Raw genomic sequence first — 72089 nt, forward strand, 5'->3', positions numbered from 1 at the left:
AACCACGTTATCAGCTCATTAGGGTTTCTGTCTTTCACATCCGCCCCATTTCTTCTCTCTCTCTCTCTCACCAGGCGATAACCCTTGATCCATGGATTTCACTGCCGAATTCACTGGATCGACGGATTTCACCCGCGAATCCACATCTCAGGTACCATCTGTTTAACCTTATCGGCATTTTTGGTTTGTTGTTTGACTTAGATCTGTTAAATTTTAGGGTTTTTTCTCCGGCTATGACCCTAGAGCGATGGATTTCACTGGCGTTTTCAAATCTCAGGTAACATCTTTTTTACCTTCTCGGCATTTTTGGTTTGTTATTTGACTTGGATCTGTTAAATTTTAGGGTTTCTTTCTCCGGCGATAACCCTAGAGATAGATGGATTTCACCGGCGTTTTCACATCTAAGGTACCATCTTGTTAACCTTATCGGCATTTTTGGTTTGTTATTTTACTTAGATCTGTTAAATTTTAGGGTTTGTTTCTACTTGATCTGTGAAATAGATCCAGATCTGTTACTTTTTTTCTTGCAGATCTGGTTACTTTCAGATCCGTACAATTTTAGTCATGTTTTAAAGATGACTCACTTGATGATTTCTGTTCTTTGCCATTAGGTTTATGGATGAAGACGATAAAGAACTTATCTCTGTCTCCAAAACCAGTGATAAAATAAGAAGTTGAGTTCTGTACTTATCCATTAAGTAGTTGATATATAAGTAGCCATTTATGGTTCTTTATGATGAGCCCTCATGATTTAAGGCTCTTTTGGAGTGAAGTATAAGTCAAAGTATCTCTTAAACCATCAAAATTTTCTACAATTTTTTTTATTCCAGATTTTTAAGGCTCTTTATGTTTCAGATTTTAAGTGGCTGAGGTTTGACCATCACCGTAATTATTCATATTTTAAGTGGGTGAGGTTTGCCCTCAACAGTCAAAATAAAATTATGACTGGATTTGATTTTGATAGTGATGTTGAATGGTCCAGTTGTGTCATTCTTTTGCAAATTTGTGATGTATTAGTACTTTACCCTTATTCTGCAAATGAAATCATCAATTGCGTGGTGATTTGTTGGCCACGGGTAGAGGGGTAAGATCGAAGGCACAGTTACGCGAGATGCCGAACAATGAGTCCAGGTCACAACCATAGGCATGATAGCAGGATGTTTGTTCTTACTTTACAAAGCTTTACGAGGTATCTACTAATTTATGAAACATATATCTATTTAAACTATCATAATTTTCTCCAAAAAAAGCTTATCACCGTAATTATTCAAGGATTGACCTCAACAGTCAAAATAAAATTTCGACCAGAATTTTAGTTGGTAAAATTTTAACGTTCTTTTTGCGACAAGAGATAATTGTTTACTGCCTTGAGCAACTATATTAATGGATTTTTAATATAAAATAAATGGTCAGAAGTTAATTACGATTTAAAAAGATTCAGTTGCTGATTTAGAGAATCTTAAAACGCTTGAAAGATTTAAACACGAAATCAATATCCCATTGGTTTTTAACTACTTTCAATATTAGTCGTTTATGAGAAGTCGTGTATACAATTATACAATTATATCGAACATTCAGTCTCAATTCATATCCCTGCATAGGTTGATGGTTTGGATGCTTTTTCTGTCAAACAAGCTTGCAAAATAGCAAAGGGACATGCCTTGAAGAACGGATCCATTGTAAGCAGTCATAGCTTTTGTAAGCAGTCATAGCTTTTGCTGCACACCCATTTTTCAAATTCAGGCCTGGGCACAACCAAACAGCTAAATTCACTCTTTATTTGTTTTTTTTCTTAACTTTTGTTTCTTAACTTTTTTCCAAACAGCTAAATTCACTCTTTATTAACCGGTTACAATTTCGGTTATTATTCGGTTATATAGGATCGGCTTTTCTTGGCCCTGTTAGATCTGTTCTTGTGCATCCTCATATGCAGAATGTTCCCTCACTTAATCGTCTCATGCTCACTAAAGCAAAGGTAAAGTAAAGTAAAGTTTATCATCGTTCATCAATTTTCTCTTCTTTTTTATAGAATAAAGGTTTTTATATTTGCAACTTGACAAAATGTGATTTATATCAAAGTTATTTTAAGTTAATAGTGTAATAGTTATAACTAATGTTTTCAGAACCTGATCGGATAACCAACTGCCTGTCTTAGTGGTTAGCTGGTCTAAGTGGATTTTAAAGCCAGAAATAATATAAAACTTAAAACAATATACACACTTCTGTTTATCCACGAGGTGGAGGGTTCAAATTTGCTAAATGTTTTCGAACTGGAGTGACAACTAACCGGCAGTTTTACTGTTTCTGTGGTTGTTAGAATTAATATAAAACTTAAACCTATATACATGCCTCCTCTCTGTCCAAGAGGTGAAGGGATTGAGGTGCTGGTATAGGAGGTTAACATGAGTAGGTTTGTTTAGTGAGCCATTCTATAAAAAATTCATATAAATAATATATGAAAATGCTTCAGTTTTTGTGTGAATTTGCAATTTTAGTAAGTTATGATACATTTGGTTCCCTAGCCCCATAGGTTGTGGAATTCCTAAACAAGGTACAACGGGTTGTGAATAGTAATTTCTCAACCTTTAAGGGTCGTTTCATCTTTAGTAGGATCGATTTTGTAATTCAAAGGGGGGTTGCGGCGCAGCTTGTTGCCCATTTACCTGCCACTTGTTTGTAATTTGTTACTTCGGCATTTTAATGAAGATGAAAAAATTAATAACAAAATGAGGTTTTGATAGAGAATAATATAAAAAAACTATCAGCTGCTTCAAATGGGGACGGCTAAAGGGGCTTAACTGGACTGGTTCCATCCCTGGTTATTGGTCCAACCGGTTTTAATAAACCTGGTTATAACTTATATTTGACCCATTATTAGTGTTTTGAAATTGGTTAAATAATCACATTATCAATCAATGATGTCAGTTTTTATAAGTTATATGATTATGTTGAAATGATCAACTGATTTTGATTTTGCAGGTCAACTCTTTTATACATTGTTTTGTTGAAGTTCAAAAGATCACATCATTACATGACTTGGAGATAGAAATATGTAAAAGTGAAAGGGTCAAGAGCTTTGAAGAACTTAAACTTAAACTGGGACCCATTCCGAGGTCACAGAAATTTGCAAAATTACAAGTGAACAAATTTTTGCGTACCTCAGCCGACTCCCTCGCAAAAAAGAAAAAGGAAGGACCTCCGTAGATGACTTATTTGATTTTATAGCAAATGTTTATACAAGGCATACCCTGCAATAACAATATTTTTATTATTTTTATTTTATATGATGTATATGATCATACTATAATGACAGACATAAACTTTCACTTGCCAATTTGCTACATCTTTGTCAGTGACTCTTAGTCTTAAGCATGCTTGGTTTTTTTAACTTATATAGACTATTATAATAAAATGTGCCTTCAAGGTTGTGCGTTTATTGATTGTTTTTCTGTGGATGTACATTTCAGTATGTACATTGGACATATCATACGTGGAAGGTGATTTGAAGGCACTCTTCTAAAAAAGTGCAATGATGGATTAGTTGTAAAGTTGATTCTTGATGACAATGACAAGTTTTTCAAAGACGTTATCGAACCTTTAGAAAATGTGGCATAATGGATGGTTCAGGTAGAATAGGTAATGGGTCAAAATGGTTAAGGTAAATAGTGTGTTTACCCACATCTTTAAAACCCCTCCGCCACTGAAGAAGGCCTCAACCGACCCTCACGTTCTCCTAAACAACCACCGTCGTCGTTGCACGCCACATTGGAAACTACATCCCCGCACATAGCCATAAACTCAACAACCTAAGTGATATGTTTCCCGCCGCATCGCGCGGGTAAACGACTAGTATATATATATATATATATATATATATATATATATATATATATATATATATATATATATATATATATATATATATATAAGTCGCAATGTTCGCCGTTTTTAATCAATCTATTTTTATGATTGTACCCAGATGTTTGTACTAGAAATTTGTCTGTGAAAATTAATGCCACCTACTCCAATAATATCATAATATAAATCAAACTAAGTTAGTTATTAATAAAGCAGTCATGTTTATGATTCTCTTTGAAACCAATCATTTACTTTGCTTTAAAATACATATTGAAATATATGGTATAAAGCTTTAAACCTTCGTGATTTTAATAATATTGTTTCAAAATAATTTATAGAGTAAATTGCCATTTTAGTCCCTGAGGTTTGTCCAAATTTGCCATTTTAGTCTAAATAGTTTTTTTTCGCCTCTGGGTCCCTGACTTTTCCCTTTTGTTGCCATTTTGATCACAGACCCTAACTCCATCCAAAAACCTCATTTTTAACCAGGGGCATTTTGGGGATTTTCATTTTAAATCTTTTCAATTGCCATTTTGATCCAATTCTAAAAAATCAAAAAAAATTCTAAAATATCCAAAAAATTCTAAAAAATTCAAAAAAAATCTAAAAACTCAAAAAAATAAAAAAAATCATAAAAATAAAAAAATTCTAAAAATCATAAAAATAAAAATAATCAAAAAAAATTCTAAAAAATCAAAAAATTCTAAAAAATCAAAAAATCACAAAAATTCTAAAAAAATTTAAAAAATAAAAAAATTCTAAAAAATAAAAAAAATTCTAAAAAATCAAAAAAATTCTAAAAAATAAAAAAAATAAAAAATCTAAAAACTCAAACAAACATATTTTAAAGTTTCAAATTCAAAAAATGACGATATATTCTTCGTCCAGATGAATATATTTTCAAGCTTTATCTATTTTATTGAGTGAATGAGTGGTCATGATGAGATAGAACCATTTATCCATTTAAAAAAACGAATCTCATTTTAAGTTGACATCTTTCACAAACATTCTTACATTTCCACATTAATTATCAACCTTTTGGCCTTTTTATATATGTTTTCATAGCAAAACTATTTATTACAATAATATTTTCATCTTTAATTTAGTATCAATTAATATAATTTACTAAATATAAATATCATGAAATATAAATTTTATAAACTAAAATATAACATGTATGTTCGTTAGTTAGTGGTTCTATCTCATTATGACCACTCATTCACTCAACAAAATAGATGAAACTTGAAAATATATTCGTCTGGATGAGGAATATATCGTCATTTTTTGAATTTGAAACTTTAAAATATGTTTGTTTGAGTTTTTAGATTTTTTTTTGTTTTTTTAGAAGTTTTATGATTTTTATATTTTTTTTATATATTTTTTATTTTTTAGAATATTTTTTATTTTTATGATTTTAGATTTTTTTTGATTTTTTAGAATTTTTATGAATTTTTTGATTTTTGATTTTTTAGAATTTGTTGGAGTTTTTAGATTTTTTTATTTTTATGATTTTTTTGATTTTTTAGAATTTTTTTGATTTTTTAGAATTTTTTGAATTTTTTAGATCTTTTAGATTTTTTTTTATTTTTTAGAATTTTTTTGATTTTTTAGAATTTTTTTGATTTTTTTAGAATTTTTATGATTTTTTAGAATTTTTTTTTTGTTTTTTTGATTTTTTTGATTTTTATAATTTTTACGATTTTTTTAATTTTTTAGAATTTTTTTTGATTTTTTAGAATTGGATCAAAATGGCAATTTAAAAGATATAAAATGAAATTCCCCAAAATGCTCCTGGTTAAAAATGAGTTTTTTGGATGGAGTTAGGGTCTGTGATCAAAATGACAACAAAAGGGAAAAGTCAGGGACCCAGAGGCGAAAAAAAACTATTTGGACTAAAATGGCAAATTTGGACAAACCTCAGGGACTAAAATAGCAATTTACTATTACTGTAATTTATATTTAAATAAATAAAACCAAAGCTATTAAATTAGCCGAAAGGATTTTAAGAATTAATAAAATTTAAAAGATTGCTTTAGTGGATTGAGCCAAAGCAAGTTCTGAAACGCAGGTGTACCAATTTACCATTCTATTTTATCCCTTCTAGTTTGTAACCAGTTGACCATAAGACTTCATACTTTCATAGTTTTATGAAATAACTGATGTTGGGATTACTTGTAAAGATTTCTATTAAAATACTTAGTGATAAAATAAATGGTTAAATGAATATGATGGGTATTCATGATTAAATAAAACCATTTAAAATTTTTAGATTTGGGTTAGTTGGACTACGTAGAAAGGCCTAACTAAACGTTGAAAGCGGTTTCTACAAATCTTTAATATTAAGGTATGTCCATAGTAGGTTTTATGCATGGAAATAATTGATATAAGATTACAAAATTAAACAGTCATATTAGTTATAGGATTGTGTATCCTAAATTATAAAGAAAAATATTCGAGTCGGCTGGTTGATGTATAATAGTTAAATAATACAATACTAGTAAATGAGTTGAGTTGATAAATTGGATGTTAAATTTACCTTAAGTAGTTTCGAAGTTCTCATACTTTAAGAAGATTATAATGAAAACAAAAGAGATGAGATTGAATTGTGATTGGTTAAACTTAATACTAAAAGAATAATAATAAAGATGAAGGTTCTCATAAAATAACTGTAGTAATAAAATATCAGTGATGTACACGTGACACAAATACATTTTTATAAAGCCGATTACATGAATCTATAAAAGATCTATTTAGTTAAATACTTGAAAAAAATAGATCTCGAATATATACGAATTAAAGTATTAATCTTAACATATTTTGAATATAAAATAGACATACTTTGATGGTATGGGATGAAGTACACTACATAAGGTTTGAAAAAAAAAATGTGTTTTTAAGTTTATATTATATCTTATATATATCCGCTATATTGTTATAACTAAAGTTTTCAACTACAGAAAGTAATTAATGTATATTATATATATCTCTCTTGGTAACTCATAAATACAATGTCATGGGTCACATATGCACATATTTTTCTAAATAATGCCTCTCAATCTTAAATATATATTATAATTGATTCTTATAAAGGAAAAGGTAGGAATGTGATAATTGTAATAGATATATAGATGGTTACTTGAGAAGAAATTATTAAAGTAATATAAATAGTGAGTCTGGTATAGTTTAACCCATTAGTTAAAAATGAAATTGTTCTTATGAGTCCTATTTTGAGTAATTTATCTCCTTAAACTTTTAATTCCAAAATATTATATTCGACAAAAATTTATACTACTTTTATAAAAGGATGAAATAAAGTCATGGAAATAAGCTTGATGATTGGTACCATCGGATGTATAGTTATTATTTTATATATGTGTGTATATATTCCGTAAGTTTAATATTAACTAGAGATTTGAAATTTTATACACATATATGCATATACCCAATAGAATTTCTTGATGGTATACCCAACATAATATCTTCTGTAAGATAAACATAAGAGAAAATATCATTGGTGATTCTTATGAAAACATGAAGTCATATAAGAATAAATCCTGAAACGTATTATGTTTTAAAATGTCATCTGTCTCAATAAAATATTCCTTGCGACGGAATCTAACAATATATAAGCATGAATAGAGTTAGTTGTAAGCATACTTATTACATTGAACCTAGCTATAGTATCAATGGAGACAATGATATATTTGAAACTCCATTCTCCAACCAAAAGAAAGCCACAACCATAATAATATCTATTCTTAAATGAAAGAGTTAGGATATTGATATTCACTGGTAACAACCAGGACAGTATTTAGACTTGAATCTAAGAAAAATGCCTTAGTATAAAGCTTTGAGATAAGTCAATTACTTGCGTAAATAAAGTGTGATGGTTATTGGTATCCCGTGAGGATGATGACTAGCACAGTGCATGTATGATAAATAAGCAATAACACTTGGCCACTGTTATTTCTTGTTTATTAATACTACTCGGTTCTAGAATATGATCCATCATGAGAATACTAATTTCCTTGTTTCTTGATATAAGTCAAAATAAATGATGCACTTTTAAAATCATGATTTGAGAGAAATTCTATTTAAGGGAAATAAATGATAATTACCTCTCCGGCAAGACTGGTAGACTCTCCAGCTTGTCCGGATAAGATGGGGGTATCTCTCCGGCAAGACCGGGTGAGATGAGGTATATGTTATGTTAATGGAATTCCCTAAATAGTACCATGACTTGATGTCTAACCTGTTTTTGGAAATATGAATCTATTAAATACATTGACCTGATGAATGGTGTGTATATTACAGTATGTGAAATATATGATTATATAGATATGCATATCTATGAGGAAATCCAAAGACCATAATGATTGACAATTAGGGATAAATCACGAACAGGTGTGTCAATGATAATTTTAGATTTAATAAGGAATCTCTCGAATACATCTATAATTCCAATATCAAACATTATTTCGTTTGATCATCCGTCTCGAAACTCGTGCGACAAGATAAACAGAAGGAACCCTATAAACTGGGACGCTATGGAAAGTATAAGATTTCCCTATGCGATTATTAATGCATTAGGAAGCCTGTAACCAAAAGTTGTGCTAAGACACAAAATATCTAAAAAACTTATAGAGAGTTGTTTTACCTTTATTAAGAGCTCTTGAGAAGCTAAGGAGTAACCACGACTAGATATACTTACAAGAACTCTCTTCCCCTATAATTCTACTAAGATTTACCATTCGGAACCCTTAAATTTATTTGAAATGACAGGAATACATACCTAACTGATAAATCTTTTGTTATACCTCTTCAAAGTTATAGAGGTAAATGAAGAATTTAAATCCATTAAAAGATCATACCAATTAAAGGTAAGAATCTCAAAGCGTATAGAATAGTTCTGGTCAAAGTAAAATTCAAAACAAAGAGCAGAATATACCTTGAAACCAAACAAACTAAATATTCATCCATATTTCAGGGAATCTCGAGGACGAGATTTAAAACAAGGTGAGGAGGATGTAACATTCCCAAAATTTTTATTTATATAAAATATATAAAAACTTATGTTATTAAAAGGATGCATTATGGGTAAATTGACCAATGGAAATATGAGATATTTTGGGCAAGCGTAGGAACCATTTAATAATAAAAATACATTATATTTGAACCTACTCTGTTTTTAATGAAACTTAGACCCAAATGTAGACAAAAGTATTCTAATTCTAATGACATATTCGTTGTTTTATAAACCGTCATATTTTAGAAGTTATAAGCGCCAAATGAGTAAAACAGTTAAATTAATTATAATATATATATTATATAAAATAATAATAAATTTTACTTAACATTGAAGTTTGAATATTGTGTCCAACGAAATTACACATTTCGTGTTCTTCACACCTACCTCAACTATATATATGTATGATGTCTTTCATAGAGTACTGCTAAATTCTTTTCTCCATATCGCTCTATCATTCTATATACTCTATATTTTTTGGTTTAGTAATTCACCTCTATAAAACTCTAAAGCTCTGCCCTGTTTTAAGTATTGTAACCCCTTATCACTGATACCCTGTCCGACTGACGTAGGGCCCTGTAACGTATGTCAAGGCTCTGCCTAAATTCGTTGGGGTTCTGTCTCGTGACGTAGGGATAAAGTGGAATTGGGTTACTATACTTAATGTGAGTGCACTATATATTTTATTAAATAACCCAGGAGCTATACCGAAAATATAACAACCCTCCTAAAACACCCCTGACACCCTACACTTCCTAAAATATACCCGTATGCGATAAACGAGCCCGAATACCTTGTATATTAATAAAAATAGAATAAAACAAGTTTTGGTATACACTCGCGGGCCGCAACAGAAAGGAGGCCAGACCGCACCAGAGCACGCCACGTGTCCGATGCGTGTGGGGTCTAGGGCTGACTCAGCAAGCCTATAGCGGGACACGTAGTCCCTGGCGGGCCGCGTAGACCCAAGCCAAACCTTACGCGGGCCGCGTAGAATTCGATTTCAGGCCCTATAAAGTGGGAGCTCGGGCTTCAGTCTCAATTCGCTCACATCTTTCTCTCTCACTCAAATTTCTGAATAGTAGAAGTGATACTCGGGTATAATATCCCCCTAAATAGCGAATTTCTGCCTCGTTGTAAGTATCATAACCCCTGGATATGTATTAGGTACTCTGCCCGATTGATCTAGGGTTCCGTAACGGCTGTCGTGGTTCTGCCCGACGTAGTCGTTGGAATGCCGTCTCGGGGAGGGTATTACTAATGTTAAAATGGGTTATTATACTAACATGTGTGCATTGTTTATTTAATTAGATTATAACCAGGGAGTCACCAAGGAAAGCCCTATAATATCAATGTGAGTAATCCTTCTTTTTGTGTAAACCTTTTTGTGAGTAATCCTCTCTTTGTTAAATGTTTTTACAAAACCTCACTTAATTAAATATATACTAAACAGTTATTGAGTATTTGTAAGAATACAATTATAGTGGGTATGTTGGGGTTTTGTATACAAAATTTGTTACTGGCGTGGTAACATTCCTCAAGTTAGGTATGACAGTACCACTGATGTTAATTGTTATATCTTGGAAACAAATGTAATTGCGGATGCGCCCTCAATACTGTACACTGTGACTTTTTATTTAAACTTGATTAAACTGGGATTCACTCACCAGTATTTCCTGTTGATAAAATGTTTTAAACACGTATTTCAGGTAACTTAGTGTGAAGCCAATAAAAGCCATCTAGAGAGCACTGAAGGCTTGAAAAAGTGGCAATAAAGTTACCTAAAATAAAATAGATGTTTTTATTAAACAAAATTGGATTTATTCCTATGAAATTGTGTGTACTACAAACTTGGGTTTTACCCATATGTTTAATGTTATAAAATGTGGTGGTCTACTCTGATAAAATATTTCCTAACTACGGTCCTGATGAAAATTTCCGCTGCCAAATTAGACAATACCCGATACCACCAAAACTGGCTCACGACCGCCCGTTCCCGTGTTTGTACCAAGGGGACGGGGGTTGTGACAGTAGAGATCGTCACCATTATGCCACCTAAGCACATTTAGGTACCTCATCTTCAAAAAAGGATCGAAACCATATAGGCTTATGATTCATTAGAACTTAGACGAACCATATGTTTCTTTACATGTTGATTAAGCTATTAGATCTACAAAGGCATTGTGATTCACAGTCGTCCTAAAGAAAATTTACATGTATGTTGGATTTTAACAACCATTCTACGTTTATATTTCTTAACAAAACAATATATAAATTGTTACAACAAACAACAAAATTCTAAACTAAGACTATACGGTATGGGGCGTGGAGAGGAGAGGGCAAAGCCCCTCCACACCACCCGCCACCATTTAAAGGGGGTGTTGCCCCTTCCCATTGTGGGATTCTCCATGGACGTTGTCCCTTTTTTGAGAAAACATGGTGTTTTTGGAATTTAATTAAAATGCCTTTGGGTATCTACTAGTTTCAAGTTTATTTTTTTATTTAAATTATTACTCCATTTTACACTATAAAATTATAATTCTACTGATTCATAATCTCTACCATATTAAAGGGGGTGTTGCCCCTTCCCCTTGTGTGATTCTCCACGAGCGTTGCCCTTCCTTTTTTTATTTAAATAAAAAATGGTTTTTTATTTGGAATTTCCTAAAAATGCCGTTGAGCAATGACTAGTTTTAAGCTTATTTATTTTAACTAAATTATTTACTCCATTTTACACTATAAAATTACCACTCTACCAATTTACAATATCTATCGTTTCACCACTTTTATATCTCTATCACCAATTTTTTTTATAAATTTCAGCACATTTGATCATCATGGGGGTGGTTATCCGTTTCCAATTGAACCAGAAGAACCTTTAAACCTTCGAAGATCAACACGTCATCGTGTAAACCCTCTACCTTTAAACCCAGCTCCTTCAAATCGTCGACGATCAACACGTCGTTGTGCAAACCCTTAACCTTCAAATCCACGACCTCCATGAAAAAGATCACATTAATCCCGTTTGATGTAAAGTAGAGAGGAAGGAGCTGTTGTCACACCCCCAAAATCCACCTGCGGAGTATCACCGCTTGGGAGCGTGACTGACCAGGATCAAGCCACCAATCATACAGAACAACGTAAGCAGTAAAAGTAATTAACATTTAACCAAACCAATCCATATGAAAGGTGTTCCAAAACATAAGTGTAATAACAAAGTTTAGCGGAAGCGTATGAGTAAAAGCCCAATCATAAATAAAGTATGTAGTATCATAATGTTTAAATCAAGCATTCACGATCCTTGTCCACAACGACCGCGCCTCCCAGTGCAAGCTCCATGTATACCTAACGACCTGCAAGGCATGTAACAGAGAGTCAACAACTAGTTGAGCGAGTTCACAGTAAGTAAGTTCGTAATAGTAAGTCTGTTTCGTAACATGTGGCTCTACTGGGCCGATAGTATGTTCTATTGGTGGGGGCTTCCCATAGTTGTATATATACTAGACTATTCGTAACCATAAGTGTTCTTCTTAACCCGAGAACAGTAGTACGTACGAGCTTTAGGTAGGTTTTATGTAAGTGTCCTTCTTTACCCGAGGACAGTGGTACGCGTGGGGTTTACGTAGGTTTTACGTAAGTGTCCTTCCTGACTCCGGAAGACAGTAGCATGTGTGAGTTTACGTAGGTTTTACGTAAGTGTCCTTCCTGACTCCGGAAGACAGTAGTATGTACTTGTTTACGTAGGTTTTATGTAAGTGTCCTGCTTAACCCGAGGACCATGGTAGATAGTCTAGTAACTGTGTAAATACGAGAAATCGTTCAATTCCATCATTCAACCCATTCCCAATCCCCGGGAATCCCATGCCTTGGTAAAGAGTGTGAACTCACCTTGGTTTGCTCGGTATGTTATTGCTTCTAGTGTTAATTAATGATTAGCTCCGTTACACACGACCTAAGGTACATTGCACATAACTCGATGTAAGTGTTTATATTCAATTAGGGTTTACAAGTCTTTGGTATCCAAGCAACTATGTTCTGTGTGATAATTGTGTACAGAATGATATGAGAAAGATTGTTCACACATACAGGATCATCCAGTTACATACAGTAGCATACAATTATATACAGAAACATACAGTAGGCTTTAACACTGGTGTTTGCCATAAATTCAGACACTTGTTCACTTATTCATACATATAGCATCAACAAACTCGAATCATACATCACTTTGTAAAGTTCGGAATACATATATCATATGAAATTCGGACCACCATCAAGGCATAAAAACTCAGACAAGGCATCAAGCATAAGAATTCGGATAAGGCACATCACTAAAAATTCGGAGAAGGCGCATACATTTAAAACTCGGACATGGCGCATGTATTAAAACTCGGACATGGCGCACATGTTAAAAACTCGGACATGGCGCATGTATTAAGAAAAACTCGGACAAACATCCCTTGTCAAAAATTCGGACAAACACATCAAAAAGTTCGGACCCATGTGTCTTGTGTGAAATTCGGACTTTGTGTGATTATCAATAAAGTTCGGACCTATCCCCCTCCCCTTATAAAATTTGGACACCCCCCTCTATTCAAATATAATTCGGACATTACTATTACAAAGGTTCGGACCTTTACATCCTTTACAAGAATTCGGACTACACCCCTCAAATCAAAAGTCGGACCCTTGTTCATTGTATCAAAAGTTCGGACCCTTATTTCCATATCAAAAGTTCGGATCTTCATGTTTAACCAAAAGTTCAGATCATACAATCAATCATGCGAATGTTCATATGCAATGTAACAGTTACGTTTTTACGATCAAGAAACCCTAATTTTCATACATTCAAGGTTCAGTAATCTAATCAGCAAATCAAACATCTCTATCTTACAAGCATCTCATTGTCAAGCATTTGATTACACTACTAATCATAAACCATTTCACAACAATCAGAATCTTTAATAACCACAGTGTCATTGTTTGCAGAACTAGGGTTTTGCATGAATCACAAAATCAAAGATTAACAACAAGAAATCATTAAACGTTTACCTTAGATTGATTCTAGATGAAGAGAGGGATCAAGAGTGATGATTGAGAGCTTGTGCCAAGAAGATGATTGTAGAGAGAATTGTAGAGGAATGTTGAAGTACGTATGATGATTGTGAGAATGATTAGGGTTAAGGGTTTTGTTTTATTTCCACTATTAACACTAAACACCCTTAAGTATTATCTATTACAAAAATGCATGCACAAGACATATAATTTACAGTTTCATCACCAAGTTCATGTATTTGTCACATCTTTCATAAATAACACATAACCATGCACAATCACAATATACTTTATCGAACCAAAACGTATACAGTTACAAAGCAAACCAATTGTGCAAGTAAACCACTAAACAAACAGTGAACGTGCAATAAATGCGAAAGTGGAATCTCGGAAACTCGAGTTGTCACATTATCCCCAACTTGAAAGAAATTTTGTCCCGAAATTTAGCATGCGGTTACTGAGGAAGCTAGGTAAGTTGCATCGTTTACTGGTTTTACTGGGGTGTCACATCATCCCCCTGTTGATTTGGAATTTCGTCCCGAAATTCTGTAGTAGCTTCAGCCTCAGTAGTGGTTGCACAGTTTTCGAATAACTGGGGATACTTGAGTTTCATTTGGTCTTCTCGTTCCCAGGTGAACTCTGGCCACGACGGGAGTTCCAACGAACTCGAAGAAGAGTTATTCTAGTGTTCTTGAGGAACTTAACATCCCGGTCCGTGATTTCTACAGGTTCCTCGACGAACTGCAACCGCTCGTCGATAGTGAGTTCCTTCAAAGGAACTATGAGGGTCTCATCTGACAGACACTTCTTCAGATTCGACACGTGGAAGACATTGTGAACTGCACCGAGTTCAGCTGGTAGGTTCAGTTTGTAGGCCACCTTGCCTATTTTCTCGATGATTTCGAACGGTCCAACATACCGCGGATTGAGCTTGCCTCGTTTACCAAAACGAACCACACCCTTCCAGGGTGAGACTTTGAGTAGCACTCTGTCCCCAACTTGGAACTCGAGCGGTTTCCTGCGCTTATCAGCGTAACTTTTTTGACGGTCGCGAGCTGCCGCCATGCGTTGCCGTATCTGTGCAATTCGTTCAGTAGCATCAACTACAAGTTCTGGACCTGTGATTTGACTATCCCCCACCTCTGCCCAACAGAGAGGTGACCGGCATTTACGTCCGTACAATGCCTCGAATGGAGCGGCCTGAATGCTGGTGTGGTAACTGTTATTGTACGAAAACTCCACTAACGGAAGATGCTTTTCCCAGCTGTTGCCAAAATCGATAACACACGCCCGAAGCATGTCTTCTAGAGTTTGAATCGTGCGCTCAGACTGCCCATCCGTCTGAGGGTGATAAGCTGTGCTCATGTCTAACCGAGAGCCAAAAGATTTGTGCATTGCTTGCCATAGTTCTGAAGTGAATCGTGCATCCCGATCCGAAATAATAGAAATTGGCACTCCGTGCCTCGAAACAACTTCTTTCAAGTAGACGTCTGCTAAAGTAGAGAACTTATCCATTTCCTTAATAGCTAGGAAGTGAGCAGACTTTGTGAGTCGATCTACGATCACCCAAATAGTATCATTCCCACGCTGGGATCTAGGCAGGCCAGTGACAAAATCCATGGAAATTTCCTCCCATTTCCATTGCGGTATCTTAGGTTGCTGAAGTAGGCCTGATGGTTTCTGATATTCAACTTTGACCCTTGCACAGGTCAAACATTTGCTGACGTACGTTGCGATGAGGGCTTTCATGCTTGGCCACCAATACGTAGTTTTAAGATCGTGGTACATCTTTTCCGAACCTGGATGTACCGAGTAGCGAGACTTGTGCGCTTCATCCATCACAAGTTCTCGTAAACTGCCATATAGTGGGACCCAAATACGCCCCGTTACATAGTAGGCGCCGTCTTCCTTTTGTTCTAATCGCTGCCTTGAACCGCGTAAGGCTTCAGCCTTGACATTTTCTGGTTTCAATGCTTCCACCTGAGCATCTCGTATCTGAGCAGGAAGACTAGACTGAATAGTAAGCTGCAAGGCTCGTACACGCCTAGGTGTAGTATCTTTCCGACTGAGGGCATCAGCCACAACATTGACTTTGCCTGGATGGTACTTGATGGCGCATTCATAATCGTTCAGTAGCTCGACCCATCAACGTTGACGCATGTTCAATTCCTTCTGCTTGAAAATATGCTCGAGACTCCTGTGATCGGTGTTGATAGTGCACTTGGTACCGTACAGGTAGTGTCGCCATATCTTAAGCGCAAAAAAAACAGCTCCCAGCTCTAAATCGTGTGTCGCGTAAATTGTTCATGAACTTTAAGTTGGCGCGAAGCATAAGCAATAACTTTATCCCGCTGCATCAATACACAACCAAGCCCCTGTATCGATGCGTCACAATAGACCACAAAATCGTCCGTGCCCTCTGGCAATGAGAGGATAGGTGCACTGCAAAGTCTATCCTTTAAGTGCTGAAAAGCGGTTTCCTGGGGATTACCCCAACGATAGGTGACACCCTTCTGTGTCAGTAGAGTAAGCGGCTGAGCGATCTTTGAGAAGTCTTTAATGAATCGTCTGTAGTAACCCGCCAAACCCAAGAATTGGCGAATTTCCGTTGGTGTACGCGGTGCAGGCCAGTTTCTGATCGAATCTACCTTGGATGGATCAACATGAATTCCATCCTTGTTTACCACATGGCCTAGGAAATGGACTTCACGAAGCCAGAAGTCGCATTTTGAAAACTTGGCATACAATTGTTCCTTTCGAAGAAGTTCCAAGATAAGTCGTAAGTGCTGCTCGTGTTCCTCCTGACTCTTGGAGTAGATCAGAATGTCGTCGATGAAGACAATCACAAACTTGTCTAGATAGGGTTTGCACACCCTGTTCATAAGATCCATGAAAACTGCAGGCGCGTTCGTTAGCCCGAATGGCATGACTAGAAAGTCATAGTGGCCGTAGCGAGTTCTGAATGTTGTCTTGGAGACGTCCTCATCCCGGACTCTCAGCTGATGGTACCCTAACCTCAGATCAATCTTGGAGTAGTAGCTCGACCCTTGCAACTGGTCGAATAAGTCGTCAATACGAGGTAGAGGGTAGCGGTTCTTCACGGTGACCTTGTTCAGTTCGCGGTAATCGATGCACATCCTGAAGGTACCGTCCTTCTTTTTCACGAATAATACTGGAGCTCCCCAAGGCGAAGAGCTAGGACGAATAAAGCCCTTATCCAAGAGCTCTTGTAGTTGCTTTGACAGTTCTTCCAGTTCGGTTGGAGCTAATCGATACGGTGCGCGGGCTATTGGTGCTGCTCCAGGAGCTAGGTCAATCTGGAATTCGACCTGGCGATGAGGCGGTAGACCAGGTAAATCTTCAGGAAACACTTGAGGAAATTCGCGTACAACTGGGATATCCTCTATTCTCTTCTCTTTCGTTGATGCATCAGTAACTAGTGCCAAAATGGCAGTGTGACCCTTTCGTAAACATTTCTGAGCCTTCAGGAAGGAGATGATGCCAACCACAGTACCACTCTTTTCGCCTTGAACTTCGAGAGGTTCTTTACCAGATCGGGGAATACGAATGACCTTCTCCATACATAGAATCTCTGCTTGCTGCTTGGATAACCAGTCCATACCAATGACGATGTCAAAACTACCCAGAACTATAGGAATGAGATCGATGGAGAAAGTCTGACCAGCGAGGATAAGATTACAACCCTGAACTATGTGTGTGGCCTCTAGACTCTTTCCATTAGCTAACTCTACGACATGTTTGGTGTTTAAGGGAGATGGTGCACGTTTTAGCATTTGACTGACTTTAAGAGACACATAACTTGTATCCGCACCAGAATCAAACAATACAGTAACGTAAAAGTCGTCAAGAAGAAACTTACCCATAATTACGTTGGGATCATTCCTGGCATCACCCTGCCCCAACACAAATGCACGACCCCTAGCCTCGTTGTCGTTGTTGTTGTTTCCCCCGTTGTTGTTGTTCCCATTGCCCTGGTTGTTGTTGTTGTTGCGATTCTGGTTTTGGTTTAGCTGGGGGCAATCACGTTTGAAATGACCTTCAGCACCACACTGAAACATCCCCGGTTTCCTCGCTGCTGATTTTGCGGTGATTGCCGCTGCTGCTGATTCTGATTCACAGGCCGCGGGCTCCTACAATCCTTGGCCTCATGACCCATCTTGAGGCACCTCTGACAGTGACCCTTGTTGCACTGGCCACTGTGGTGTCTGTTACAATTGTTACACCTTGGGAGGTTCCCTCGATAACCACCCTGCCTGTGACTACCCGAAGATTGCTGACTAGGGCTCTGATAGTTGTCAGTCTTTCGTTGCTGAACCTGTGACTGAACTGAAGCTGATCCCTTGCTGGAATCCCCCTCCCATTTTCTCTTGTTGTCACTGGGGGTAGCAGGAGTAGCAGAAGTGGTAACGGTAGCAGTAGCGCTGATGCGCTTAGGCAGCCTGTCTTGTTCCACTGCCTGATCCGTGAGACGATGAGCTAGACGTTGAACATCCTGGATGTTGTTATGGTTAGCCGATGTCACGTGGCTTCGAATTTCCGGTGCCAGCCCTTTAAGATACAATTCGATACGCCTGATAGGTGGGTCCACCATAGTTGGACACAGGACGGCCAGCTCGTTTGACCGTTTGGTATATGCCTCGATCTCCGACCCTGTCATTTTCAAATTGAAGAACTCCACCTCTAACTTGTGGATGTCGTCTCGTGAACAGTATTCTCGCTTAATCAGCTCTTTGAAATCATTCCAAGGGGTGGCGTTAGCAGCTGCCAACCCTAGAATCTGAACTTGCGCGTTCCACCAAGTTAGCGCAATTCCTTCTAAAGTACCGGTGGCGTATTTCACCCTGCGAGCCTCAGGGCATTCACACATCTCAAATACCGACTCGAGCTTTTCGAACCAATGGAGGAGTCCAACTGCTCCTTCAGTGCCACTAAACGTGCTAGGACGACAGTCCATGAAGTTCTTGAAAGTACAAATAGGTTGCTGAGCGGGTTGACCTCCTGCTTGTGCGGCTGCAAGTGCCGCAGCAACTTGTTCGTTGATAAGAGCCGTCAACTGGGCTTGTGTCAAGTTAATACATCCGGCCATGATCTTCATAGCAAATACAACATATGTGAGAGAGGTTCGCGAATAGTGCGATGACAGAAGAGAGTAAGCACACAAGTGTTCTCAAGCAATAACGAATAGTAAGCAATGTAATCTAAGCATACCATGAGCAAGGTTCAATGTAATTCTAGCATGTAGGCAATAAACATAAACCTTATTACCTAGGATGTTGAGTCTTGCACATGGAGCGAGGCGTCGTTGTGGATCGTTGAGCACTGTACTGGTTATAGTCTGGTTTTAATAAAAAACGTTTTTCCCTTATTAAAACCGAGTTCTGTATAACCAATGGCTCTGATACCAATCTGTCACACCCCCAAAATCCACCTGTGGAGTATCACCGCTTGGGAGCGTGACTGACCAGGATCAAGCCACCAATCATATAGAACAACGTAAGCAATAAAAGTAATTAACATTTAACCAAACCAATCCATATGAAAGGTGTTCCAAAACATAAGTGTAATAACAAAGTTTAGCGGAAGCGTATGAGTAAAAGCCCAATCATAAATAAAGTATGTAGTGTCATAGTGTTTAAATCAAGCATTCACGATCCTTGTCCACAACGACCGCGCCTCCCAGTGCAAGCTCCATGTATACCTAACGACCTACAAGGCATGTAACAGAGAGTCAACAACTAGTTGAGCGAGTTCACAGTAAGTAAGTTCATAATAGTAAGTCTGTTTCGTAACATGTGGCTCTACTGGGCCGATAGTATGTTCTATTGGTGAGGGCTTCCCATAGTTGTATATACACTAGTGTCACGGCCCCCGACCCCATCTAGCCGGAATCGGTGCCGTAAGCAGTCCAGTGGTAACGGTGATTATTTTGAAAAACACATTGCAGCGGAAATTTCATCAGGACCGTGAGTTAGGAAAATATCAGAGTTTAGAAACACCGGATTTTTATTTAAATAGATGGAATAAATTCCATGTTTTACAAAGGTAGCTTTTAATGAAAACAATATTTCTTAAGTTGATTTAATTAATAAAATAAGCCACTTCTTGAAGTCTTTTAGTGCCGGATCCAATCCTTACTCCAATCTACTGTAATTACCTGAAACGCGTTTTAAAAAGGTTTTGTCAGCGGGAAATACTGAGTGAGTTCATTCATTTTACTGAAAACGACACATTTGTTATAATTTACAGTATTAAGAGTTTTTACATATGTTTATTATCAACCAACATTTCAAGAATAGGTATTTGTCACAGACCAGCTCTGTGACTGTGGTCATATCACCATTGGCTGGCCCAATGAGTGACGTATATCACTTTCTTTTAGGCTCGCCCACCTAATGTGATTAAAACAATAATAATACTGTGCACAATACCCCACATACCGGCTGTAATTTGGTGATTACATAAACTTAATCACTGTAATTATAACTTTGAAAAATTGGTTTGGAGTATTGTAAAACAATTGATAAAAAGAGAATGACTCACAAATCAGCATGCAGGATTGAGTTAACAAACTTCTTGATTCTATTTCTTCCGATAATTAAGCATGCACTTTATTATTCTGGATCTTCTGATGATTTAATAGTTTGTTTAATTGTAAGGGTGTAATTGGGAGTATTTTTGGTAAGTTTAACAGAATGGAATACGTATTGGTGTAAAACCTGAATCAACCTTAACGGTAGTCATGAGATTCGAATCTTAACGAATTTCACAAAAAACTGGGTTAATGATCAATACAGCTTTTACGATAACTTACGAGATCAAATTCTCACAATGAATGACAAAGTGCAATACTTCAACTCATTTATCGTATTAACGACAAACGACAAAGTATAATACTTCAACTCATTTATCGAATTATCGACAAACGACAAAGTATAATGCTTCAACTCATTTATCGAATTATCGACAAACGACAAAGCATAACCCAATGTGGGCGGCACTTAGACATTCTTTGGATATATTGATCCCGGAAAATGAATCGTAATAGCGATTGAGTTATTACCCTGATTGCGGCAGAATTTCGAGATTATGTGTGTGGTTGGTAGTATATGGATGATATTTCGAAGTGTAAGACGAATTTGTTCGTCGTTTTAACGCAGAATTTCATGTCCCACACCCTTCTATTTATAGCTGGAAAATGGTCCCTCTCGCGTGTCGCGAGAGGTTGCCTGGGCGGCGTCGCGTGGCGCGACGGGTTACTTTTCACCATAGGGTTGCCACGTTTGTGGGTAGGCTTGCTGCGTCGACGGAAATTGAGAATTATATTTTGACAACGAACTGTGATGATAATCATCAATGGGGAATACCCCCCTCTGAGTTTTAGGGGCCCAAATCCTGATTCTGATTGCTATGAAAATTTTAGGAGTTGTGCAGGATTACTTGGGTGTCTCAACTAGGGTTTCCTATTGGGTAAATAAAATAATAGGTATGAGTTTTGATGAGATTCGTTTATAAAATAAATAATAAATAATAGGTTTGGGTAAATTACAAAAAGAGAGTAAAACAGTGAGAAAAGAGAGTGGACCTATTCTGTAACTTTAGGGTTCAACTAGAAAGACTCCTGGTATAAATTTTGGGTATAACTTTTGGGCTATTAAAAATATATATTGCACTTGTGTTAAGTATAGTACCCCTAAATCAACCTTGTCCCGATGTTCCGAGATAGAATCCAAACGAACTTAGTCGGGCAGAGCCTTGACATGCGTTATGGGACTCAGATCAATCGGAAAGGGTAGCGGTGATCGGGAGTTACAATACTTAAAACGGGGCAGAACCCTATTATTATTATTATTGTGTAAACAACAAAAAAAAATAAGAATATACATATATGAGATTTTCGAGAGAGAGAGAGAGGGTGTGAAAAAAAATGGAAAGGCACTGATCTAATTTATAGTTGGATGGTTGCTTAAGGGATACGAAAATTTTCATACACCTATGTACTTTCTTTGATGCCACCCAACTCACAAGCACACACGTATCTAAAAATTGAATGCATATGTTTAGATGCTTTCTTTTAATGCCACGTACATAAAATGAAATTTCAAGAATTCTTTGTAGGACACGAAGCTCTTGGACTTCCATGTATATTATAGAATTTTCATATTTCATTATTTCATTTTTATATTTGTATACTCACAATCCAATTAGTTAACTATTATTATTATAATTAATTCAGCAACTTTACTTATTTGACGCGTATAACTTGTAAGATATGATGTTTTATGAATATGTCATTAGAACCAGAATATTTTTGTCTACATGTGGGTCTAAGTTTCATAAAAATTAGAGTAGGTTCAAAATACAATTTATTTTTATAATTTAATTATTATATGGTTCCTAGGCCTGTCTAGGAATTTCATATTTCTAACAGTCGACTTACCCATAAGTTACCTGTCTAATAATATAAGTTTTTTATAAACTTTTATTTTATTAGAAAGGTCACCCATATACAGACCAATTAATTAATATAATATTTCAACCAACTATATAAAATAGTGTTTAAAACTATTTGGGTTGACTATTTATATCCTTAATAAACTAGTTACTAGTTACTAGTGGTCAATAAATTTTAACCAAACCTATAATTCTTTATTTGATAAAAATAGGAATGTTACATCCTCCCCACCTTGTTTTAAATCTCGTCCTCGAGATTTGGGCTACGATATTTCTTTTAGAGTTATGTTACTTTTTGATCAAAAAGAATAATATTAAGGTAAATGATATCAAATCAAAATATCAAATTTTGTGACTATGAGTTGTACAATAGATAGGACTCAATGGTTCAACTGAATTAGTGTAAGAATTCAATGACAAACGAATGAGATGAAATGGTATAATTTCCAAGGTGACTAGGTTCAAGCCAAAAGATATATGATAAATAGATTTTTAAAATGAATGTGAAGGACTTTTGGAATCAATAAAATTCTTTATTAAAAGAAATCTTACTTGATTTGACAACTGAGGAAGACTTAGAATTGACGGGTTCAAAATGGAATAAAAGCATGAAAATGATTTGTCAAATAGTAAATTATGATATGAGAAATTTCATGTGTTGAGATGAGTGAATTATAAAGATATACCAAAGGACAATAGAGTTAGTGTATCATTATTTAGAGTTCCAAGTTGTTTTAAATGGTGAAATAATGTGATAGTACACTATTAGTGACTATATTTTTCATACTATGTCCTAGAGATGAAAATATAGTAAAGAAATAAGTTATTTTGACATGACTAACTATTATATTATATTTGTAAAGCAGATGTAATATATATTATTTGTTTCGCATTTTTATTATATGAAAAAGGGTTACCATTTTCAAATAAATAGTATTTTATTATGTAATATAGATTACAAAACACTATAGTGAAGTTATTATATTTACAAAATATTTTAGTATTATGATTTTGTAAAAGAATCACTATTACTTATAACGTTTAAATGAAAGTTGTGAATAAAAGGGGTAAAAGTATTTGTAAAATATTTTATATAACACTGGGTCAATTCTATGTGATTACTTATTTTTATTTTGAAATCATATAGCGTTGTAAAATGTAGTTACAAATGTTGTGGTGACTATTCCTTATGTATTACAATGTTCTTTTAACCCAATGTAGTCGCTGACTACTATATTATTCTTATATGGTTATTTTCTTATTAGAGTGTTATGGTGCATAATTACCACAATATAGGTGATACATAATTATTTATTTTATTCGTCCCTTTAAAAATATGTCTTCTCTTTTTAGTACAAAGTAAAATATTTTTATATATAATTAAAATTTACTAAATAGGTATGATGATTCATATATATTAACTAGTTATTATCATGGTTGGATATTGGTTAGTGCTGCCTTGTTTAAGCATAGGTGGCCAGTCCATGCCTAACTAAGGCTATACTATTCAATATCTGTCCTTGACAATAATTCTAGTATCTGAAAATAATAATACCAATAATATTACTAATAATAAAACTAATATTAATTGTCAATAATCAATGCATAAACTTAAATGAGAATATACTTTAAACAAAATTTTATACTTAAAAATATAAATTCTTTACCTTAATGGTTTTAACAAAAATTTTAAATACAGAAATACTATATTGGAAGTTTCTATATATAATCAATTAAATTTATATAATGTTTTTCGATCAATGATGATAAGGTAAGAAATATCACGAAGGACTCGATTTAGGTTGTAAGGACTAAGGAATTAGGACATGAAATGGTGAATCATTATCTTAGCACATAATTGTGTTAAGATTGCTTTTATAAAATAAATTAACAAAGCAGATTCAATATAGATAACTAAATAATTAAATCCTAGATTAACGCAATCTTCAAATTTTGTGAAAATGTCATTACAAGGTGATCGTGATCAAAGAAATAATTCAGTGAAGTCGAAGGCCAAGAAAGCATGTTATAGTTCAAGAGAATCGAAATGCTTGTTGGGATTATTCCGAATTTGAATATGATGGCTTAAAATATCATATGGGACTTTGAATTGAATACGAAATGTGAGCAAGTTCAAAATGATTGAACTTTGTTTAAACAAAACGGGTTCAAGAAAGTTTTGACATGGTTACAACAAAACCATGTATACCATTAAAAAGGAAATCAAGTTTTTCAAGAAATTTATCGATCAAATATCTAAGAGTAATCATTTTGCAAAACGCGGTTTACAATGGAAAGATTAAGTATAGCGAAATGATATTTGAGGTTGGATAAAATAATAATTTGGAATGAAGCCTTCCTATGGTCTTCATAACTCTAAGGAACCACATGTACAACAAACAGTGCATGTGTACCGTGTAGATTTACCAAGAAATAATATAGATCAATATTCGCCATTATGAAAGAAATTCTCATTTTATGATGATCATTAAGGGAAGTAGCAAAAGTTTATTCATAGAGGTCAGAATTGCAACGAAGGAACATCTTATCTGGAATTTCGTGTGATAACTATTTGTTAAATGACATTATCAGAGAATGTCAAATGAAGTGAAATGAAATAGGGGATTTTCAAAAATATATGACTTCTTTTGTAGTGCTAATAATTATGACTCAGGTTAGTTTATGCACCGATGTTTGTGAAATATTGTATCTCAGCGAGATTTTGATCGGTTGTAAGATCATGTGGCAAAGTGCCGATTTTTTGATTAGGAGTTCTTTTACTGATGGAATTAGTGTTGGTATCATTGTGCCAAATTTATATTTTTTTTTTCAAAGATCTTGCCTTGGAAGTCGTGTGTGATAAACTTCGACATCTGTGGACGTATAATTTAAGTTTCATGTCTTTTCTTGTGCATTAGCAAAACTTTACATGCTTCTTACTTACGTTCATAATTTATGGCGTTAATAATTTATGGTAACGTATTGGTAATTCTTATATTTTTGATGGTGTCCCAACTTAATGGGTTTTCATTTATTATTGTTGTTCGAGTTACGAGGTAGATGATTAAACAAAATAATGTTTGATATCAATGTAGGTAAGAGATTCTTGATAAAGGAATCTAGATTTATTATTGACACATATACTTGTGCTTTATTCTTAATTATCACTTGTTTATGGCTTTTGAAATTTCTTATAGATATACATATCTATATTATATATTTCACATGTTATAATATACATACCCTTTATAAGGTTAATGTATTTAACAGATTCTTATTTCCAAAAACAAGTCTGATATCAGGCCATGATACTTATTTAGGGAAATCTTGTCACTTGTTTGACATTTTATATACCCCATCTTACCCGGTTCGCGCCGGAGAGGTAACCTCAGTATATCCGGACAAGCTGGAGAGTCTGCTACTCTATACCCAGTTTTGCCGGAGAAAATTTTCTATTTCCCATAAATAGTATCTTTTCAAGATTTTAAAAGTGTCTCTTTTATTAGGACTTTTATCCAGAATCAAGGAAATTTGTATTCCCAAAACATATCTTATTCTAGACCAAATAATATCAATAAGCAAGAATAAATGTCAATTAAGTGCTATTGCCTGCTAACCGTCATTCTTATGACATACCAGTATCCATTACATTATACTTATATAAGTAATTTACCTTAAAGTTTATTTTAAGGCAAAATTCTTAAGTTCAAGTCTAAATATCATTCAGAATGTTATCAGATAATATTAAGTTTCTAACTTTCCGTTTAAGCTTAGGTATTATTATTATAACACCTACTTGCTCTAAACAAGTGGCTTAGTTTATACTAAGGCATCTTTTCTTATGTTCAAGTCTAAATTCTATCAGATGTGCTACCAGTTAATAGCAATCTCCTAACTCTTTTATTTAAGTATTGTTATCACAACACTTATAGGCTTAAAGTAGTGGCTTAGCTCTGATACCACCTTTACTGTCACGGCCCCCGACCCCATCTAGCCGGAATCAGTGCCGTAAGCAGTCCAGTGGTACCGGTGATTATTTTGAAAAACACATTGCAGCGGAAATTTCATCAGGACCGTGAGTTAGGAAAATATCAGAGTTTAGAAACACCGGATTTTTATTTAAATAGATGGAATAAATTCCATGTTTTACAAAGGTAGCTTTTAATGAAAACAATATTTCTTAAGTTGATTTAATTAATAAAATAAGCCACTTCTTGAAGTCTTTTAGTGTCGGATCCAATCCTTACTCCAATCTACTGTAATTACCTGAAACGCGTTTTAAAAAGGTTTTGTCAGCGGGAAATACTGAGTGAGTTCATTCATTTTACTGAAAACGACACATTTGTTATAATTTACAGTATTAAGAGTTTTTACATATGTTTATTATCAACCAACATTTCAAGAATAGGTATTTGTTACAGACCAGCTCTGTGACTGTGGTCATATCACCATTGGCTGGCCCAATGAGTGACGTATATCACTTTCTTTTAGGCTCGCCCACCTAATGTGATTAAAACAATAATAATACTGTGCACAATACCCCACATACCGGCTGTAATTTGGTGATTACATAAACTTAATCACTGTAATTATAACTTTGAAAAATTGGTTTGGAGTATTGTAAAACAATTGATAAAAAGAGAATGACTCACAAATCAGCATGCAGGATTGAGTTAACAAACTTCTTGATTCTATTTCTTCCGATAATTAAGCATGCACTTTATTATTCTGGATCTTCTGATGATTTAATAGTTTGTTTAATTGTAAGGGTGTAATTGGGAGTATTTTTGGTAAGTTTAACAGAATGGAATACGTATTGGTGTAAAACCTGAATCAACCTTAACGGTAGTCATGAGATTCGAATCTTAACGAATTTCACAAAAAACTGGGTTAATGATCAATACAGCTATTTATCGTATTAACGACAAACGACAAAGTATAATACTTCAACTCATTTATCGAATTATCGACAAACGACAAAGCATAACCCAATGTGGGCGGCACTTAGACATTCTTTGGATATATTGATCCCGGAAAATGAATCGTAATAGCGATTGAGTTATTACCCTGATTGCGGCAGAATTTCGAGATTACGTGTGTGGTTGGTAGTATATGGATGATATTTCGAAGTGTAAGACGAATTTGTTCGTCGTTTTAACGCAGAATTTCATGTCCCACACCCTTCTATTTATGGCTGGAAAATGGTCCCTCTCGCGTGTCGCGAGAGGTTGCCTGGGCGGCGTCGCGAGGCGCGACGGGTTACTTTTCACCATAGGGTTGCCACGTTTGTGGGTAGGCTTGCTGCGTCGACGGAAATTGAGAATTATATTTTGACAACGAACTGTGATGATAATCATCAATGGGGAATACCCCCCTCTGAGTTTTAGGGGCCCAAATCCTGATTCTGATTGCTATGAAAATTTTAGGAGTTGTGCAGGATTACTTGGGTGTCTCAACTAGGGTTTCCTATTGGGTAAATAAAATAATAGGTATGACTTTTGATGAGATTCGTTTATAAAATAAATAATAAATAATAGGTTTGGGTAAATTACAAAAAAAGAGTAAAATAGTGAGAAAAGAGAGTGGACCTATTCTGTAACTTTAGGGTTCAACTAGAAAGACTCCTGGTATAAATTTTGGGTATAACTTTTGGGCTATTAAAAATATATATTGCACTTGTGTTAAGTATAGTACCCCTAAATCAACCTTGTCCCGATGTTCCGAGATAGAATCCAAACGAACTTAGTCGGGCAGAGCCTTGACATGCGTTATGGGACTCAGATCAATCGGAAAGGGTAGCGGTGATCGGGAGTTACAATACTTAAAACGGGGCAGAACCCTATTATTATTATTATTATTGTGTAAACAACAAAAAAAATAAGAATATACATATATGAGATTTTCGAGAGAGAGAGGGTGTGAAAAAAAATGGAAAGGCACTTATCTAATTTATAGTTGGATGGTTGCTTAAGGGATACGAATATTTTCATACACCTATGTACTTTCTTTGATGCCACCCCAACTCACAAGCACACACGTATCTAAAAATTGAATGCATATGTTTAGATGCTTTCTTTTAATGCCACGTACATAAAATGAAATTTCAAGAATTCTTTGTAGGACACGAATGGCTCTTGGACTTCCATGTATATTATAGAATTTTCATATTTCATTATTTCATTTTTATATTTGTATACTCACAATCCAATTAGTTAACTATTATTATTATAATTAATTCAGCAACTTTACTTATTTGACGCGTATAACTTGTAAGATATGATGTTTTATGAATATGTCATTAGAACCAGAATATTTTTGTCTACATGTGGGTCTAAGTTTCATAAAAATTAGAGTAGGTTCAAAATACAATTTATTTTTATAATTTAATTATTATATGGTTCCTAGGCCTGTCCAGGAATTTCATATTTCTAACAGTCGACTTACCCATAAGTTACCTGTCTAATAATATAAGTTTTTTATAAACTTTTATTTTATTAGAAAGGTCACCCATATACAGACCAATTAATTAATATAATATTTCAACCAACTATATAAAATAGTGTTTAAAACTATTTGGGTTGACTATTTATATCCTTAATAAACTAGTTACTAGTTACTAGTGGTCAATAAATTTTAACCAAACCTATAATTCTTTATTTGATAAAAATAGGAATGTTACAACTAGACTATTCGTAACCATAAGTGTTCTTCTTAACCCGAGAACAGTAGTACGCACGAGCTTTACGTAGGTTTTACGTAAGTGTCCTTCTTTACCCGAGGACAGTGGTACGCGTGGGGTTTACGTAGGTTTTACGTAAGTGTCCTTCCTGACTCCGGAAGACAGTAGCATGTGTGAGTTTACGTAGGTTTTACGTAAGTGTCCTTCCTGACTCCGGAAGACAGTAGTATGTACTTGTTTACGTAGGTTTTACGTAAGTGTCCTGCTTAACCCGAGGACCATGGTAGATAGTCTAGTAACCGTGTAAATACGAGAAATCGTTCAATTCCATCATTCAACCCATTCCCAATCCCCGGGAATCCCATGCCTTGGTAAAGAGTGTGAACTCACCTTGGTTTGCTCGGTATGTTATTGCTTCTAGTGTTAATTAATGATTAGGTCCGTTACACACGACCTAAGGTACATTGCACATAACTCGATGTAAGTGTTTATATTCAATTAGGGTTTACAAGTCTTTGGTATCCAAGCAACTGTGTTCTGTGTGATAATTGTGTACAGAATGATATGAGAAAGATTGTTCACACATACAGGATCATCCAATTACATACAGTAGTATACAATTATATACAGAAACATACAGTAGGCTTTAACACTGGTGTTTGCCATAAATTCAGACACTTGTTCACTTATTCATACATATAGCATCAACAAACTCGAATCATACATCACTTTGTAAAGTTCGGAATACATATATCATATGAAATTCGGACCACCATCAAGGCATAAAAACTCAGACAAGGCATCATGCATAAGAATTCGGACATGGCACATCACTAAAAATTCAGACAAGGCGCATACATTTAAAACTCGGACATGTCGCATGTATTAAAACTCGGACATGGCGCACATGTTAAAACTCGGACATGGCGCATGTATTAAGAAAAACTCGGACAAACATCCCTTGTCAAAAATTCGGACAAACACATCAAAAAGTTCGGACCCATGTGTCTTGTGAGAAATTCGGACCTTGTGTGATTATCAATAAAGTTCGGACCTATCCCCCTCCCCTTATAAAATTCGGACACCCCCCTCTATTCAAATATAATTCGGACATTACTATTACAAAGGTTCGGACCTTTACATCCTTTACAAGAATTCGGACTACACCCCTCAAATCAAAAGTCGGACCCTTGTTCATTGTATCAAAAGTTCGGACCCTTATTTCCATATCAAAAGTTCGGATCTTCATGTTTAACCAAAAGTTCAGATCATACAATCAATCATGCGAATGTTCATATGCAATGTAACAGTTACGTTTTTACGATCAAGAAACCCTAATTTTCATACATTCAAGGTGCAGTAATCTAATCAGCAAATCAAACATCTCTATCTTACAAGCATCTCATTGTCAAGCATTTGATTACACTACTAATCATAAACCATTTCACAACAATCAGAATCTTTAATAACCACAGTGTCATTGTTTGCAGAACTAGGGTTTTGCATGAATCACAAAATCAAAGATTAACAACAAGAAATCATTAAACGTTTACCTTAGATTGATTCTAGATGAAGAGAGGGATCAAGAGTGATGATTGAGAGCTTGTGCCAAGAAGATGATTGTATAGAGAATTGTAGAGGAATGTTGAAGTACGTATGATGATTGTGAGAATGATTAGGGTTAAGGGTTTTGTTTTATTTCCACTATTAACACTAAACACCCTTAAGTATTATCTATTACATAAATGCATGCACAAGACATATAATTTACAGTTTCATCACCAAGTTCAAGTATTTGTCACATCTTTCGTAAATAACACATAACCATGCACAATCACAATATACTTTATCGAACCAAAACGTATACAGTTACAAAGCAAACCAATTGTGCAAGTAAACCACTAAACAAACAGTGAACGTGCAATAAATGCGAAAGTGGAATCTCGGAAACTCGAGTTGTCACAGCTGTATAGGAGATATCCGTAGACAAAGACTATACTAGTAAAGAATTACATAGGTAGAGGAGAGAGACGAGTGCGCCCTTTAAAAACCTTCCAAACAGTCCAACACGGAGGAGCAGGTGTCGTCCATGAAGAGTCACTAATGGAGTCCATGGTCCGAATGAAATTCAACATCAAACAAAAATCTAGTTAATGAAGTGTTTAACATCAATTTTTTTTTGAACATAAAGGGAGATTTAAGTATATATAGCCAAAAGGCTAGAACATACACAACTCAAAATTAACCTGCCTACTCGCCTAACCTTCTATGACATTAATTCCATGTTCAATCCAATTTTCATACGATAAATACTCCAGTTTCGCACTGCTCCTAATCTACAAGTACGTGCACTCCTTTATTTCTTCAAGCATTTTGGTGTTCGAATTTTGCCTTCCTTTAAAAAAATTTTCATTTCGATTCAGTAAAATTTTCCATAATGTTGCCGCCACAATGCATCTTGCTGCCTTCTTTTTCTTCTTAGATAGCTTCATTGTATCAACATGAGTGAGTAGTTGTATTACCGTTTCGTGGGAGTATAAATTGTCAATTTTCAGCTATACCCCGATAGCCCACCATAGTGCCTGTGCCAACATGTATGATATCAAGAGATGTTCCACAATTTCCGGTATGTATCCACAACAAGCACAAAGATTTTTACCAGTTTGTACACCCCTCTTTTTTAGCTCGACTCTCTTTGGAATTCTACCTTGTGCACACTTCCAAACAAACGTGTTCGCTTTAGGCACCGCCCAATTACACCATTTGATCATGAAGCCTAACGGAAGTTGTGTACATGCTGCTTCTAGGTCCTCTCTTACCGTTTTGACTGAAAAGATGGCTTCCACTTCCTGACCCCAGATCCACGAATCTTCACCCTCTTTCACCTCGGCCATCCTTAAAAGCTCCAAGAAGCCCAACAGTTCTGCCCATGTGGATTCTGACGTTGGGTGTGACTTCCAACTGCACTCCCAGACTACATTCGGGCCGAATCTTTTGTAGTTTTCCATCACTGGGGATCCTTTTGTTGCTGCCAACTTGTAAAGATGAGGAAATAACAAAGATAATTTACCATTAGGAAGGCATTTGTCCTCCCAAAATCTGATTCTATTTCCTTTCCCGATTTTGCACACTAATCTAGTATTTATATTCACACCCTTTTTATGTAGATCCTTTTTCTATACTGCCGATGTTTTTCTACAGCCCTGTAACGACTTTATTAACCGGCAATAAGTCGTTCTTCCATTTGTTACCATGTAGCGCTTTAATGATTTTGACCCGTAGTTAGTCTTCTTCAATCCGAAATCTTTGCCACCACTTGACTAGTAGAGCCAGATTTGCATCCCGTAAATTCCTTAGACCTAATCCTGCTCTTTTCTTTGATACCATTATTTTCTCCCACCCAACCCAGTGAATTTTTTTTATTGTGTCTTCCACCTCCCTATATGAACCTCCGCCTAATACCTTCGAGCGTATTTATTACCTTAATCAGTGCTTTGCAGAGACATAGGAAATACGTTGGTAAGTTTCCTAATACCGCTTTAGCCAACGTTACTCGTCCTGCAAACGACAAGCTTTTCGCATTCCATCTTGACAACTTTGCATTGAAGCGGTCCACCACCGGCTTCCAACTTGCCACCCGACTCATATTTGCACCAACCAACATTCTGAGGTATTTAAAAGGCATGTCCCCAACATTACAATCTAAGGCCGATGCTAAAAAAGATAACTCTATCTCCTCAAGACCTATGCCATATACTTTGCTCTTTGATGGGCTCACCTTCAAACCCAATGCTAGAAAAAAACACCTAAGGATGCGGTTTAGGTTTTTTGCGTGTTCCACATTCCCATCTCCGATGAATACTACATCATCTGCATAAAATAGGTGTGATACAACGGGGCCGTTATTTGGGAGAGTGATACCTTTGAATAATCCGGAGTCCGTAGCCTTCACCATTAATACATTCAAAGCTTCCAATGCTAATATAAATAAAAATGGGGTATAGCGGGTCCCCTTGGGGTAATCCTCTTTCGAACGCGAAACCCGATGTCGGAGAGCCATTGACAAGTACCATAGCCGATCCCGCATAAAAAATCCCCATTATCCAGCATCTCCACTTTGAAGGAAAACCCATATGTGTAAGAATCAAATCAGAAACTTCCAGTTGAGTGTGTCGTAGGTCTTTTCGAAATCCACCTTGAAAAGGCAGCTTTTTCTTACCTTTCCTCCCCTAAAAGTATATTTCGTTCAATATTAAGGAGCTGTCAATAATATTTCGTCCACCTAACACCTCAATGTTTGAGGGCTATTTAAAAATATACATCAATTAAAATGAACAACTCAATGTTAGTCTTTTAAATGCCTATATTATTATTAAAAATAAACAAAATCATTGAAAACCGTAACAAATTTCAAGCTAGCGTTTTCTTTTGTTAACGTTACATTTATTTGTCAATACTATGACAAACCGAACTGATACCAATCGAATTTCCCGTAAATTCTTATAACAACACAAATGTTGAATCATCAAGTTTTGAATCAAGATCAGGATGATCGGTGAAGTCCGACTTGGAGTAGCAGGTGTCGTGTCATCCATGAAGAGTCAACAATGGGGACATGGAGTCCACAGTCCAAATGAAAATCAACACCAAACAAAAATAAAAATCCAGTCAATGCTTGAGGGGGCCTATTTTAGTCTTTTACACACCTAAATTATTTAAAAACAACAAAACCGATGTAAAATCAAGAAAGTCGTCAGGAGAAAGCGTGTCTAGGGTCCGAAACAAGAAAAAGCAAAACCCAAAATCCAAAACAAATTTCAAAAATCGATAAACCAAAACCCCCTCTCTCCCTCCTTAAAATCTCTCTCATCTCCCCACCCACCCACAGAAAGAGATTCATAACAAAAGAGAGATTGATCAGATATGAGAAGAGGGAAAACAGTAACGGCGGTTAACGCTGCCGTTAACATCACAAACTCATCTGAACCCAAACCAGAAGTTAGGTACAGAGGAGTTCGAAAACGACCATGGGGCAGATTCGCCGCCGAAATCCGAGACCCATGGAAAAAAACCAGAGTCTGGCTAGGTACTTTCGACTCCGCCGAGGATGCCGCACGTGCGTACGACGCCGCCGCTCGGAATCTCCGAGGACCCAACGTCAAAACCAATTTTCCTTTGCCAATAACGACACCGTTTTACAACCATCAACAAAATATGTTGTTTTACAGTCCAGCTCAGCACGCGGAGCACCAGATTATTGCTCCTCCACAGAGGCCTACTTGCAGTAGTATGAGTAGTACACTGGAGTCGTTCAGTGGGCCTCGGTTGTCGGAATTTGTTTTACCGTTACGACAGAAGTCGACGGTGGTGGTGTTTAAGGATGATTGTCGGAGTGACTGTGATTCGTCGTCGTCGGTGGTTGTTGACGGAGTTGGGGAACAGCAACGGGATGTTGGTGAGATATGTTCTGCCACGTGTGCTAAACCGGTTTTTTGTTTTGATTTAAATATGCCGCCTCCGTCGTTTGATGAGTTTGGTGATGAGGTTCAGTGCACAGCGTTACGACTTTGACGGTCAAAGTTGTTTGTTGACTTGAAATTTGTTTTTTTATTTGTTGGAAAAATGTGTCCCTAAAAACATCTAATGTAGACCCTTGTTATGATTTATGAATGAATGAATATCGGATATCAAAGATGTCATATTGACATATGAATTGAGGTTAAATCTTTTAATGTTTGTCAATTGTTGTATTTTAGACCGTATATAATTGGTGTCGGGTAAATGTGGCGCCCTCGTGGCGGGGAAGGGTCAAGAGAGGCACAAGTCTCGAGTGGAGATGTTTGTGGGTGCGGATGGGAGATGTGAGTGAGGTAGAAATGAATGAGAGAGATAGGTGTCAAGCGTCCATGTGGTTAGTTGGCGCCGAGAGAGCTTGTCCACATGGTCCTTGAGTGCAGATGCGCTTAGGTGGGTTTGAGATTATTATTAACAGGGTTGTCCCCTGATGTGAAATAAACAGTTTTAAAAATGAAATTATTGATAAATAAGTTGAAAACATTAGCTTATAATGTACAAACATGTGTTAATGAGCTATTATTGGTCTAACAAGTACATAATTTGTTAACTCGTTTAACTTGTTTAGATAAATTGGTTTAACACGTCTTGTTTCATATGATTTCAAGTGTTTTCGGGTTTTTTTTTAAACAGAATTAAGTATATAGATCATGCTTGAGTTTGTTAATTTAACTAAAATGTAAGCAACCCATCAACCCAAAGCTATTATTAGCCACTTAACCCTAACCTAACCATATGTATATGACATATCAGTTAATAAACATATATTAGTTTTGAGTAAACTGTCATTTTGGTCTCTGAGGTTTGGTCACTTTTGCCACTTTAGTCCAAAACTTAAACCTTTTGCATCTTGGTCCCTGTGGTTTTAGTTTTATTGCCATTTTGGTCAAAAAATGAAATCAAGTCATATATGTCTTATAAAATTCTGTCATTTTGTCATTTTTCTCAAGGGCAAATCAGGTCATATTTGTCTTATAAAATCTGGTATTTATTTATAAAAAGGAAATGCCCATTTTGCCCCTGAGGAAAATAACAAAATAGCAGGATTTTATAAGACAAATATGACCTGATTTTATTTTTGGACCAAAATGGCAATAAAACTGAAACCACAGGGACCCAGATGCAAAAAGTTTGAGTTTTGGACTAAAGTGGCAAAAATAACTAAACCACAGGGACCAAAATGGCAGTTTACTCGTTAGTTTTGGAGAGAAACGGAAAAAGAATAGAAAAGAAAAGGAGGCATGGGATAAGCAGCTTTGGACATTTAAAGCAACCGCCGTAAATTCATAAAAGAGACTTGGGTCTTGGGGTATCTTGATTCTTGGGTTTAGTATAACAGGCCCATGTCTTAAGATTTTAGTGCCATGTAAATTTATACATTTATATATTTATATATTTATACATATGATTTTTTTTTTTGAACGGCCAACAAAAAATTATTTTATTAATCAAAGGGCTAACAACGTGTTAGCCCACACCAATACATACACCAATCGTCAAAGTAAATGCTACAGACACCTTCTCGCGACATCGAAATTACACCACTCTTCCCAAGTTATTCCTTTCAATGATGAACGGTTCCCAACCCATATGAAACTTAAGTGCTTTATTTCCGTCGTCATACGATCCAAGTACGCATGCTTTCCCCTAAATACCATATCATTTCTACTTCTCCATATCACCCACATCGCCACTTGTATAATTGCATATATGAGCTTTCTCCATTTTTCCGTACCTTGCACATATTTATGCCAATTCAACAAATCCTCTACCCTGAAGGCAAAAATGCTAGCTATCCTGCACCATTGAGAAACAAAACTCCAGACATGTTGTGCCTTCTCACAGCTTACAAACAAGTGATCCCCATTTTCTTCATGTTGGTTACACAAAGTACACATGATCTGGCCAGAAATCACATTCCTTTGTGCTAGAGCGACAAGAGTTGGCAGCCGATTTAAAGAAATTCGCCAAGCTAAGAAGTTTACTTTTAATGGGTTCCAATTATTCCACACAAAATCGTTCCCCAGGTTTGAAAACCTCGCGTTTTGTAGTGTATACTTCAAACTTTTAACCGAGAACATACCTGAACCATCCGATTCCCAAACCCAATGGTCTTTGCCGCCTCCCCATAGTACCGCACACAGCTCATCGGTCAGCTTTTGCACCTCTGCCGTACCCACGAAAAGCAAATAGTCGTCACTTCGTTTATGACTTTTACCCGGTCCGAAACAGTTGCGTTTTTACACTTTTCCAGCTCGAACAGTACCGGATACCTACTTTGCAATGTTCCACCTTCCAGCCACCTTTCTTTCCAGAATGCTATCGAATCTCCGACGCCCGGAACAGCCCGGAAACACTCCAACAAATTCAGACCATATTTTTCCATATCTTTTGACACTTTACAAACATTCTTCCATGGTCCTGCAATTGTCAATCTGCCCGGAATCGGATTCCATTTCCTTTTACTGTGGTGTATACTCCAAATTACCTTTCGCCATAAACTTTCCGGATCTGTTTTGAATCTTCACCACCACTTGGCGAGCATAGCTAAGTTCGCATCTTTTAAAGACCCAACCCCGACCCCCCCCCTAAATCTTTTGGGGTCATAACATTTTCCCAAGCTACCATATTTAGTTTCCCTTTCTCCGGTGTAATACCCCAAAGAAATTCCCGACGTAACCTTTCAAGATGATCGATAACCTGTGCGGGGGCCCTATACAAAGAAAAAAAGTACGTGGGGAGTGCATTAAGCACTGACTTTATTAGCGTCAACCTGCCTCCAAAAGATAGGATTTTTGCTTTCCAAATTGCCAACCTTTTTCTGAACACCTCTACTACCGGCTGCCAATTCCTGACCAAGTTCATATTCGCCCCTACATATAGTCCCAGATGTTTAAACGGGAAGGACCCTACTCTACATCCCATCACGTCGGCCATACTGTTTATACTATCACCACCCACATTCACCCCAAACACCCAACTTTTCCCAAGATTTACACGAAGCCCCGACGCTAGGTAGAAGCATCGTAAAATTCTCCTTAAGTTTTGTACACTATTCCGGGACCATCTTCCAACAAAAATGACATCGTCAGCATATAAGAAGTGAGAGAGCATCGAACCTTGATTTACAAACCGGACCCCTTCATAGAGACCAAGAGAGCCTGCCTTCTTCATTACTCCAGTTAAAGCTTCCATTGCAATAATAAATAAAAACGGGGATAAAGGGTCTCCTTGCCTCAGGCCCCTGTAGCACGCGAACTCCTGTGTGGGTGACCCGTTAACCAAAACGGAAGCTCGAGCATTGACCACCGTTGCCATAACCCATTTAATGTAAATCATAGGAAAGTTCATTTGTACCATAATGCTTTCTAAAAAACCCCAGTTTAGTGAATCATATGCCTTTTCAATATCTGCTTTGAAGATAAACCCCTCCTTTTTATTAGATCTCCACCAAGGTATTAACTCGTTTAGTATCAGCGGACCATCCAAAATGCTTCTGTCGGCTAAAAAGGCAGATTGTTCCTCCGAAATTAGTTTGTTAATAACTAATTTCATTCTGTTTGCAAGCACTTTCGAGATCACCTTATTTATGCACCCAATAAGGCTAATGGGTGTGTAGTCCCCCATACCATCTGGATCATTGCACTTCGGGATAAGCGCAATGAACGAGGAAGTACAACCAGGAGACATGGAAGCATTCCGTGAGAACTCCTCAAACACTTTTACAAAATCCACCTGTAATGACCCCCAGCATCTCTTGATAAACCTGAAATTAATACCGTCCGGGCCCGGGGCCTTATCCCCCCCCCCACAATCCCAAACAGCATTTTTAATCTCTGATAACGTAAAGGGGGCAACCAAAATCGCCCCGTCAGCTACAGACACCTGAGCAAGGTAGGGACAGGTCAGCCCAGGCCTAACCACCATTGGCTCTTGAAATTTCTGGGCATAGAATGAACATATCGAGTCTTTGATAACCGGCGGATCCGTCTCCCATACACCATTAATCATGAGTCCATTGATTCTGTTGGAGCTTTGATTAGCATTCACAATATTATGAAAATAGTTCGTGTTCTCATCACCCTCCACAGCCCATTTAACCCTCGACCTCTGCTTCAGATCCATTACTTTAACCAAATCAGCCTCCATAATAAACTTCTTACAATTCGCCCTAGCTTCCAACTCAATAGGAGAAAGAACCCGTTCTTCCGCTAATAATTCTAGGTCTTCCAACCTAGCCATTTTTTCTTTATAAACCAATTCCTTTTCTGCTTTCATACTATTCACCCGGTCCTTTAACTTGAATTTAATCCACCTGAGTTTAACTGCTAGCCCCATATCCGCCGCCCCTTGGAATGTAAAACTCTCCAAGGACTGCTGAATAAACTCCATAATACCCGGCATGACTAACCAAGAATTGAAGATCCTGGTTGGGATAGATCCAAAATTTTGTGCTAAAACCGACAACAATATGGGACAATGATCCGAAACAACATTAGACAAGGCAACTACCGATGCAGCTGGCCATTTAGCATGAAAATCTCTGCACACTAGAAACCTATCGAGTTTACTCTTATGCACCCCATTATCTGAATGGTACGTAAATTTTCGCCCTCCCATATTATATTCTACCAAATCTGACCTTTCAATGAACCGGTTGAACCATTCAGCGTTCAAGGCCACAAACTCTGAGTTAAAACGTTCGCCCGGCTCTCTAACGTCATTAAAATCTCCACCAAAAACCCACATCCCTTCTAAAGACTGTTTAAGTAGAACCAACTCTTCCCATAAAGCCCTCCTTTCCACAGGATCATTATAAGCATAAACGTTTACTATGTTTAATAATTCACCAGAATGTTTTATGTTCCCTTGCACCACTATGAACCTTTGTTCTCTAATAATGTCATTAAATTCAAATACATACGGATCCCACAAGCATAACAAACCCCCAGACCTCCCAACTGCATCTACAGCTGCCATTTCGAAACGTGACCTCCCCCAAAGTTTACCTGCTGCAAATTGTGAAATACCCCCCAATTTTGTTTCCTGTATTGCTAGAAAGTGTACCCCGTGGGATGTTTTCAAACCTCTAATCCAATCCATTTTTCTCTGGTCCCTGACCCCCCTTAAGTTTACTGACATAAAATTCATTGCAAAATATTGTTTTCACCAATAATAATCCCACTAACCTGGTCATGAAACCCATCAAGCTGAAACCCGACCAACGAACCGACAGTCACCGTATCGGTCACATCCTTCTGGACCCCCATCTCCGGGTCGCCTGGGTCACGAATATCCTTAGAAGGCTGTTCCGAATTACCCCCAGACGAATTTTCCTCCACAGCCGCTTGGACTTTTTCGGGAACCCCTTTATCGGCTTCAGACTGAAAATTCCTAGATGACTCTGCTGATTCACCCAACAGTTCATCTCCCACATGTGTAGAGTTATTTAGGTCAAAGGATCTTTCTAAATTTTTTATCGGGTTACCCATATAAACATCATCCATATCCAAACAATGTGGGCTTCTTGTACTCCTAGGCCTCTTTCTGGACTTAGTAACTTCATCCTGGCCCAAACCATATTTGGGCACCTCTTGATTTTCTTGCAGGTTAGTACCAATGGGGGTCCCACCAATTTTTGAATTTTGTCTTTTCCCCATACCCTCAGCCGACATATTTAATGATTCTCCTTCCTTGTTTCCATGCACATTTTGCATGGGAGTAACCGGTTCCGATTCCCCATCACACTCTTCCAACTTCTCATTGTCCCCGACCGTTCGTATTTCACCTTCCTTCTCGTCATCCTCCGACATCGCTGCTGATTCCGATGACTTTAACGGTGACCCGTTCTGATCCTCCGTCATGTCTGCAATCGCTTCCTGCAGCCATGTGTTAGATTCTTCTCTCACCCAAACATTATATGTCCTTCCACGCCATTCTATGTTAACCTCCTCCTCAATGCGGTTACCGATTTCAGTCACAATCCAACACCCACTATCCGAGTTATCCGTCACCGTCCACGAAAACTCTGACGGCCCTACCAGTCTTCCGAAGACTTCCCCCACCCGATTATACAATACACTATCCCTGAGGTGAATTGGTAACCCAAATATTTTTACCCATACCAACCGATGATACTCCAAGTCCTGCCCCTTCCACAGCGTTGCCGACAAGATTTGCCGGTTCCACTTTTCTTCTATGGCTCTCGTGAATTCAATCGCCTGCCCCTTTTCTTTAAAAACCACCATACATTTCATCCCTCCTAGATAGGATACTGGATATTCCCCGTAACCCTCCATACTCATCATCCTCCTCAAATCTTTTAAAACAATGACATCTTTAACTTCTATTATAACCGCCCTCATCATACAGTGGTCCGTATAACCGCCAGCTTATCCTCTGCCACGATTAATTTTTTTTCTTTCCTTTGTGTTTCCTCTTTACCCTTGACCACCTCCGAGTAAGACCTCCCATTATTGACAGGTCTATACTGGAATACCGGCCTCCGTTGTGGTACCGGGTCACCTTTTGGAATCGTTGCACGTTGTTGTTGTTGGCCATTTCCAGTATCATACCCCTGCTTCTGAAACAGCCTGTGATTCTTGTCAAACTTCGCCACCGATACACTCACCCTTGCTTCAAAAATATTGACCTGGTTCATACCTCTTAGAGTCGCCAGCACGTCTTGCACACCTTCAAATCGGACGAATCCAAAATGGTTTCCTCTAGAGTCTTTTTTACGTGCCACATACGCATCCTTGATTGTTCCATACTGTTGGAATGCCCTCCATAGAATCATTCTAGACACTCCCCCCGGAAGGTTCGTGACATAGAAAGTTGTTACGAAACCGGTACCATCTTTCTGAAAAGCCATTTACACTCCCCTAACTCCTCCAAAACAATCAAACGAAACAATGGCAACTCGACCCTAAGGGTGTTAATGGGATTCGAATCGATCTAGCAAAACTATACTCAGATAGCCGCGATCAATATCAGACCCACTAAGCCCTGAAGAAATCTAGAAACCACTGTGGGAAAAGAGGGTAGAGGAGGTTTCGTTCCAAGTGTCGAGAAAAGGAAGACGACCGAGTGGAGGAGACGCAAGGTCAAGATAGAATGCAAGGTACGAAACCGTAACTTCCGGGAGAAGAGCGGGACCTCACACGCTATTTCGACGGGCAAACTCCGGTTAACACTCCGGCGACGCTTCGAGTAACCAACTAATTAAGCTTCCGATCTGGATCTCTCCACTTATTTCTTGCCATATATTGAATTCACATACAGAACTAACATGAGGCTATCAACCTGCAAATATGACTTGTTTGGCATTTAGTCAGCGAAACGCGGGCTGGATCTCTCCTCCGAGTGGATGTTGATAGCTCGAAATGAAAAGGGGCTTGCTCCATGTGAATGGTCCCATAAATTTAAGAGATCCAATTGTGTTTGGACTACATCTCCGGTGAAAACAGAGGCAATTTTGCTTGGATTTCAGGCAGTTTTGCGTTTGCACCACATCCCCATTCCATTTTGCGAGTCAGTTGATGTCGGTCATCAAACGATAGTGGGATCTTCACATGCTAGGCATGTGAGGGAAATAAACTGAGATAATTAACTTGGTTAGTCATAAAGGACTAAACCATCAACAAAAATAAACTTAAAGGATGTTTTTAGAAAGTTTTAAACATTAAGGCTGGAACCTGCAAGTTTGAGGAAACATAAAGGACGTTTTGTGCAATTTACTCGCAAAATAATAAACTAAAGATAAGTATAAAGATTATATTAGAAGATAAATATAAATATAGAGATATAGTTATAGATAAACGCCGACTTAAAATATGGGATAACTTAATAAATTATTTTAAAATTTGTAATTTTGAAGATAAAAATAAACATAAATATATGGCAAGAAAACTAAAAAATAGATGTCTCTCGTACCGACACGTGTCCATCAATTGGTTTCTTTTATTATATATATATATAGATAATATAATATTATAATAATTCAATTTATAAAATCTTATTTTCTTAAATATATAATATGTGATGTTTACATTTTATGATACTTAAATATTTGAAAAAACACGCGTCTATTATTAACTTTTTGTTGTTTATGAGATAATTAAAAACGTTAATAACATGATTCAAAACGTGTGTATATCTATATTTAAAGATGTTTAGCCTATAGTGTCATCACAAACCGATCTGACTCTGACTAAACAACATCGATAGTGGTATCGGTATCATAGGAATAGTTACCGATTTTTGTTTTTATGGTCTTTGATCAATGTACAACGGTTGCTATAAAGACTACGGTGTACCAATACCGTAATAAATCGAACTGATACCGACTGAATTTCTACCGCAATGCGCGGGGAAAATTCCGGTATGAATATGAATATCCTGCCGATGAACAGTGCTCTAAATCATTTTTTTAGCTCCAAACTAAAAAAACAAAAAAAAATATTAATAATTGATGCCATTGGTAAAAGCCTATCAATTTTAGACATTATCCTATTACATTATTACAATTATAATTTTTTTATAATATACGATTTTAATCGTTCAACTCTTTTTACAAATGTAATTTTTCTCCAATAACTTGCATTCGTTTGCTTAAGAAAACTAAATGCGTGGTTGTGTTTGATTTAATTTCTCGACATTCTTATATAAATTTTATTGAAAACGGAGTTGTATACGAAATAGAGTAGTTTTTTGTGTAGTAGGCTAGATCAAGTGCCAACGTCATAGCGGTATTGTGACGAACAAAACGTATACCGACCTAACAAGTTGTAACACCCCGAAAATATTAATGTTATAATTTAAATAAAATACTAGTAGTAAGTTAAGATAAAAGGCTATGAAAAATAACCTAGTTAGTAGAAATCTTAACAAAATATGACAAAGTATAATTGAAAACCCTTGATTTATAGCCCATGTATAATTGAGGGGCCAAATGTGTCAATTCTGGAACTTAATTTACTAATAGTAAAATAACACACCAAACACACACCTAAGTGTGTGTTTGATCGATCAAAGCCAGGCAACAAGAGGGGATTTCCCTCAAACCCTAAAATTCACAAAAATCCATCAATTGAAGGTGCAAATCAAGTCCGAATTGAAATCTGAATATAGGGTTGTGATCATCTTGACTAAGAGATTGTAAGGTATGCAAAAATTTCATGATTTGGTTCTACCTTAGATTTGGATAAAATCATAAGATTGAAATCTGGTCATGCATGATGTTTGTTTTACTTGAAATAGTGTATAAGGATGAACCCTAGTAGATTTCTTGTTGAAATTTGGTTTAATTCTTGTAAAATTCATGATCACCATTAGAGGTGATATGTGGGTTTTGTAGAAAGGTATGAAACATTAGGATTTTGATGTTTCCTAGAGTAATTCAAGTTTTATGAACAAGAATTCAGAAATTATTGATGTAAAATTTAGCAAAATCGCTTAATTTGATGTTTGCCATGGCTAAATCATGAATGTTAAACTTAGTTACAAATTGTAAGAAATTATGCACACAAGATGCTTGATAAAATGCCTAAAGGACATTGATCGACACAAATGTGGTGTTGGTAAAGTGACAAGCTTAATCATGAGCCGAATGGTTCTAATGATAAATTGGCTTGTATGTTTTAGGCAACACGAGTGAGGCGTCGGGAAGTCAAGCCGGTGCGGACGCTCGCCAAAAGGGAAAGCTCTAAGGTATGTAGTTGACGCTACTTTAATGATGATGATTTGGGTTTCTTACTTATGGGTGATAGATTGAACAATTTAGAATCGTGTTGGTTGGTTGTCTAAAATGATGAACTTCATGATGACAACCCAGATGAGTAGATAAAAGATGGGTACAAACCGGGTAACGGAAGTACCCCATCCGTAGACCATAAGCCCGGGTGTGGGAAATGGGAAAAATATTAGAATCACGCAAACCGGTAATGGGAGCGTGTGTGTTGAAGCAAGGGATCCAAAATGGGTCGTACTTGTTGCGAGGAAATACCCCGTGCTGCACTTTGATGGATGAGAAGTGCAGGAAATGTTTTAAACGGGTCAAAACAGCAAAAAGGAAGGAATTGCAGAGTCTACTGTAAATTACGGTATTACCGTAATTTACGGTGGAGGGCAAACTCTTACGGTGGTTTTCTCCTGGTTTACGGTGAAACCATAAACTCCCAGCGCCCACCGTAAATTACGGTGACCACCGTAGTTTACGGTGGAGCCCTGCCAAAATTGTTTTGTTTTGCAAAAACGGTGTATATCGAATTCGTTTTACGCCACACTTATTTATATGAAAATTTAAGGATCCTAACATTATTGTTTTGTTAAAATTTCAGATTTCAAGTAAGTCAATCGAGCGGATGGTGATCAATACAAGACTTATGAACCGAACACTCTCAAGAAGATGATTTTCACTTTTGTTTTAGAAGTTCTTTTTGAAAACTTTGTAATGAATGAATTACACAATTGTCCTTTAAGTTTAGTGGTTGTTCTCAAACACCTATGGACTAAATGTTTTAAATAATTATGAACTTTCTTATTTAGTCGGTTTAAAATATGACGTATTTTAGTAGAGTGTTACAAGTTGGTATTCAGAGCTAAGGTTAAAGAGGATTATGTTCGGTTCAAAGCTTGATCAACATCCGGTAAGAATTCATTTAAAGCAAATTAAATTTACAAAGATTAAAAAGGGTAACGATTTGTTGTGTATGGGAGGAGTGTAGTGATATACTCGAACCCGGGAAGTACACTTAGTATAAATGATAAGGCAAAGTTATATACTTGGCCGAATAATGAGTACGAAGTCTCATGTAAAGGCATGAGAGCGATTGAACAAGATTATTTATTGAATCATTTTAACATTTCAGTAAGAAGATGTCGGGAGGTGCTAGTGACAATGTTCTATCCCTCACTACCGACGAGTTGAAAGAGAAGATTGCCGAGGAAGTTGGTAGGGCCATCGAAGTTAGTCTACCAAGATTTGTGGAAAGAATGCAAAACACCTTACTTTCGACTATGGAAGAAAGAATTGGTGAACTAAGAGAAGACCTTACCAGTGATAGGGGCAAGGCTAAGGAAAAGAAAGGTTGTTCTTACAACAAGTTTATGGCGTGCAAGCCCCCGGTTTTCAATGGAGAGGTAGATCCAATTGCTTGTCAAAGGTGGATAAGCGATATTGAAGGTGTTTTCGAACGTACGCATTGTGATGAAAGTGACTTCGTGGCGTATGGAACTGGCCAACTTAGAGGCCAAGCCAAGGATTGGTGGGACAACCTCAGAAACGAAAGGGGTGTTGAAACAATAAGGGCGATGACTTGGGAAGCTTTCAAAGTACCATTCCTCAAACATCACAGCCCCAAGGCGGTGATAAATAAGATAAAGGAAGAATTCATGCAATTAAGGCAAAAGGGTGAAACCGTTGATAAGATTACGGGAATGTTCATGGATAAGCTCAAGTTTTGTGATGACTTGGTCAAAACTGAAGAACAGAAAATTTATTATTACCACACCATGCTTAGGGCTGAATATAGGGAGTTCATGACTCCCTCACATTATGAAAGCCTTACTGATATAATCAATGCGGCGCGGGAACGCGAGATTGAACTGAAAAGGCAAGTTGAAAGAGGTGAAAGGAGGGCCTTGGATGAAAACCCGAGTCCCACAAAGAAGCCGAAGGTAGCTGAATCTTCGAAGAAAGGAAGTGCAAAAGGAGGATCTCCGAGTTGCAAAACATGTGGACGCACTCATAAAGGTGAATGCTATTTCAAGAATAAACCTTGTGTGGCATGTGGCAAGATAGGGCATGGGGTTGCAAATTGCCCCGACAAAGTAACGGTGTGCTATAAATGTTACCAACCGGGTCATAAAAAGTCAGAATGTCCGGAATTGGTGGGAAACAAAGAGAGTGCCGGTTCTAGGGATGAGACCCCAAAGGCTAAGGCAAGGTCGTTCCAAATCACTGCTGCGGAAGCAAAAATGGAACCCGACGTGGTTACAGGTATATTTACTATAAATTCGATCCCCGCACGTGTTTTATTTGATACAGGTGCGAATAAGTCTTTTGTTTCACATAGATTTATTCAAAACCCCATGTTTACATTAACAAAATTACCTATGCCAATGGAAGTAGAAGTAGGTAATAACAAATGTTTTCTTGTTTGTGATGTATGTCGGGAATGCAAATTGAATATCGATGGTGAGGAATACTCCATTGATTTAATGCCCATGTCCATGGGTGAATTTCAAGTGGTCGTCGGAATGGATTGGCTATCCCGCTACCATGCTAAGGTGATATGCTTACGTAAGGAGATACACCTAACGTCTCCGAGCGGAAGGCGTGTCATCATTTATGGAGAGAAGGCTTGTAATCCCGTGATATGCTCAATAATAGAAGCCCGCAAGTGTATACTACATGGGTGTAAGGCATATCTAACTTATGTACGTGACGTCGAAAAAGAAATGCCCAAAATTGAAGACGTACCTGTGGTGCGTGAATTTAAAGATGTCTTTCCCGAGGATCTCCCGGGAATACCACCAGAGCGAGAAATAGAGTTCAAGATTGAACTAACCCCGGGTGCTAAACCGGTTGCTAAGGCACCGTATAGGTTGGCACCTTCAGAACTGCAAGAGTTAATGTCTCAGTTGCAAGATTTACTAGAGAAGGGATTCATCCGGCCTAGCGTGTCTCCTTGGGGGGCTCCCGTGCTATTTGTAAAGAAGAAAGACGGGAGCATGCGGATGTGTATTGATTACCGGGAGTTAAACAAACTCACGGTAAAGAATCGATACCCACTCCCGAGAATTGACGATTTATTCGATCAATTACAAGGCGCTAGCTGGTTTTCAAAAATCGATTTGAGATCGGGTTACCACCAATTGAGGGTGAAGGAAAGTGATGTACCAAAAACGGCATTCCGGACACGATACGGACATTTCGAGTTTCTCGTAATGTCGTTCGGATTAACGAATGCGCCCGCGGCCTTCATGGATCTCATGAACCGGGTATGCAAGCCGATGCTCGATAGATAGGTGATTGTTTTCATAGACGACATCCTCGTTTATTCAAGAAACGAGGCGGAGCACACTGACCATTTACGGGAAGTATTGGAAGTATTAAGGCGGGAAAGATTGTATGCTAAATTCTCAAAATGCGCCTTCTGGTTACGAGAGGTGCAATTCCTAGGGCACGTCATAAGTGCCAAAGGAATATTGGTGGATCCGTCGAAGGTGGAAGCGGTGTCAAAATGGAACCCTCCAAAGAATCCATCCGAAATTAGGAGTTTCTTGGGGTTGGCAGGTTACTATCGGAGATTCATTCAGGATTTCTCCAAGATCGCAACGCCGTTGACCAAATTGACCCGCAAGAATGAGAAGTTCGTCTGGGGAAGCGACCAAGAAAAGGCATTTCAGACATTAAAGGAAAAATTAACCTGTGCACCGGTGTTGACTTTACCGGATGGTACGGAGGATATGGTAGTTTACTCGGATGCATCGCACCTAGGCCTTGGGTGCGTACTAATGCAAAGGGGAAGGGTGATCGCCTACGCCTCTAGGCAACTTAAGCCGCATGAAACAAAGTACCCAACTCATGATCTCGAGTTGGCAGCCGTGGTCTTTGCCTTGAAAATCTGGAGGCATTACTTGTATGGTGTGAAAAGTACTATTTTCACTGACCATAAAAGTTTGAAGTACTTTTTCGATCAAAAAGAGTTAAATATGAGGCAGAGACGCTGGTTAGAAGTGGTGAAGGACTACGACTGCGAGATCCACTACCACCCCGGAAAGGCTAATGTGGTGGCGGATGCCCTTAGCCGAAAGGACGAATGCGTTCCAATACGAATACGATCTATGCAGTTAGTAGTAACTTCAGGTCTGCTCGACCGAATCCGAGAAGCCCAAACCGAAGCGTTAAGGGAAGAAAATTGGAAGAAAGAACGCATAAAAGGGATGGTAAAAGACCTTACGGAAGGAAGTAATGGGATGAAATGCCGAAATGATCGGATTTGGGTCCCAAACACATGTGGTGTTAAGAGTCTTTTGCTTGACGAGGCACATAAGTCTCGCTATTCGATTCATCCCGGGGCAACTAAGATGTATAGGGACTTGAAGCAAAACTATTGGTGGCCGGGGATGAAAAGGGATGTGGCTAAATACGTGGAGAAATGTTTGACTTGCTTACAAGTCAAAGCGGAGCATCAAAAACCCTACGGCAAGTTGCAACCATTAGATATTCCGGTTTGGAAGTGGGAACAAATTACAATGGACCTGCTAACCAAGCTGCCCAGAACTAGCCGTGGTTTCGATGCCATTTGGGTAGTTGTGGATAGACTAACCAAAAGTGCCCATTTCATCCCTATCCGAGAAACTTATACGTCAGAGAAGATGTCAGAAGTGTACACTAATGAGATAATAGCACGCCACGGAGTGCCGATATCCATCGTGTCCGACAGGGATACCCGGTTCACTTCAAATTTTTGGCGCGATTTCCAAAAACAAATGGGAACCAAATTGTTTCTTAGCACCGCGTACCATCCTCAAACGGATGGTCAAAGTGAAAGAACAATACAAACGTTGGGAGATATGTTACGAGCGTGCATAATTGACTTCGGGGGTAGTTGGGATATTCACCTACCGTTGGTTGAATTCTCATATAATAACAGTTACCACGCAAGCATCGGCATGGCTTCGTATGAATTGCTATACGGAAGGAAGTGTCGAACTCCGGTATGTTGGGGTGAGGTTGGTCCGCGTGAACTTGAACATAAAGATGTAATCGGACTCACTAATCAAAAGATCGATATAGTCCGAGCTCACCTAAGGGCGGCCCAAAATCGACAAAAGGCGTATGCGGACAAACGAAAAAGACCGATTGAGTTCCAAGTTGGTGATAAGGTTATGTTGAAGGTATCACCATGGAAAGGAATAATCCGGTTTAGAAAAAGGGGGAAATTAAGCCCAAGATTTATAGGGCCCTTCAGAATCATCGAGCGAGTCGGTAGGGTGGCTTACCGTCTCGAGTTGCCCCCTGAATTGAGTGGGATACATAGTACGTTCCATGTATCACATCTCCGGAAATGTCTAGCCGACGAAACCGCGTATATTCGTTATGACGACATCGAGATAAATAATAGTCTCAACTACGCGGTGAGACCAATTGCAATTCTAGACCGTAAGGTGAAAAGCTTAAGGAACAAGATGGTCTATCAAGTAAAGGTCAAATGGGAACACCGAAAAGGGTCGGACACCACTTGGGAGTCTGAAGAGGAAATGAAACGACTACACCCTACACTTTTCGGTACGTATAAGAACTTCTGTCATATACATAAACAGGTTTCGGGGACGAAACCCTCTTTAAGGGGGGTGGACTTGTAACACCCCGAAAATATTAATGTTATAATTTAAATAAAATACTAGTAGTAAGTTAAGATAAAAGGCTATGAAAAATAACCTAGTTAGTAGAAATCTTAACAAAATATGACAAAGTATAATTGAAAACCCTTGATTTATAGCCCATATATAATTGAGGGGCCAAATGTGTCAATTCTGGAACTTAATTTACTAATAGTAAAATAACACACCAAACACACACCTAAGTGTGTGTTTGATCGATCAAAGCCAGGCAACAAGAGGGGATTTCCCTCAAACCCTAAAATTCACAAAAATCCATCAATTGAAGGTGCAAATCAAGTCCGAATTGAAATCTGAATATAGGGTTGTGATCATCTTGACTAAGAGATTGTAAGGTATGCAAAAATTTCATGATTTGGTTCTACCTTAGATTTGGATAAAATCATAAGATTGAAATCTGGTCATGCATGATGTTTGTTTTACTTGAAATAGTGTATAAGGATGAACCCTAGTAGATTTCTTGTTGAAATTTGGTTTAATTCTTGTAAAATTCATGATCACCATTAGAGGTGATATGTGGGTTTTGTAGAAAGGTATGAAACATTAGGATTTTGATGTTTCCTAGAGTAATTCAAGTTTTATGAACAAGAATTCAGAAATTATTGATGTAAAATTTAGCAAAATCGCTTAATTTGATGTTTGCCATGGCTAAATCATGAATGTTAAACTTAGTTACAAATTGTAAGAAATTATGCACACAAGATGCTTGATAAAATGCCTAAAGGACATTGATCGACACAAATGTGGTGTTGGTAAAGTGACAAGCTTAATCATGAGCCGAATGGTTCTAATGATAAATTGGCTTGTATGTTTTAGGCAACACGAGTGAGGCGTCGGGAAGTCAAGCCGGTGCGGACGCTCGCCAAAAGGGAAAGCTCTAAGGTATGTAGTTGACGCTACTTTAATGATGATGATTTGGGTTTCTTACTTATGGGTGATAGATTGAACAATTTAGAATCGTGTTGGTTGGTTGTCTAAAATGATGGACTTCATGATGACAACCCAGATGAGTAGATAAAAGATGGGTACAAACCGGGTAACGGAAGTACCCCATCCGTAGACCATAAGCCCGGGTGTGGGAAATGGGAAAAATATTAGAATCACGCAAACCGGTAATGGGAGCGTGTGTGTTGAAGCAAGGGATCCAAAACGGGTCGTACTTGTTGCGAGGAAATACCCCGTGCTGCACTTTGATGGATGAGAAGTGCAGGAAATGTTTTAAACAGGTCAAAACAGCAAAAAGGAAGGAATTGCAGAGTCTACCGTAAATTACGGTATTACCGTAATTTACGGTGGAGGGCAAACTCTTACGGTGGTTTTCTCCTGGTTTACGGTGAAACCATAAACTCCCAGCGCCCACCGTAAATTACGGTGACCACCGTAATTTACGGTGGAGCCCTGCCAAAATTGTTTTGTTTTGCAAAAACGGTGTATATCGAATTCGTTTTACGCCACACTTATTTATATGAAAATTTAAGGATCCTAACATTATTGTTTTGTTAAAATTTCAGATTTCAAGTAAGTCAATCGAGCGGATGGTGATCAATACAAGACTTGTGAACCGAACACTCTCAAGAAGATGATTTTCACTTTTGTTTTAGAAGTTCTTTTTGAAAACTTTGTAATGAATGAATTACACAATTGTCCTTTAAGTTTAGTGGTTGTTCTCAAACACGTATGGACTAAATGTTTTAAATAATTATGAACTTTCTTATTTAGTCGGTTTAAAATATGACGTATTTTAGTAGAGTGTTACACAAGTCGATACCGGTATCTGTATATACTTACAAATTTATATACTTTTCACCCATTTAGTTTGTATATAATTTGATTTTCCTTCGATAACTCACGTTCAAAAACTTTTTGTATAAAGTTGAAAATTATTTAATATTTCTTCTCATCGTTCCTTTATTAACTTTGTTGAAAAAAATTCTTTTCTCATTAGTACCGTGAGTCCGTGACAGGCCGACCCGATACTGACATCGGTACTGGTGTAGTTAGTATTGGATTTTTTTTTCTTATCGTCTCTTTATTAACTTTGTTGAAAAAGATTTTTTTTCTTATTGTCAATGTAAAGCACATTTTTTTGGACATATCATGACTTTAATTCAATTGCCGGTTCCATACCAATACCATAACTAATCAAACCGGTACCAATACAATTCCTTTGCGTAACGAATCGAACCGTGCCGACTGAGTTCCCGACACATCGCGCGGACAAATCCACCTAGTTATTATTATGATATAAAATGATAAGCTAACAAATTACAAATAATAATAAGACTATGCGGTGTGGAGGGGCTTGGGTTGGGGACATTGCTCGACACGTGGCGAGTGTGGGATCCACAAGGTAATATTAAAAAGGGTTATTGGATTTTATCACCCCAACTATCGGCCTTTGGCCGTTGCCACCCCCAACTAACACTTTAACACTCGGCACCCCCAACTTGACTTTTAGTTTGTGCTGGCACCACTCAGTTAAATCTTTACTATTTGGGTTTCTTTCTTATCCTACATGGCACATACTTGATGACATGGACATGATTACGTGGCGAATGATGTGTCACTGACCTTCATCTCCTTCTTTATAACACCAGAGATCATATATCGAACCCTAATTTCCTCATAAGCATCTGGTTTCTCATCGATTCGTGGCCAATTGAAGCATATGTTCGAATTGTGAAAGTGATATACACAACCTACAGTTATCCGACTGCAAGTTCTTTATGTGAAAACAAGATTTCGACAAATTTTTCGAAGCTCATTCAAATTGCAGTTCAAGTCTTGTAAGTTACGAAGAGTTGAAGAATGAGAATTTGCAATTGCAGAACAAGTTGTTACTAGAAGAGAACAAGATGCTGAAAAGACAAATTCATGGCAAAAAGTCCATGTGGAAGCAACCATTTATGTTTACTATGTTTTTTTTGTCATTGCCATATGGATGTACATGTTGAAGTAGTCATTTAATTTGGTTGTACGATATTGAACATATGGATATTCATACACATCGGGTGCAATCATCGTGGGTCCTTGTGGTAGTGAAAAAAATTATGGTAGATAATTAGGTTGGGGCTGGGTGTTGTAAAAACCCGGTTGTGTAGTTTGGGTGTAAAAGTATGGAGGTTGAGAGTGTGGGGAATAACCATGTCGTGATTGAAATGGCACACTTGAACCACTCGATCCGACTCGTCTACTTTGCGAGCCGCGCCCCCTCGCCTTTGAACCGGAACCCGAAACTTTTTTCTTGCCATCACCCTTGTTTTGTCTATCCATAGTATGAGAATTTTAAGATTAATAAGTGAGAGTATATGAACTGGGTGAAAAATGGGATGCACAATGGTATTATTTATAAATGTATTTATTTGTTTTTTTTTTGGGTAAATTACACTTTTCGTCCTTTATGTTTGTATCGTATTGCAATGGATGACTTTTAACTTTAGTAATTACAGTCACAGTCCTTTATTTGTAAAACTCATTACACCTTACGTCCTTTAACACTAACCTTGTCAAAATTTTCAGTTAACTATAGCATGTGCCTTACACATGAGGGTAAGTGGGTAATTTTACTCTAAAATTAAATTAATATATATATATATATATATATATATATATATAAATGAACACTAACAATGTAGTTTGCCTCACAAATCTGAGATTGGTTTCATAGCTAAGCTATGTAAGAAAAGACAAACCTTCTCCCCATACTGGATTCGAATTTGTTTTGGACCACAATTACCAACAAGAAAAAGCCAGCCAGTACAGACTAAAAATTCCTGATTTGTAGTCAAACCAGTCAAGTGCTTCTATTTTCATAGTTCAAAACATTAATAAAAAACAATAATGGAGACGCAAACATAGCCATGGAATGTGTGTTCATATTCATTAGTTGCTCTGTAACCGATTAAGACAAAGCAATACGGTGTCGGTGTCGGAGCTAAAGCTAAAGCTAAAGCTAAACCCTCGTTTTCCCCCTTTTTCCTTCTTATTCTTCTGTCGTTTAACCTCAACGAACGTAGCTGCAGCCTCACGCGCCGCCGCAACTCGCGTCTTGACACAACTACCTAGCAAACGGTCTACTAGTGGTGGCTTTGTTCTGGTTTTGTCGACGACTACTGGAGAGGCGCGTGCACGGCGGAGTCCGCTGTGCAGCTCCGACATTCTTTATCCATGAAATGGAACCCTAAATGATAATCGTTGATTGTTGAGAAGATGGATTGATCGGTGTTTGTTGAAGAAAGAAAGAGGTGGATTTGGATAATATAGATACAAGATTGGTGTATGTATGTGTGTATTGTGTTTTTTAGGTCAATGACAGAGGAGGAAGAAGGGGTGGAGACGGTTGTTTGTTCATCATTCTTTCTTTTAACATATTTTGGTGTTAAAATATATTAGTGAAATTACCAACTTACCCTCATGTGCAAGGCACATGCCGTACTTAACTGAAAATTTTGACCAGGTTAGTACTAAAGGACATAAGGTGTAATGAGTTTTAGAAATAAAGGACTATGACTGTAATTATTGAAGTTAAAGGTCATCCATTGCAATCCGATACAAACATAAAGGACGAAAAGTGTAATTTACCCTTTTTTTTAATTCAAACGGCTATGTAGCTGTTACCTTCCAACGGTAAAAAAAAAAAACAAAGCAACGTTCACATGATTCAATGTGGTGACAAGTCCCCGATTCCACTACACCCTGCGCCGCAAAGGGGAACAACGACGGTGTTCCCCACGCGATAAAGGAGTTCACTTCCTCCTTTGCCGCACCCGCCCCGTTCACCCTAAGTCTCGAGTTCTTTATTATTATTATTTTTATTATTATCATTATTATTATTATTATTATTATTATTATTATTATTATTATTATTATTATTATTTTTAACTTGTGCCTCTTACGTCATACACAGATAAACAAGAGGTATTCCAGTCAAATATGGACAGGATTTGATACAATGGACAGGATTAAAGATCTTGTACAAAGGGCCCAAAGTGTGAGAAATATTGTGGAGATAACATATGTTCTTAATCTAAATTAATTCAAAAGGGTAAACAAATAATTTTCTCATTGATTCAATTAATTGATAATTCCATAACCGCCACCCTTTATTTTAGGAATACGAATTAATATACGAATTTATATTTTTTTATTGTTCATCAATTATAATTTCTGAAGATCGCAGAATGAAGGTTTTATAGAGTTTGTTATATAGTGATGGATGCATAATGAAGGTTTTTATACAATGTTATAGTGTTATATAGTCTTAGGGGTGTTCTTCGGGTTTTTTAATCGGGTTTCGGGTTTTTCGGTTCGGGTTTTTCGGGTTTTCAAAACTAAATATTTAACCCGATAACCAAACCTTTCTAGGTTCGGTTTCTTCGGTTTTCGAGTTAAATGGTTTGGGTTAGAACGGGTTGGGTTAGATCGGGTTTTGGGTTAGAAAATGAACTAGGTTAACAAATAAATACAACATTCTAAAATTTAAAAATATCAATATTAGTTATTAGCGAACACTACAAAAACAATTTTATAAAACAACTCTTCTATAGTAATTTAATTCAGATTATAAATTGTAAAATGCATCCTGTCTTTTAATGAGAAACAAATTATTAATTTTAACATGTTTAATTTCATACATTATATATTATATTTACTTAAATGATTGGAACTAAAAAGCTATCAAGAATAGTTTAAACTTTTAAAAAGTGGAGATATGGACGGAATTAGTGATTTAAAATTTTTAGAAGATATGGTTGGTTGCATCATGGAATAGGAAATGATTATTAGTTCATTTTAAAAGATATGTCATATGACTATATGTAGAAAATATGCTAATTGTTTTAAAGTTATTTCGGGTTTTTTTTGGGTTAAACCGTTTACCCTTTATTCAACCCGTTAACCAATCCATAGAACTATATTCGGGTTCGGGTTTACAGTTATTCGGTTACTAGTTCTTTGGGTTTTGTCTACTTCGGGTTCGGATGACTTCGGTTTCTGTTTGGGTTTCGGGTTTCGGTTAAAAAAGACAGCTCTATATAGTATTATAGTATTATATTTTCTGGTAGCAGTCTATGATGGATATATAGTGTCTATGATGGATATATAGTGTTATATTTTCTGGTAGCAGGTCTATGATGGATGGATAGTGTTACATAGTGTTATAGTGTTATATTTTCTGGTAACATGTCTATGATGGATGTATAGTGTTACATAGTGTTATATGGTGTTCTATGGTGCTATATAGTGGTGCTATATAGTGTTATATATTTTCTGGTAGCAGTTACATGTTTCCGGATTTTTAGAATAAGTTTAAAAATGGATCGCTGGAATTTAGGAGATGTTACCTTATTTGAAACATATAAAAAGACACTATTACCCCTACAATTTTCAAATCAGTCTGAATAATTAAAACACAATTTACAGTTTGGTCCCTATTGATCTCAACCAAAGATCTAATGGTTTAAAACACTTCTTACACTATCCCTACCCTTTAAGGCTTTAAATATATTTAATTATTTTGCTGTTGATCAATTTATATCATATCTTTATTTTGTTTTATTTAAAGGAGAGAATATACTTTTATACGTAGCTATATGGTATGATAGTATGGTACTTTAACATTATTTCATTTATGTTTACGTTTGCCTTTTGGCAAAGTAACATGGCATGTGGAGTAGATCATTTGACAGCCTCGAAGACAGATTCCTCGTGTACACGTGGAACTCATACTCGCCAGCCCCTTCCTGTTACTTTTCGCACCGTTTTGTTTAGTTGAGCTTTTATATTTTAATTTATGTTGATTCAATGTCAATGAAAGCCAATGGTTATTCGACATATAGGGGTGAGTAAACATAACCAACATAATCAATAACCATCCCATAACTAAAAAACCAGACCTGAACATGACTGATAACGGACATTACCGATCGTTCAGTTTTGAGAGTTGAATTAACCGATGGTTTGATCTCGGATAGGCAACATCTGAATGAGCACAAAATTGACAACATCATCAAACTGACAACATTAAACAAGTTAGGAGCATTGGTTAATCGAGTCATTACTGAATCAAACCCACACCATAAATCGATTAACCAAAAAATGACCATTTAATTTCATACAAACCAATATTTGTAAATTTTGGATTCGGTGAGAATTTAAAACCAAACTGAACTGATCCATACATCTCATGACATACTTTTATGCCGACCACTCGACAACACATTCATGTTTCCCAAAATTGTTTTAACATAAAAATACATTTTGTTTTAATGTGTGGTAATTTTTTTCATTGGGTACGTGTAGTTGTTTGTAATAGTCAAAGTTTTAATATAAAAAGAAATAAGAAGATTAACATTTTATTTGTAGTTAATCAACTGCGTAATTATAGTGACTATAAAGGACCCGTACGTTGCGACGAACTCGTAATCATATACGTAATTTAGATAAATCAAGCATGTTTTTCTTGGTTTAGTGGTTGGTATCGGTAAGTATAAATTTGTATTGTTATTAGAGGTAATAATGGAAAGAGTTGGATGGGGAGTGTTTGAGGTGTATTTGTCAAATGAATGTGGATTTGTACACTCAATGCTAATACAAAGGGCACAAAAAGTAGTACCAAGTTTAGCACTGAATATGTGAGAATGAGTATATTTGCTAAATAATGGAGGGATAATTTCTCCAATATAATATTGTTGCATTCAACAAAACATATACGGTAGACAAAGAAATAGATATATTAGCTTCATATGACATATAGGTTACATATGTACCAATCACAAATTTTCCACTTGAGACAACATGAACGATTTTGTTTTTATTGTCACATATGGTTATGGTTAGGGCTGTAAACGAATCGAACAAACACGAACAATGCTTTTGTTTGTGTTCGTTCGTTAAGGAAATAAATGTGTTCATGAACGGTTCATGAACACTTACCGAACGAGATTTTATGTTCGTGTTCGTTCATTAAGGAAATGAGCGTGTTCGCGAACTGTTCATGAACACAAACGAACACAAATAAATTTGGCGAACGCAATGAAGGATAAAGATAGATGGCCCAGAGAGTAGCACTCGAACTTGAATCCATTATTGCGGAACGGAGGTCGATCGTTTTCGTGGATGTAAATAATGAGAAATGAAAGGGAAATGATGCATAAACATGGTGAAAGTGAGTTTCCTAGTTTAATTGTTAGGGACATAAAATAAATAAAAGTTTAATAATATAAAAAGTACAAATAAAATATAAGAAAGTACAAAGATCTTCAATTAAAACACAAACATACGAACATAAATGAACGCAAATCAACGAATGTTCACGAACACCTTACCGAACGTTCACGAACACAATCGAACGAACGAGACCTCTGTTCATGTTCGTTCATTTAACTAATCGAACGAAATTTCTTGTTCATGTTCGTTCGTTTAATAAACGAACGAACATAAACGAACTTCCCGCCGAACAGTTCACCAACTGTTCGCTGAACGTTCGGTTCGTTTACAGCCCTATATATGGTTTTATTTAAGAAAAGCAAAACTCGTTTAGAAAATCAACACGTGTTTATCTTATTTGTGTTTAATACATTGGTTCCCCTAGCCTCGGAGGACGTGAAATTTCTTAACATGATCCAATTGATCGTGAATAGTAATTTATCGAACCTTAAGAGTCGATTTGTCTTTGATAGGATTAGTTTTGCAATTCAAATGGGGGTTGCGACGCAACTTATGGCCCGTTTACCTATCATTTATTTGTCATTTATTGTTTTGACATTTTAATAAAAAAAACATCTTATTCTAATTCACAAGTGATTTTTTTTTGGATATTGCATTTAGATAACCCCAACTTTCACCGGTTGGCTGATAACACTCTCAACTTTCGATTAATACCACAACACTTCCAACTTTCAACTTATTTTCCGCTGTAACTCCCTAACTAACTGAACACTAACCCAATTAGCTGATGTCAAATGCCACGTCATCAAAAATGTCATATTTGCTGCCACATCAAATGTCACATCATAAAAATGCCACCTGCCACATCAGCTGTCACGTCATCAAAAAATGTCACATCAATCGCCATATCATATGCCACATCATCAACAAGGGTCACATCAACAAAAGTAACTGGGTCAGGGCTCAGTTAGTTAGGGAAGTGCTAGAGAAAAATAAGTTGAAAGTTAGGAATGCTTGAGTACAAATCGAAAGTTGAGAATATTATCGGTTAATTATTAAAAATTGGGTTATTTAAATCAAATATCCTTTTTTTTTACCTCATACCGTACTCCATTCATGCATGTCATGCTAGATTTTTAGATTTTTAGTTTTTTTTCCTTTTAATAGTTATAAATTAAACAATTATTAAAAGCACAATTTTTTTAGATTATAATTTATAAACATTTTTGTAGATTAAGTTATATATTAAACTATTATTAAAAGCACAACTTTTTTAGATTATAATTTATAAACATTTTTGTAGATTACTGTTTTTATGTCTATTTTATTATGGCCCTCACTATTTGCACACTTTGGCAGGCTATCTACACACTTAGGGTTTACATACGCTGCATATTGACCTCTATGCAGCGTATGTAAGGGGCAGGTACACGACCAGACAGTCAAACCTAGTACCATGTCAAATCAGTCTGACATACGGTGCGTATTGACCAATACGCAGCGTATACTGTTAACACTATACGCTGCGTATTGATCAATACGTAGCGTATGTCAGACTGATTTGACACTGATACGATGTTGTCTGGGCACGTGAATAAAGTAATACGAGGAGTAGAGAGCTATACGCTGCCTATTGAAGTAAATTTGAAAGTCTATTTATCCATGCATCTCTGGTTCCCTTCGAGTTCATCTTCTGCTTCTGCACTAACAATTTACACCCCAAACCAAAATCATTTGTTCTGTTTTTTGCTCAATCTTGTTAAAATGTCATCATTTTGGACCGAGAATTATTTCGGTTGGGTTTAAAACCCTTTTTGTTTTCTGAATTTAATTAATAATTATATTAATAATTATATTAATTCTAACAGCTCCTAGTAGGAGGATAAACTGGTTAAGGCGTTGCTGTTCTAAACGAGAGGTGACGAGTTCGATCCTTGCAAGGGCCGGTTCTTTAAAGAAGACCCCCTTTTTACCGATTTTTGATATATTTACACTTTGGTCCCTGAAGTTTCAATTTTTACAAAAATAGTCCATGAAGTTTCGAAAATTGACACAAATGGTCCCTGTACTGTTCAGTTAAGTATGCTAACTGAGTTAGTGTTTAAAGAAGAAATCTTTATATGAAAGTTAACCTTGCTAAACCATTCAGTTAAATAGTTTCAATAATGACCATATTAGTCCCTGAAGTATGAGTTTCATAAAATGACCAAATGGTCCCTAAACTTTTATTTCAAAAATATATATTTATTTCTTTTATAAAATAAGTTTCAAAAATTACAAAAAGAACCCTAAACTTGTAGTTTGAAATAATTGCATTTTAACCCTTGTATTTATATAGTTTCAAAATGACAATTATATTATAATTATAAATATAATTATTATTATTATTATTATTATTATTATTATTATTATTATTATTATTATTATTATTATTATTATTATTATTATTATTATTATTATTAACGTAACTTTTTTTTAGCGTTTCATGTCTCTAACTGATTTGAGGAATTGGGTACAAGAAACGGGAAAGGAGTATGGTTACGTAATTGTTACCCGCCGATCAAAAAATATTGGCGGTACTACTGGGATGGTACGGCTTGTGTGCGACCGTAGTGGTGAGCACCGTAGTAAAGCAACAGTTAGGAAAGCTGGTAGCAAAGAAATCGGTTGCCCATTTTCATTACTCGCCATCCGGGACGTGACGAATGACACGTGGGAGTTAAAAGTGGAAAACGCGAACCATAACCACGAACCTGCGACGAGTCTGTTGGGCCACGCTTTTGTGCGAAGATTTACTAAAGCCAAATACAAGCTAGTGGAGCAGCTAACTGCTCAAAACATGGAGCCACGTATAATATTTCAAACCCTAAGAAAGCAGTTCCCCGACAGCCTGCATGTTCAGAAAGACGTGCAAAATGCGGTACAAAAAATTAGAGCGACAATAATGGACGGAAAGACTCCTATGCAGGTACTGGAAAGCTTGCTGCATGACCACCAATTCATTTACGACACCCGACAGGAACCCAAAACAGATGTCGTAACAGAGATTTTCTTTGTTCATCCTTATTCAATCACTATGTGGCGTGCATTCCCGCACGTGATGTTGATCGACGCGACCTACAAAACAAACCTCTACAACATGCCATTTGTCCAGGTTGTGGGTATGACGTCGACCAACAAGTCTTTTTGTATCGCACATGCCGTTATTTGTAAAGAACGAAGGGGTAACTACGTGTGGGTGCTTGAGCGGATCAAGTCAATATTGCATGAATGTATGATGCCGCGTGTGATAGTCACGGATAGGGAGCTTGCCCTAATTAACGCGTGTTCTAAAGTATTCCCGAACGCAACCAGGCTTCTATGCCACTTTCACATCTAACAAAATATAGCTAGACAGTGCAAGAAAGGGTTCAATAAAGAAGATTGGGGGAAATTTATGTCGTACTGGCGGAGATTGTGCGAATCTTCTTCAGAGCCCATGTACAAGTACAACTTGGAGAAAATTTATAACCGACTCGTGGTTGCCAACCGAGAAAGTAAGTGTTCCTTCAACAAACGACTCACCCAATCTATTATATTTTACACACGCTTTTACATTTCATTATTTTATTTTTGCAGGTGTCTATGATTACGTCTACGAAAAATGGCTCAAAGACTATAAAGAAATGTTCGTTTATGCGTGGACCGATAAGTGTCGCAACTTTGGTCAGCGCACCACCAACAGAGTTGAGAGCCAGCACGCAAATTTAAAAAGATACGTTACGCGCGGGAGTTCATTGGAGCGAATAGCAAGATGCGTCATTGATATAGTTGAAACTCAGTACGATGAAATACAAAAAAGTTTCACTGAGAGCATCGAAAACTCGATGAACCACCACAGACACCCACTGTTGGACAACCTACGTTGAAAGGTTTCCCATGAAGCACTTGATTTGCTGGCAAAAGAGCTACTGAGGAAGCTGGAGGTGTTGCGGAAACTTAACGCATCATGTGGTTGTCATATGTGGCTTAGCTGTGGATTGCCGTTTGCTTGTAGGCTGGAAAACTACAAACGTACAGGTAAAAAATATTAAAACCACAAGCCTTTTGTTATTTTGTACGATTTAGCTGTTTCTCACACCGTATTAACTTAACTGTACAGGGCGTATGATACAACTCGACGACATAGATGTATTCTGGCGTAAGCTTGACTTGCGCCCGTGTAAACTGGTAGACGAGGAAGTCGATGTTGTAGCAGAGCTCAATAATGTGCGACAACATTTAGAGGCGCAGTCCCCCGTTCAGCAAAAGAGTTTGCTTTCAAAGATAAAAGCGGTCTTCACCCCGAAATCATCAACCAAGAAACCACCGATCGTCCAGCAAAACACTCACGGTCGGCCTATATAAAAGAAAGTACAAGAAAGGCTAGATGAAGATGCGAGGTTAGACGAAGCTGCGAGATACAGCTCCTATGGCGAGGACAACAACGTATATACCGCTTCCCCCAAACATAGGTACGATTTACCCCGACACAGCTCATACGTACCGTCAGAGGGCTCTCGTGGAATTGGTTCGGTTGTGTAACACCCCGTGTTTCCGAATGTCAAAGTCAAAGTCAAAGTCCAAGTCAACTTTGACTTCTTTGACTGTTAATGGTTTTTTTTTCTTGTTTTTGTATTATGTGGAGTAAGTGTTGTCTAAATGAAATGACCGAATGTTTAATCAATGCGACCGATTTACGACTGTGAATAGTAGGAAGTAACAATGCGATAAAGTTAATCAATCAATAATCAAGTTAATCGACTCATCAATCATCAAACTCGAACCTTGAATTATGCGAATTTTGGTATTGCTATATGTGTGTGTGTGCCTTATGTGTTACTTGTACATGTTTACTTTATGTCTTGTGTGGTAATTCAATCGAAACTCGAATCGAAACTCGAAAAGCAATCAACTCAATCGGAACCGACATCGAAACGTGACTTATAGATGATTGTATATTAGATATAGTAGTTGGGCCTGAAAGTAATTTGACTAGGAACTCTATCTTATTCGTAACGTCATCCATCGAAATCGAAACATCAAAAATCGTCGCGAAACACTCCAGAAGGTGTTCCTGATCGAACATGAATCACCGATCGAACAGGCTAGCCGATCAAACATGCTGTTTGATCGAGCAGCCCAGCCGATCGGAGATCCTGGCCGATCGGCTACCACTTTCCTCTTTTGGAGCCTATAAATAGCCCTGTCATTGTCACTCTTTCTACTTTTGGAAAGCTCTGACCGAACCAACCCTTATTCTTCACCTTTTCTCAGATTTCTCTCAACTCTGGTAAGTTTTCACTCTAATTCTTGTACGTTTTTGATCATTACATGATTCTACACCTTTCTATCTTTCAAAACTTGACTTCTAACCGTGAAATCACCAAGATCTAAGTGTTCTTGGGTGATGTCATCATGGTGTTCTTGAAGAACATCATACTTTGGCCTCATTCAACCGCAAATAGCTTAGATCTGACCGATTTCCACATAAACAAACTAAGATCTTGTAAGAATCTTAACATTCTCATGGAAAAGAAGAGTGAAAGATGGATTTCCAACTTTCTTTCAACTCTTTTACACTCAAAACCTTAAAACCGATAGAAACGGAGCTCGAACCAACTAACTAGTCATTCTAACAGTTAAGAGGTTCAAGATTCGGATCCTATCTACAAGGTTCACCGATTTCGGATTAAACACCAAACTACCGTTCCGAACCAGTTCACCGGCCGGACTTGGGTGATTCCTGTCCGAACCGGTGAAGCAGGTAAGAACCCACGTTCTACGGTTTAACTCGCTATCAAAATACCTTAAAGTCATGCCAAAACAATCAAAACAGCCAAGTGTTAGACGAAAGGCCGACCAGGTCAGAAATGCTGGCCGAACGGCTAGGCTGTTCGAACGAACAGCCCAGCCGATCGGACATACCAGCCGATCGGCCGAGCCAGCCGATTGGCTAGCACATGGTCCCACACATTTCAAACTTCATGAAGTATGCTGTTGACGAAGTGATGTTCAATCAAATATGCTACTCGATTGGTAAACATTACTCTTCGGATCATGAGATACTATCCTTCAACACTTAATCGATTTTGCAACTCGTTCGTAGTATGGAATGCCAGCCGATCGAACATGCTGTTCGATCGAGTGACATCCTGCTGAGAACTACTTCTGAAGATCCTAGCCGATCGGTTAAGCCGGCCGATCGAACAGACCATTCGATCGATCGACCCGAAAGGTAAGAACACTTCAGTCTTCTAAAATGCTACAACAAAAACTTCAAAAGTTCAAACCATCATACACAAACACATCAGAGGAAGAAACAATCCACTCGAATGGTCCAGCTGATCGAGCCTATCGGCCGATCGAACAGGACTGTTCAAACGTACTTTCAAGCCGATCGAACAGCCCGTTCGATCGAACCTGCTGTTCGATCGACCAGGCTATTCGATCCATTCACACTTGTTTACATTTCCGCGTTACTCATCATTATGCTATCGAACTATTCAGGCTAACCCTACTCTCAGCTCTCCCTTCAATCCATAATCAATCACTGTGAGTATACTCGAATCCCTTTTTGCTTTAGCACTTTTGGGTGTTACATACGTTACTTATCAAAATCACAATCGAATACACTATTCAAACTATTTGAACGCTAACCGATTGCACGTATTACGTGACTAAATGAATGCTTGTTGTTATGTTTACACGTGGAATGCTGTCTACCTGCCTTAGCAACGTAGTACTATAGTTTAGACTCAGCACCCGTTCACACGGGGGTTGTTAAGGACAATTACTTGCATGGATTACGGTGGTAATCATGTATTGCGAACTGTCTCGGACAGTCAACCCGCAGTCGTTGGTATCGATAGGTCCATGTCGATAATTAACATGCATCATTTCCCTATGTGTGCGTGCTGGTTATGCTTAAACTATTCGAACTCTATATGCTATTATCAAACTTGTATGCTCACATTTACATTCTATGTATTGACTTTATTTTAACGTATGTGACAGGTATTTAGGATGCTTACTTGCTTTATCTGCTGTGAAATCGAGGCTAGGAAAGAGTCTAGAAACCAAGACAATTCATATTTATGTACTTAAATAGGAGTTGTCGGAACATGTTTTGTTTGAAGGATATCTATGTCTGTAATAACTAAATTTATCTTATGGGTCACGGTATGGGACGTGATATTTAAACTATTCGGTTATAATAGTTGTTATGGAATTTCTTTGAACAATCTGTTTCGCTCAGTGCCATGCCCCGATGATTCCGCCATCAGTTGGGGTGTGACAGATTGGTATCAGAGCCATAACTATAGGGAATTAGGTAAGACACGACCTAGTCCGGGTCGCTGTCTTAGAGACCTAGACTATAGTTAGGAACCAACAGACCAAGCTTATGTGCTCTATTCTGCAATTCTTCGCTATCACTGCACCCGAATTTCCAGTTTAAGGCCAAGCGGTTCAGTCAGGAATAGGTGTGAAAACCGCAAACTCCCGACTGAATTGCCTGACTTATGACGATTTTATCCATTTACTCATGCTTATCCTGATATTTTCAATAACATACGAGGAGAATTATACCAAATCAGGAGTGAAATCCCAATTTTGATGGAAATTCTCCTTAGATTTTTCTTAAAACAAGGAAGAAATTGCTAAGCCAGGGGTGAAACCCTAACCTTGGCAACTTGTTCCGAATATTATTTGATCTCACCAAGGCATTCGACGGACTCCAACGAGCTGAACTCACAAGTATGACTTGGGAATGCGTGTGGAATGCCCAAGAATCGAGGCAGAAGCACGATCCCGAACGTCGAAAGTGACGATAAGTCTACTGTGAATAGTCGAATCGCTTTGGGTAGTCGATGACTAGTAGCCGCAGACGATCCAATTCCCGATTTTTGGTGTTTTTGACTCGTTGATTTTATGTGTTTATATGTGCCTTATATGTTTATGTGTTTATACTTTGGATGATATTCGATTTTTGCTATCACTTCGACCGACACACACGACTCGCATTGCTATTCTATCTCAACACGCTAACAAGTCGCTGCAATTCTAGATGATACCAAGCTACGATATACGCGATACTATACTCAATAAGCTATACGGTTATGTGGTACTATTCGATACACTATACGCGATCACAATATACGAACAACTCGCGAGCTTTGAATGATAGGTTTCTGTATTCTGACTGCATCTGTGATTAAGTGTGTATGTGCTTCTGTGTTTATGTGGCTCTGTGCTCTACGTGCCTATGTGCTTCTGTGATTACGTGAACCTATGGTTAGGTGCTTATGTGTTTATGTGATAAGTGTCTCGACATGTTCCTAAGCTTTAGTACTCTAGACGTGTGGGGTGAGATTCGATTTCGCTGTGTTGAGTCCTGTGACGATGTCTGTTGCAGACCATGTCGTTGTCTGGATCCCGACACCACCTGACTCGTCAGGAGAAGAGAGACAAGCGTCTCGCCGCCATCATCGCCAAAAGTGTAGCAAAGGCTGTGAGCAACGTTTATGAGAATGCCAGCAAGTCGTATGAAGAATCGCGAACAGACGCTCCCAAAGATGCAAACAAGGCCGCTTTCAGCTTCAAGCATTTCAAAGCATGCGGACCCAAAGAGTTCACCGGAGAAGATGGCCCTACCGCCATGTTTCACTGGTTTGACTCGGTCGAAGTCACTCTGCGCCAGAGCGGATGTCCTGAAAATCTCCGCACTCTCAATGCTACAGGCGTTTTCCAGTCCCGTGCTCTAGACTGGTGGACAGCCGAAAGCAACAAGCGCGGAAATGATGCAGCTTACGAGCTGACATGGGAGGAGTTGAAGGCAATTATGATCGACGAATTTCGCCCTCCCCATGAACGCCAAAAGCTGGAGGACGAGTTTTGGACCATCAAGCAGAAGGATGGAGACAAAGCTGCTCTCACTGCTCGCTTCAAGCAGCTTAGCATCATATGTCCCGATCAGGTCAAGACCCCAGATCAAACCATCAAGAAGTACATCCGAGCTTTGCCCGACTGTGTAGTCGACTTTGTTCACGCCGCCAAGCCAGCAACGATTGAAGAGACTTACCTACTCGCCGCTGAGATCAATGACAAGCGAGTGAAATCTGGCTTTTGGGATAAGCAAACCAAGTCTCTGCACCAAGCCACCGCAACAACACCCACCGACACCGCCACTGCTCAATCCTCCAAGTCATCAAGAAGAAAGAAAAAGCACAACAACAACAGCTCCAGCAACAAGAGCTGTGCTGCCGCAACAACTGCTGCTCCCCTACAAGCTGTACCAGCTCAGCAACAACAGCACCACCGCTCAGCTCCAGTGATCAATGCACCGCCAGCAAAGCGTGCATACACAGGCCCTCACCCGTTGTGCCCGACATGCTCGTATCATCATCCAGTGGGTCTAGCCTGTCGTTTCTGCGCTCACTGCAACCTTTACGGTCATTTCACTGCGAACTGTCGCATTGGTCCCCGTCAAGCCCCAGTGCAAGCTACTGTCAACCAAGCTCTACTCCCTGCCCCTCAAGGCCAACAAGCAGCTCAAGCACCTGCAGTCAATGCTCGAGTCTGCTTTGCATGTGGTGACCCTAACCACTTTGCAAACAGGTGCCCGAACAGGGTGGTTAAGCAAGAGCCCCAGCAGCAACAACGGCAGCCTCAGCAATAGCAGCAAGCAGCCCATGCTCGAACCTTCAACATCAATGCCCGCCAGGCTCAGGCGGATAATAACGTGGTTAATGGTACGTTCCTTGTGAATGGTATTTATGCATCATGTTTGTTTGATACTGGAGCCGATAACTGCTTTGTGTCGTTTGAATTCGAGAAGCTCCTTAGTCGTAAGCGCTCTTATCTGTCCTCGTCATTCGAAGTCGAAGTCGCTACTGGAAGGACTGTCGCCGTTAACTATGTTCTCCGTGATTGTACTCTCGAGCTCAACAATCACATCTTTCCAATCGACCTTATTCCGATGCAACTCGGAAGTTTTGACGTCATAGTAGGCATGGACTTTCTTCGCGAAAACCATGCTGAAGTTGTGTGCTTTGAAAAGATGATTCGATTCTCGCTTGCAAATGGTGATCTTCTATGTGTATACGGTGAAATAGCGTCGAAAGGTCTCAAGTTCATGTCATGTGTTCAAGCCAGCAAGTATCTCCGCAAGGAATACCGAGCCTTCTTGGCCAACATTGTAGTAGCGGAGAAGCAAAAGAAAAAGAAAGCCGAAATCAAAGACGTCCCAGTGGTTCGCGAGTTTCCTCAGGTGTTCCCTGATGATCTCCCTGGACTACCCCCAAGTCGTGATATCGACTTTCGTATTGACCTCATTCCGGGAGCTAACCCCGTTGCCAAAGCTCCTTATCGACTCGCTCCATCCGAAATGCGGGAACTCTCAAACCAACTCCAGGAATTACTCGAAAAAGGCTTTATTCGCCCGAGCACCTCTCCTTGGGGCGCGCCAGTCCTTTTCGTCAAAAAGAAGGACGGATCGTTCCGGATGTGCATCGACTATCGGGAGTTGAATAAGCTAACCATTAAGAACCGATACCCCTTGCCCCGAATCGACGACTTATTTGATCAGCTGCAAGGTGCCCAATGTTTCTCGAAGATCGATCTGCGTTCAGGTTATCATCAATTGCGGATTCAAGAGGTAGACATCCCCAAAACCGCTTTTCGAACCTGATATGGCCATTACGAATTCGTTGTTATGCCTTTTGGTCTAACTAACGCACCTACGGTCTTTATGGATCTAATGAATCGCGTGTGTAAGCCCTTCTTAGACCGTTTCGTCATCATGTTCATTGACGATGTCTTGATCTATTCCAAATCGAAGACCGAACACGCACAACATCTACGTTTGGTTCTCGAGTTACTTCATGGGAACCAACTCTATGCCAAGTTCTCCAAGTGTGAATTCTGGTTAGAGGAGGTTCAATTTCTGGGTCACATCGTGAATAGTCAGGGAATACACATCGACCCACGAAGATGGAAGCCGTCAAAAGTTGGATTACGCCTAAGAACCCGTCTGAAGTTCGTTCTTTTCTCGGACTAGCGGACTATTATCGACGATTTATTGAAGGATTCTCCAAAATCGCTGTGCCGCTTACCGCTCTTACTCATAAAGACAAGCCTTTTATGTGGGGAACCGCACAAGAGTCCGCCTTTCAAACCCTCAAGCACATGCTGTGCAACGCACCGATTCTTACGCTGCCCGACGGAAGCAACGATTTCATTGTCTACTGTGATGCTTCCAACCTTGGTCTTGGTTGCGTGCTCATGCAGCGAGACATGGTTATAGCTTACGCATCTCGACAGCTCAAGATCCACGAGAAGAACTATACAACCCATGACCTCGAGCTAGGCGCGGTTGTCTTTGCATTGAAGATTTGGCGACACTACCTGTATGGTTCTAAGTGTACAATCTACACTGATCACAGGAGTTTACAACACATCTTCAATCAGAGGGAGCTTAATATGCGTCAACGCCGATGGGTAGAACTCCTCAATGATTACGACTGTGAGATTCGTTATCACCCAGGTAAGGCGAATGTGGTTGCCGACGCGCTCAGCAGAAAGAGTTATGTGCTCAGTATCCGAAACATTCAAGCCCAGCATAACCTCGAAACCCTCATCCGCGACGCTCAACATGCTTGCTTTAACGAGCGTACATTGAAGATAGAAATGATCTATCACGATGGAGCTCAGCTTGTAAGCAAGGCAAATGGGATATTCTACTATCTGGACCGAATTTGGATCCCCAAGCGGACCGATTTGCGAAAGATTATCATGAATGAAGCCCACAAATCCCGATATTCTATTCATCCCGGTGCTGATAAAATGTACCAGGACCTGCGCTATAAGTACTGGTGGCCGGGCATGAAACGGGATATCGCTCTTTACGTTGGAAGTTGCTTAACCTGTGCAAGAGTCAAGGCTGAACATCAAAGACCTTCTGGCTTACTCGAACAACCGCCGATACCGATATGGAAGTGGGAGAGTATAGCTATGTGTAGGATCGTGAGACGACCTGATGAGTCGATCAGAAGAGCACTCAGACCGAATCAGAGGCGGAATTCATTGATTCGGTCTTCGTTTAGCTTGGATTCACTTTTAATTGTCTCTTGTATTGATTATAAAGCAAATACAGTCACGGAGACACCTCAACGGAGCTTCGCCGTCGGAAAACAGAACATTACAACTGAAACCGTTTGAAAGCTATATATAGAAGACTCCTGACCGTTTGAAGATGACACGCCATCCTTCAAACGGTCACCCTTCAAACGTAAGGGCTTCAAACGGAAAGCAATCTCAAACGAACACTAACACTTCAAACGGCTAGCATCAATATTTTCATATTTTATCCCTAATCTGATCTGCAATGAACCCAAGACTCGACATAAGACAAAGACGACAGATGACTGCACTAACAGACTCCCCCTCAGATGTTGACGAGTCTTAAGTGTCGAGTCTTCACAATCTTCAGTCTTTATCAGTCTCTAGGCTTCACTCTTAGTCTTTTCTTGCAGGCCTTCAGACTCCCCCCTAGCGATATGCTAACATTTCTTCAGATCATCAGCATCATCAGCTTTAGGATCGTTGTCTGTCTTTTCCATTTCACAGCTTTTCATATTATCCAGGATCTTCTTCTCTTTGGCTCTAGCCTCGTCAGACTCCCCCTTTCATCATGATGGGATCGCTATCTGGAATTTGCTATCACCTTGAGATCAAATCCTAGCTTTGTCTTTGTTAAGCTCATTTTCTGCACACTTCTCATCGAAACATAAGTTTTTTACTTAAATCAATAAGTAAAACTTACTAAAAATAGTTACACCAAGTTCAAATTAATGACCCTGATTAACTAATCAAACTTTTCTTTCTCAAAACAAATTTCTTCTGTTAAAATCACACTCCCAAACCTGTTCATCATGTTCAGCACTTGAAATTTTGAATATCAGCTCTTCATCATCAGTTGTCGAAAATCTTTTTGGATTTTCAAAATATGAAACATAAATGCAAAAATTAAATGCAGAAATGAAATATGTACAAACATATTTTTGTGAGTTTGCGAAAGAGGATCATGTCAGTTTTTAGACACATCACATGCACCGTTAAGCTTTTAATCGTTTTAAGCTCTAAACGATTCAAGTAGACTGACGATATTGTTGTCCACTTAAACTCAATCTAAAAACTTTCGAAATGCTTACCGATACGTTAAGGTATATTAATTTTGCACTAAATTCTTATGGACCCCACGATCTCAGCATATCCCCTCATCATGTAATACACTAACTCAAGTAATGCCTTTAAACTTTTATCAACTGTGAATTGTGCGAAAACAAAGCAGAATGTTTAAACATTAACAATCAGGTCGATACTTCCGTATACGTAGAGAAAGTCCAATGTTTAAACAAAATAAGAAAATAAAAACAAGTTGAAGTTGTTTAGGCTTTAACCACCAGGTCGATACTCCCGTATACGCAGAGGTGATCCAAAGCTTAAACGAAACACCAAAGAAAATAAAGCAGAATGTTTAGGCAACAACATCCAGGTCGATACTCACGTATACGCAGAGGATGTCCGATGCTTAAACAAAATAAAGAAATAAGACAAGTTTAAATCTTTGCAAAATGAAATGCACAATCACAGCGACTTTTTAGCAAAGTTGTGAAAGTTCACAAACTTAACCAGTTTTATGTCTTTTGACAATCAGCGATACTGAGTAGGCACACAATCAAGAAGAACAAAACTAAGTACTATGCTTTCGACCATGTTTCCCACTAGAACTAGGCTTTTTCATTTAGGTTTGTATCGTTATCACAAATC

At 37.8% G+C, this 72089-nt stretch overlaps 4 protein-coding genes and 1 long non-coding RNA gene across 8 annotated transcripts in view; 4 read left to right on the forward strand and 1 right to left on the reverse strand.

Annotated features, from left to right (window-relative positions):
- The window catches only part of LOC110930209, a 3394-nt gene extending 60 nt beyond the window's left edge, over positions 1-3334 (forward strand). The window contains exons 1-7 of one of the 3 annotated variants that reach the window (XR_004872399.1): positions 1-151; positions 218-277; positions 344-406; positions 612-1189; positions 1602-1698; positions 1826-1975; positions 2980-3334. The exon at positions 1-151 is cut by the window's left edge and continues 60 nt beyond it. This is a non-coding gene — a long non-coding RNA (uncharacterized LOC110930209). The remainder of the gene's footprint in view (positions 152-217; positions 278-343; positions 407-611; positions 1190-1601; positions 1699-1825; positions 1976-2979) is intronic. The other 2 variants (XR_002587713.2, XR_002587712.2) reach the window with 2 other exon arrangements.
- A 28311-nt stretch (positions 3335-31645) lies between these two features.
- Positions 31646-33045, reverse strand: LOC110932300. The gene is made up of 2 exons (XM_022175645.1): positions 32572-33045; positions 31646-32125 (listed from the first exon to the last, which is right to left on the reverse strand). The coding sequence occupies exons 1-2, from the start codon at positions 33043-33045 to the stop codon at positions 31646-31648; spliced, it is 954 nt and encodes a 317-aa protein (XP_022031337.1).
- Positions 33046-33856: 811 nt separating this feature from the next.
- LOC110930208 (ethylene-responsive transcription factor 3) lies at positions 33857-34799 on the forward strand. The gene has a single exon (XM_022173457.2). It carries the CDS (start codon positions 34014-34016, stop codon positions 34659-34661), a length of 648 nt encoding a protein of 215 aa, XP_022029149.1. The 5' UTR covers positions 33857-34013; the 3' UTR covers positions 34662-34799.
- Positions 34800-43702: 8903 nt separating this feature from the next.
- LOC110928131 lies at positions 43703-51626 on the forward strand. Of its 2 annotated transcripts, XM_035979716.1 has the most exons (5): positions 43703-43828; positions 44310-44375; positions 45536-46665; positions 50892-50957; positions 51587-51626. In XM_035979716.1, exons 3-4 carry the CDS (start codon positions 45543-45545, stop codon positions 50954-50956), a joined length of 1188 nt encoding a protein of 395 aa, XP_035835609.1. In that variant the 5' UTR covers positions 43703-43828; positions 44310-44375; positions 45536-45542; the 3' UTR covers position 50957; positions 51587-51626. The 2 variants fall into 2 exon arrangements, 1 of the variants encoding a protein (XP_035835609.1); XR_002586160.2 differs by lacking the exon at positions 45536-46665.
- Positions 51627-60726: 9100 nt separating this feature from the next.
- LOC118484001 lies at positions 60727-62627 on the forward strand. Its single transcript, XM_035979850.1, has 5 exons — positions 60727-61513; positions 61631-61777; positions 61860-62081; positions 62166-62300; positions 62383-62627. The coding sequence occupies exons 1-5, from the start codon at positions 60727-60729 to the stop codon at positions 62625-62627; spliced, it is 1536 nt and encodes a 511-aa protein (XP_035835743.1).
- The last annotated feature ends 9462 nt before the right edge of the window (positions 62628-72089 follow it).

This window comes from Helianthus annuus, chromosome 11 (assembly GCF_002127325.2).
Source record: "Helianthus annuus cultivar XRQ/B chromosome 11, HanXRQr2.0-SUNRISE, whole genome shotgun sequence".
Taxonomy (NCBI): domain Eukaryota; kingdom Viridiplantae; phylum Streptophyta; class Magnoliopsida; order Asterales; family Asteraceae; genus Helianthus; species Helianthus annuus.

Excerpts from the sequence above, each read along its gene's own strand:
- LOC110928131 (XM_035979716.1), top strand. The coding sequence starts at position 45,543 with ATGTCGGGAGGTGCTAGTGACAATGTTCTATCCCTCACTACCGACGAG. Across the intron at positions 46,666-50,891 it reads GGAACCCGACGTGGTTACAG|GCAACACGAGTGAGGCGTCG; the intron begins GTATATTTACTA and ends TGTATGTTTTAG.
- LOC118484001 (XM_035979850.1), top strand. The coding sequence starts at position 60,727 with ATGTCTCTAACTGATTTGAGGAATTGGGTACAAGAAACGGGAAAGGAG. Across the intron at positions 61,514-61,630 it reads CAAGTCAATATTGCATGAAT|CTAGACAGTGCAAGAAAGGG; the intron begins GTATGATGCCGC and ends AACAAAATATAG. Across the intron at positions 62,082-62,165 it reads GTACGATGAAATACAAAAAA|CACTTGATTTGCTGGCAAAA; the intron begins GTTTCACTGAGA and ends TTTCCCATGAAG.
- LOC110930208 (XM_022173457.2), top strand. The coding sequence starts at position 34,014 with ATGAGAAGAGGGAAAACAGTAACGGCGGTTAACGCTGCCGTTAACATC.
- LOC110932300 (XM_022175645.1), bottom strand. The coding sequence starts at position 33,045 with ATGGTGAAGGCTACGGACTCCGGATTATTCAAAGGTATCACTCTCCCA. Across the intron at positions 32,126-32,571 it reads TCTGCAAAGCACTGATTAAG|TTGGCAGCAACAAAAGGATC; the intron begins GTAATAAATACG and ends CATCTTTACAAG.